This window comes from Pinus tabuliformis, chromosome 4_1, assembly GCF_031772625.1.
Source record: "Pinus tabuliformis cultivar Carrire ecotype Pingquan chromosome 4_1, CPIR1, whole genome shotgun sequence".
Classification (NCBI taxonomy): Eukaryota; Viridiplantae; Streptophyta; class Pinopsida; order Pinales; family Pinaceae; genus Pinus; species Pinus tabuliformis.
In genome coordinates this window covers 62,384,163-62,456,251 of record NC_142303.1, presented here as the reverse complement: position 1 = coordinate 62,456,251, position 72,089 = coordinate 62,384,163, and positions in this window count along the sequence as shown.

Here is a 72,089-nt window from a genome sequence, read left to right as displayed (position 1 = left end):
GGCTTCTGTGAGTATCCTTTCCTCAACTACTTGGAAAGCGCTTGGTTCGCCATCACTTTTGCCTGAGATGTGAAATCTGACAGGCTTCGATAAAGGAACCAGTCGACCGTTAGGGATCCTTCCAAGTTTTCCTATAACTTTGAGAAGGAAAACCATTTATCTGAACGTAATGGTAGTCCAAGGACCTTTAGATTACAATCTACTCCTTGGGCATGACTACATTTATAGCATGGGAGCTATTGTTTCCTCACTCTTTCAAGTAATGTGTTTTCCGCATGAAGGCAAAGTGGTCCAGCTCATAGACCCGCTTTCATTCCCCAATTCACACATAGGTAATAGTCAAATGCCATCCCTAACAGGTATTTTTGTGCAAGGAATGTCTCATCAATCTCCAGTTCATCCACCTAATGAGCGCGAGTGATTCGGTGGTTGTGACTGAAACCCAGGGGCATGCACCCTAGTCAGGTTCGGCAGGAAAACATCAGGTATAGGGTAGGTTTCCGCAGAGGATATATGACTGATCTGACCCACCCATCCATTTAGGAAAATGGGATTATACTGGAATAAGATACCTATGTTAGAAGGTAGGCCTTTCCTGATAGAACAAATTTTTTGTTTGAAAATTCAAGGGTAACCTGGAAAAGGTAGGCCTTTCCCGATAGAACAAATGTTTTTTCTACAAATTCAAGGGTAACCTGGGAAACTCTACTTCACTATACCTGGGGGCATGCAAACCTTTTTGCATGAAAGTGAAAAGAGACCATTTATTTTCCTAGTTTGTAGATTTTTAACCCTTTAAACTTGTAGGATCGGTCGTTCCTAGCTTACATAATAAAAGGAGTCGAAGCATAATTTCGAATGGTGAAAGCTCCCTAAAAAATGAACCTATCGATGAGACATCCTTATTATATGACTGGCACGAGCAGTTTTATGCGAAGTTCAAGCTCATTAATAAACCTAGCAATGAGCATATGTTCCACCAGAGTTTAAGCTCGTTAAAAAATGAACCCACCTCCAGTAAATAACCATTGCGAATGATTATAATCAGCTTTTGAGCCTTGGTCGTGTTCTTACCATCACCTCCACTCTATTTTAGCTGATCATTCGCCTCCATTTGATTGTTTACCCGTTTGAGGAACAGTTGCGACAAGTGATCCTATTAGCCACCTTATTTACACTGTCGTGATTGAGGAAGTTCCAAACCTTACCTAGAACCAGCTGCTATCTGAAAACATCACTCATTCCTCAAAAAATGAGTCTCCTTTAAGCTCTTTTCATCTGACTCGTAAAATATGAAAAGATTGCCAAGCAATTGGCCTCTCCAGCTCGTTAAAGTGATCGGAAGTGCTATCCCTCCTCTATATTTTAATATTTTTGTACTTGAGGGATCATTACACAAAAAGATCGAGCGTTTGTCTTGTTCGGCTCGTTAAAACTATCGAAAAGTCATCCATTTCGCATTGTTTTATACTTTTTCAGACTTAAGGGATTATATTACGAAAAAGGAATATTGGAGTTTCCTTTCTATCTCTTTTTAGACTCTCTAAAAATTGAAAAAGACCAAGTTATCCTTATCATTAAACTCGTTAAAACAATAGTGACAAACTTGTCCATTCAAACAAGAGCAAGTTTCACTGTTGCTAGACTCATTAAAACGTAGCGACGGGTCTGCCCGAAGGGCAGATTATAGAATAAGCATATGTTATCCTCCTCAAGCTTGACAAAAATAAGGAGATATTGGTCAGAAATGACTGGGGAAAATTGGGAAGAAAACTTGAAGAAACTTTATTGGTAGCAGGTAGCTCTTGAACATGACACTTTCACTCCATTACCATGATTGAGTCAGGTTGGGTTATTTCGTTCACCGGTCATATCACCATTGGTCCACCATACCATCCACTTTTGGGGTTAATGCTACCAATCCATTTTAGTGTCGTCGATATGTTCAAGAGAAGTCGCTCATAGAATTCACCTACCCAGCTTGTGTCTCATCCACTGCAAGACCCTCACACTTCATTCTTTCATGACCGCCACCCTAAACCTTGTATCATCAAATTGTTTTCACCTCTACAAAATCATTTGCTCCATTCTGTGTCGTAGATGTGGGATCCATTAATGCCTTCCTACAATGGGTCACTTCTTGTCGACATCAGCTCATTATCCATGAAGCTGACCTAGGGACAACCCTTCCAGTACTTTGAAGATTGCATGCCTCAATGGCAAGTTTCTCACTTCCGACGACAGGTTTACATCAATGACCTTCGACCAAAAGATTTTGCATGGTGTTCAACATCAACTCATGTAATCACACCACGTGAATTGTACTACAGTACTTTGAGGGTCATCATCATCATCAGTGATTCCTCTCGGGTCTGTTAACAACTTACATCGTTGGCTGGTAATCAGACGATGTCCTTCCATGTTCAACATCAGAACATCTTTTCACATGGATCACCTTGTACTTTCGGGTGAAGATTGAACGAGTTTTGAAGACCCTAGATCTAGTTTCATCCATCCTGGCTGTGATATAATCAGGAAAATAAATACATCAAATGTACATCATTGTTGCACAGATAATCATCCAAACTAATGGATGGTGGCTCTACCAGGATCATCAGTCTACACACAGACGGTTGTCTGTCCTATGTACATGAAATGAATTTATCAAGTTGAGCATGGGAATGCCCACCTTAGCTAGATCATGAAAATATTATGAAGATAATGTATTGTATTGTATCTTATTACAGGTCACCTTCTAGTGCGAAAAACCTCGGATCCTCATTACAAAGCACTTCACCCATCATCAAAAGATTTATGCCCTCATGCTTTAGGGGGCAACTGTTATAGACATATTTTGGCACTGCAACCCCAATCACATATGTCCATAAACCAAGGGCTTCTAAGTCCCTAAAAGTGTTGTTTCATACCCTAAAGGAGCATGGTCAGCTGATTACATCATCTCCGAGAACTTTTCCATGAAAAACCACTCAGAACTGGTCAAAGCAGGACCATACAGACTGCCCAGTGCAAAGGGTGTGATGCATCTCACCTGCCACATGCAAAACGTGTGATGCATACTGGAAATCCCTTTTGTACGGTGTGAGGAGTGAGAGCAGACAAATGGCACAAGTAATTTTCTTGGTGGAGACCTTTAGAATCTTCTAGAAGCTGCTCATTTGACACTTGCCTCACTGAATTCACCCAAGAATGAGTAAGAGATCATGAAATCTCCAAGTGGAACCAAGAACTATCAGAGAGATGACACTAATCAAAATCCCAGAAGCTGACTCACCCCCTGGCAAATATCTATAAATAGATCCCTCACCCCAGAGATCCAAAGGTTGGAATTTGGTAATTTGCAAAGAAGTGTTGTTGGTTTCTCTTTGAAGACATTGTTAGGTGATCTTGCTTTGTATGAGGTGAAGAGGGCTTTCAAGTTGGGAGGATGGCGCTGGGTCAAACCAAGTGGTTGTAATCCTCTCTTCTACTACTTTTACTAATAAAGCTATTTGAGTTTTCCTCCATATTCTTGTGTATATCCGAATATTGTGTTGATATATGCATTTGTATGGTCAATATATATTTGATCCTATACTGTTTACAGTGATAGATCTCTATGCTTTGATGGTATTATGCTTCTGTGAATCTACAGGTGCTCTTTGAAGCAGGACAAGTAAGGAAGTAGTGGCAAGATTCTGTCAAAGGAGAAAGGAAACAAGCAAGGAGTCAAGCGGAAGACCGAGGTTGGTACTCTTTGTTTCTTTCTTATATCTCTCTCGTAAAGGAAAAACAAGTGACTTTAATCGTTTTGTTTCTAAGATAGCTACTTGTCTTAGTGCATCTAACAATTCTAAATAGACACTAGATTTCCTGATAACACTCCTTCAGGATTGCATAGTTATTTTAGAGGTCAGAGTAATGTGTGAGGTGAGAATCACACACGTGGCAGCTGGAGGACCTAGGAGAAACTGTGCAAGGAAATAGGAGTCTTGGAGGACTGAAGGAAGGCATATGTGTTGTCTATTCTATCTATGAGCAGTAGTGAGGGATTGTAATGAGAGCTAGATATCTTGTGAGCTAAATCTTTGTGTAACCATGAGATATTTCCACTTGTAGGATAATACAGATAACAGAGTTTTTAGCTGAGGCTTTCCCCAAATTATTCTTCTGTGTTTCATGTGTATGATTTATTCTTCTCTGTTATATGTGTTCCGATTGATCTTGCTCAAATTGATTAAGCTTTCGCAAAGTTTGCTAGTAGAAGTAGATCAAGTATTTTTCTTTTGTACATTGCATTATCAGTTTAATCTACAGTTTCTCTACAAGATTTGTAGAGAGCAGAATTTCTACATCCCATGCTAACTTACATGGCTGGGTTAAGCCTCCCAGATTTTAGCTAGTTGATAAATGACCCTATACACCCTGATGTTGGTTGGCCAGTTATGCCGACTAAACTTCCCTCCGACATCCCCAAGTTTGAGGGTAATTCTGGAGAGGACCCTGTTAGCACTCCAAGAAACTCTCCTATGGTTGCATCTCGGAGATGCTTGGTAACATATAATCTTCAATATTGTTCTCTGAACTATTGGAATGAAATATGGTTTGGATCAAGCTAGATTAACCATTTCAACTCTGTTTTTACTCAAGACATGCATGAACACCCTCAGCTTTACAAGGCTTTAGACCACTAATGCTTAATAGTTTGTAGATTTAATGAATGGATGGAGAATACCTACTATACCAGTAGACGCATATATAAACACATATGAATGGCCAACTACAAGTAAAAGAAGCTTGCAAATCTAATTTATCAACGCAATGATAAGATGATAGTTATATGGCATTAGACACAAAAGAAACATGAACAACCTATTCAAGTGCAAGCTTGGAACATAAGAGAAAATGGAAATTGAACATATAACAGTAAAAGAAGCTTATATTGCTAGAATGAAGATGAGAAGCTTGAGTAGCAAAGTCTCAATAGTCTCCAGAAGTTGAACCTGTGTTACATCTTGTTTTCAGCTATTTATATCTTGTTTACAATGGTCCTGAGCCTTTTGAGGCTTCAGGTGTCTTAATCTATCCCTCTGTCTTGTTTAACTGATTGATTCCCTCAATAGGAAGACATGGCCCGGCAGTTTTCCTCTTCTGACAAAGGAATAACCTCATTCAGATATTTTGGGTAGTTGCTGCGTTGTCTGGGAGCTCTACCGTGCCAGAGATGCCCCACAATCATTTTGTTTGTTTGCTGAGCTATGCTGTCGATGCCCATGATTTCTTCTCGGCCTCTATCTCCTAGAATTTATTTCCTGGCCTTTGTTTATGTGATAGAATGGGTCTTCGAGCCTCTTTTATCTTCTAAATGCAAATGGGGATTGCTTTCTGTTATAACGAAGAAATGATGCAACTGTGAGAAATCCTGCCAAACCTTCAACTTTTCAGACTTCAAAAGTCCTTAAACATGGCATATATCTATATCGGGTCTGCCCTTTGGGTCGCTGTCGCCTATCACAAATGGCATGGTCCCTTTGTTCCCTTTGTTCCTTTTGTTCCTTGAAATACTTGAAAAAACATGGGAAATACATGAAAAAGGCCTCCTTCCGGACTTCAAATATTATAGATTTCATTCCTGAAGCCTTTCAGGTTCGGGATTCATCGCTATCGCCGCTACCGAGTTCCCCTTTGTATTTCATTATATAACGAAATACATTGAAAATGCATTGAAAATGGGCTTTGGTGGACGTGAAAGATTAGACATTTTTCTTCTGAAACCCATCGGGTCCGGGTCTTATCGCATCACACACATATACATGTAAAGGTTGTGCCCCTTGGTTTTCCCGATTGCGATCCGCCGATGCAATGTGGGCCATCGATCTGCGCACGCAATCGATGGTCCAAGTTGAATCGCCGATCGTGATCACTCATTGCATATTGTCTGCTTCGATAACCTCTAACTCACCTCCTTGACTGCGATCCGCTGATGTGATGTGGGCCATCGATCTGATTGCGCAGTCGATGGTCCTCGTTTAATCGCCGATCACCGTTGCCCTCACCCCTTGGTTTCTGCCGATGCGATGTGCCAACCTGATCATCGACGATCACTGATCGGAAATGTCTTGCACCTATTGCCACTACGTGCCGGTGCCGATTGTGATTTTACGCTTAGATCTTGGCCGTTGATCAGCCAGATCTAACGGCTACTATGATTTGGACTATTTTTCATGGTTTTTCATGGTTTTGGAGTGTTTTCGCCTCCCGATAGTGTATTTCCGCCCTTCCAAGGGCTCTTGGCATGCGATAATTTTGACTTTGAATGGTCCTTAAGAGTCTTTTGAAGACTTCAAGAGCATATATGGATCCATTGGCACACTTTTAAGCAAATTTGGAGACTTTGGGGCATATTTGGATCCATTTTTGGGGCCATTTGCCAACAAGGCTAACACTGGCTCCTTCTAGGGATGAAAGCCTCCCTGTGAGGTTTCAAGAACTGCAGAGCAATGACTTTCCTATAAAACAAAATTAGATTCTTCCCCTAGTGTTCCATTGGGCATGGAGTCTTTTTAGCATAACATAAAAAATGAAAGAAAAAAAGGCATATGTACAATAATAAGGTTTTCGAGCCTTAAATGAAATAGAGTTTCAGGAACCACCCATTTACCGGGCTACCAAAAGGGTCTCCTCCTTCCAGATTGTGCAGGATGAATGTATTGTTGTGCTGAACGTGAGCGATGACAAAAGGACCAGTCCATAAGGAGTCAAACTTGCCATGATTACCTCCCTTTTCCTTCAATGCATCCCATTTGAGCACCCAATCACCAACTTGGAAATTGTCCACTTTTGCCTTCATGTCAAAGGTTCCTTTGATTTTCTTCTGATGGACCTGTGACTTCTCAACCAACTACTCTCTGATCTACTATAATTAGACTAGGTTATTCATTCTTCTTACTAAGTCATTCTCTTCATCTTGTTCTTCTTGCAAGAACTTAGCCACAGGGAGGATCAGCTGGATAGGGAAAACAACATCAGTGCCATAAACCAGTTTAAATGGAGAGTTCACTATGGACCTTTTGATGGAAACTCTGTCAGCCCATAGTACAAACTTCAACTTGGAATCCCAGTTATTTTTGTTGTCTTCTAATAGTTTTTTGATTATCCTTACCAAACTCTTGTTAGATGATTCTACCAGGCCATTTCCTTGAGGACAATATGAGGTAGAATGCACCACTTTAATGCCCATGGATTCAGCCATGTCCATCAATTATTTTTCCTTAAAAGATGCTGCATTATCAGTGACTAGTTTGGTTGGGCAACCAAATCTAGCGAAAATATTCTCATTCATGAACTTTATGACAACTTGATGATTGTCATTCTTAGTGGGTGTAGCCTCAATCCACTTGGTGAAATAATCAATGGCTACTAAGATCCATTTGTGTTGGCCACTAGAATGTGGGTTAATCTCACCTATAAAGTCCAAGCCCCACTACTGGAAGGGACCATTGACATGTATTGGATTTAAGGGCAGAGATTTTAGCTACTGTCTTCCTACAAATATTTGACATTTGTCACAAGCTTCTACAAAAGAAAACACATCAGAGAGCAGTGTAGGCCAATAATACCCAACCCTCAAGATCTTTTGACTGTGGTTTTCCAATAATGATGCCCACCACAAATGCTAGAATGAAATTGGTGTATGACCTCTACAGGTTGTTCTTTATCTAGACACCTCAAGAGGATTGCTGATGGGTCTTTCCAGTAAAGTAGATTTTTGTCAATGTAGAGTTTGGCTGATCTGAGTCTAGTGGTACTAGCTTGACTTGAACTAGGCCTTGGAGGAACTTCCAACTTCTGCAAGAAATGAACTATGCTGGCATACCATTTGCATGTGGCTAGATTTTCAGCCATGGACTGATTCTGCTTTTGCTCTTCTGATGCTCCCTGTGTTTGCTCATCATCTTAAGTTAAACCCATGAAATTTATGTCTAACAAGCTACAATTTTCTTTGGCCATGAGCTTAGCCAAGCCCTGGCCTTTGACAAGCTTAGTGGGATTCACCTCTATGTCAAATTCTATGAATTTTTCAATCCATTTTGCCCTCTTTCCATCAATATCTGGCTGAGTCAAGACATCTCTCACTGAGGCTGAGGGCACGTATGCAATTATTTTGGAATGTAGAATATAAATCCTGAATGATTTCAAGGATTTTATGAGAGCATAAGCTTTCTTCTCAATAAGGTCATACCTTAGTTCAGCATCCCTTAGAGTTTTGCTGAAAAAGGCCACGGGGTGCTCTATCCCTTCATCATTTTTCTGCAACAAGACTACTGCTAGTGTATCATAAGAGGCAAAAGAGAAGATACAAAACCCCTTAGTGTAATTTGGGCTGATTAGAGTGGGAGCTGCCATGATAGCTTGCTTGATGGCTTCAAAATAGCTTCTTGAAGTGGCTGTCCATTTTATCTTCAATCCTTTCTTTAGCATGGAAGTGATGTGCTTTACTAACTCTGCAAAGTTTGGAATGGACCTCCTTACAAAGTTGATCTTACCCAGGAAGGATTGGATGTCCCTTTTCGACCTTGGGATGGACAATGTTTGAATGGCTTGAACCCTGGCTGGATCAGTCTTCACACGTTCAACAGAAACAATATGTTCCAGAAGTTTGCCTTCTTCTAGAGCAAACTGTGACTTTTTTGGGTTGACTGAAATTCCAAACTGTTTGCACTTCAGAAAGACTTTATTCAAATGTTGTAAATGATCTTTGTGGCTGTTGGAGAAGATTGTTATGTCATCAATATAAATAAGGACAAAATTGTCCTTCTCTCCCACAAAGGCTATGTCCATGGCCCTTTGAAAGGTAGCCCCAGCATTCATTAGTCCGAAAGGCATCTTGGAGTACATGAAAGTGCCCCAAGGAGTAGTGAAGGTGGTCTTTTCCTGATCTTCAGGATGTACAACAATCTGATTGTAGCCTGAAAATCCATCTAGGAAAGACATGACCCTAGCCCTTGAAACTCTTTGTAGCAAGTGTTCCATCTTGGGCAGGGGATAATTATCTTTTCTAGAGCACTTGTTCAGATTTCTGAAGTCAAAACAAAGCTTGATTTCTCCATTTTTCTTCCTTACCACCACCAGGTTGGCTATCCAGTTCGAATATCTTAGGGGAATTATGATTTTGGCATCAAACAGCTTCTTGATTTCTTTCTCAATCAAAGGCAGTAAGAGAGGGCTGACAGGTCTTAATTTTTTCTTAAAAGGGGTGGTGCTCTTTTCCAGTGGGATCCTATGCTGAATAATGTCTGGGTCATAGGTTTTAAGATCGCTGTATTCCCAGGAAAAGATATCAGTGAATTGCTTCATGAGGGAGCAATACTTGGAATTCTGGGCAAGAGACAAATGAGTAGATAGATTGATGAATTTCGGATGGGCTAGGCTTCCTATATTATGTTTACAAATGGCGGACTCATTCTCTATTTTGGTTGGCTTGTAGGCAACGTCATTATGATTGAAAAGCTTCTCTAGAGGCACCAATCCCTTTGGTATGTGATTACTGGGCAACTGGATGATGCTTTCTCGGCCGATTTCACTTTTTAGCTTGGACTGGACGACTTCTTCCACGTTTTGATTTTCTTGGTCGACGTGCATTTTAGCAAATTCCTCAACGACTTGTAAAAACCTATTAATTTCCTCATCGTCTTCAAAAACTCTCCAATACTTGACATTGTTTGGCAGGGATGGTCTGTATTTTACCTGAACTTCATATGTCAATTTAGGAGGCAAAGGGGGAACAAACGTGCTAGCAGAGATAGCAAGGGAGTTGGAAAGCTGGTTCTCCATTCTTGGAATATAAGAAATGCTAAAAACTTTGAAATAATATTTAAGCCTCCATACCTCATCCCTGTATTCTTTCAACCTTGGATGCTTTGTTGGAATGTTTTATTTACCTGTTGAATGATGAGGTCTGCATCCCCAAACACTTGGAGGCCTTTGATACCCATTTCCTTAGCAGCGCTTAAGCCCAGAATCAAAGCTTCATACTCTGCTATGTTGTTTGTGACCTGAAACGCTAATTTGAATGACAAATGAATGTATTCCTGTGTTGGGGACATGAGGACTACACCTGCCCCTGCAGCTTCTTTGGAGCAAGCCCCATCAAAGAACATACCCCAAATCTGCTGGTTTCCATCCTAAGTGATCTGCCAAACTGGCTTTTTAAGTTGCATGGAGGCCAACTGAGACTCTTCAATATGAAGAATACATGCTCCAAAGTTAGTATCAACAGCGTAGATGGGATGATTAGTGGGATTATTCTCATTGCTAATGATGTAAGCCAATTGTGCCTCTTTGTATAATCTCTTGCTCTCACCTCCGAAAACTGGGACAGTAGCATAGGTCAGATCATTTTGTAATGATCTACCTAGTCTCTTGATCCAACCTCTAGAAAGTAACATGCCAAATTTGGGAGGTACATCTGCTACCACAATATCCATCATCATGCTTTTCATAGGAAACTGAGTCAAAGCGATGGCTAGGTCCTTGATTAATCCTAGACATTTCACTTTTCTGGGTCAAAAGAAAACAAATCATGATAAGGCTTAGTGATGTCGAGACCCAACTCATCCATGACAGCTTTTGGCATTAAGTTATGGCTAGCTTCGGTGTCCAAAAGGTAGTTGTGGAGGATTTTATCATGAATGTTCAAAGAGACATAGAATGATGGGGAGTTGTCATCACCATTTTCTATCATTGGGCTAAGGATGACAGCTGGCTTGTCATCTTGTAGATTTACACAGTCGGTGGAGGCTTGGATGGCTTTAGGCTCAAGGGCTTCGAGGATGGGTCTTTTGAAGGACTCACTTTTCACTAGTTCAATCAGAGGCATAGGTATTCTTAGCTTTTGAATTTTTGATTGAAAACTGAAAGGAGAAGGGTACTTTTCAAGGCCTCTTACCTCATGAGCTAGAGCTTTGAGGATGATAGGGTCAACTGCCGGTTGTTTTTGCTTATTAGCTTGCTGTACTGCAGGGTCAGTAGCTCTTTGAACTGGAGCTTCCTTAGAATTATTTATCTTCGACCGTAGATTATATCTACGCTGATCTTTAGCTTGTAGAACAGCTTCCCCACCCCATTCTTGGTTAGTCTGGTCATTGCATAATGACTTTTCATAGGCAGTTGCGTCAAAAAGGAAGCATTTCCTTTGTCTTCAAGGCAATGGATCTCATCATCTTCTTCAAACTACTCTTCCTCCATGACTACATTCTGGAAAGGGGTCTTGACCCTTTGGTCTTCATTGGCATCTTTGCTTCATTGCAATATCTGCAATTGTTCATTAGCTCTTCTATATGGATTTGGATTTCTAGGAGCAAAGGTATTGGGAACTCTCTCTTTCCCAGGGTGCTACTCAACCTTTAATTTGGAAATTTTGGAGGCTAATGACTCGATCATTTTGGTCATTTTATCTATCTTAGGATCAGAGGAGGATGAAGACTCGCCCCTCTATCTTCGTCTATCAACATTTCCCTTGAGTTTCTCTGCAGCCATGATGTTTGATTCTACTTCCAAGGCTGCATCCTGCATGTCAGCCAAAGTAGCACATTTCCTCTCTCTCAACAGTAGGTAGAAGTCAGAATCAAAAGCATTAGCATAGGTGAGTTTAGCAGAGGTAGTAGTGGGCTTCACTTCAGTTGGTATCTTGTTGTACATGCAGTTAAATCTCTTATTAAAATCGGACAACAGTTCGCCATTTTCTCTCTTTAAGTTCCCAAACTCAGTGTGGTAAGAGAGGAGATCCTTCTTATCCCCCCAATGTTTTAGGAATGTATCATCTAAAGCTTTTATATCTACTATAGATCTTGGGGCTTGTTCTTTGAACCATTTTCTAGCCTCCCCATCCAGGCTTTGGACAAAGACTCTCATCCACACATCACCTTCACCAATATCTATATTATCAGCATAACTATAAAATGGCTCAAGGTGTTCTTCAGCAGTGACACCTTCAGTCCCAGTGAACTTAGGCATATACTTCTGATACTCTCCAGTGGGCATAGCATTCAAAGGAGTGGGTAGTATTATAGGTCCATACCTAGTGGCTATGATTCTTTCCATTTTGGTGGGTGCTTGTGGACCTGCCATAATTGTGGTGACTAAAAGAGTACTAGAAGTTTGAATGACAGAAGGCGGAGGAGTGATTGACAAGACCAAAAGAGTATGGTGAATAGAAGGTGAGGTTCCCTTTGGGCTGACAACAAAAGGAGAAACTAAAGAATAAGGAGCTTTATGAATTTCTGAGAGCTTTTCTTCACTGCTAGTATTAGAATCTGTACTCTCAACATGTATTTGTTCTATTGAAGGATCTTCTTGAAGAGATATAGAATATTGTTTAGGTTTACCTGAACCCGATGCTCCTTTCTGTAATACTTTCTTCTCCTTGATGGTCTTTTCCGGGTTAGGTACTGGGTCAGCTTGCAATTTCTAAGGATTTCTCTGAGTATGCCTCACAAACTGAGCCAGAATTATGAAGTGGAGTCGCCAAGAGGTTCAACCTCTAGTAGAGTCACCAGATAGATGATTACAACAAAAAATGTGCCCAGACTTTTTCTATCATCAAAGTTGGGTCTGTGTCCTTTCCCAGGGAAGCTGAGCTTCAGTTTCCTCTCCCCGGCAATGGCGCCAATTAATGTTAGCACTCCAGGAAACTCTCCTATGGTTGCAGCTCGGAGATTCTTGGTAACATATAATCTTCAATATTGTTCTCTGAACTATTGGAATGAAAGATGGTTTGGATCAAGCTAGATTAATCATTTCAACTCTGTTTTCACTCAAGACATGCATGAACACCCTCAGCTTTACAAGGCTTTAGACCACTAATTCTCAATAGTTTGTAGATTTAATGAATGGATGGAGAATACCTACTATACCAGCAGACGCATATATAAACACATATGAATGGTCAACTACAGGAAGTAAAATAAGCTTGCAAATCTAATTTATCAATGCAGAGATAAGATGACAGTTATCTGGCATTAGACACAGAAGAAACATGAACAACCTGTTTAAGTGCAAGCTTGGAACAAAAGAGAAAATGGAAATTGAACATATAACAGTAAAAGAAGCTTATATTGCTATAATGAAGATGAGAAGCTTGAGTAGAAAAGTCTCAATAGTATCCAGAAGTTGAACCTGTGTTGCATCTTGTTTTCAGCTATTTATAGCTTGTTTACAATGGTCCTGAGCCTTTTGAGGCTTCAGGTGTCTTAATCTATTCGTTTGTCTTGTTTAACTGATTGATTCCCTTAATAGGTAGACATTGCCCGACGGTTTTCCTCTTCTGACAAAGGAATAATTGCGTTCAGATATTTTGGGTAGTTGTTGCGCTGTCTAGGAGCTCTACCGTACCAAAGATGCCCCACAATCATTCTGTTTGTTTGTTGAGCTATGCTGTCAATTCCCATGATTGCTTCTCAGCCTCTGTCTCCCAGAATTTATTTCCTGGCCTTTGTTTATGTGATAGAATGGGTCTTCGGGCCTCTGTTATCTTCTAAATGCAAACGAGGATTGATTTATGTTATAACAGAGAAATGATGTAACTGTGAGAAATCCTGCCAAACCTTCAATGTTTCAGACTTCAAAAGTGCTTAAACATGGCATATATATCTATCAGGTCTGCCCTTTGGGTCGTTGTTGCCTATCGCAAATGGCATGGTCCCTTTGTTCCCTTTGTTCCTTTTGTTCCTTGAAATACTTGAAAAAACACGGGAAATACATGAAAAAGGCCTCCCTCCAGACTTCAAATATTATAGATTTCATTCCTGAACCCTTTCGGGTTTAGGCTTCATCGCTATCAGTGCTACTGAGTTCCCCTTTGTATTTCATTATATAACGAAATACATTGAAAATGGGCTTTGGCAGACGTGAAAGATTATACATTTTGCTTCTGAAACCCATCGGGTCTGGGTCTTATTTCATCGTGCACATATACATGTAAAGGATGTGCCCCTTGGTTTTCCTGATTGCGATCTGCCAATACAATGTGGGCTGTCGATCTATCTGCGCAATCGACGGTCTACGTTGAATCGCCGATCGTGATCACTCATTGCATACTGTCTGCTCCGATAACCGCTGACTCGCCTCCCCGACTATGATCAGTCGATGCGATATCCGCCGATGCGATGTGGGCCGTTGATCTAATCACGCGATCGGTGGTCCTCGTTTAATCGCTGATCACCGTTTCCGTCGCCCCTTGGTTTCCATCGATTGCAATCCACCGATGTGATGTGTCGACCCAATCATCGACGATCGCTGATCGGCGATGTCTTGCACCTATTGCCACTACCTGCCTGTGCTGATTACGATTTTCCACTTAGATCTGGGCCGTTGATCGGCCAAATCTAACGGCTGCTATGATTTGGACTATTTTTCATGGTTTTTCATGGTTTTGGAGTGTTTTCGCCTCCTGATAGTGTATTTCTACCCTTCCAAGGGCTCTTGGCATGCGATGGTTTTGACTTTGAATGGTTGTTAAGCAGTTTTTGAAGACATCAAGAACATATATGGATCCATTGGCATGCTTTTAAGTAGATTTGGAGACTTTGGGGCATATTTGGATCCATTTTTTGGGCCATTTTCCAACAAGGCTAACAGACCCCACTAATCACATTCGCTCCTTCCATATGTGGTTTTCATCTAATTCCACCCATCTTAGTTGTTCCAACACACACTCACTGGAGATGTTGCGAAGTGGTATACTGACCAGCCCGCCACCTCTCATTCCACTTTCATGACGCTTGCTAAGTCATTCCTTTCATATTTTCAATTACCTCTCTGATATGACATAGGTATGGAGCTCTTGACCACATTTTTTCATTCCTCTACCACCCTTATTTCTAATCATGTTTAGGAATGCTGTAAAAGGAGGAGCATGAGCCATGCTCCACCCTTCAAAAACTATGTCTATCTCAATTAGTTTCTTAGGACTCTTTTAGCACCTATTTCCAAAGATGTTGTGTCTCATTTTCCTCAGACAGAGGAAGAGGCTCTCCAGACTGCTCTGAGATATGACTTGATTTATGTTCAATTTGGTTATGTCTATACCATTATACCAGACCTCCCCTATCCTGGTGGTTCCAATGCACCGAGGGAATCTCATGCCGCTGATGGTATCATTAGAGATATTTCACATCATTCACCATATACTCAACAGAGTTATGGCTATCCGTGGGGGGGCACTAGTTCCTCCAACCCTATGTCCCTCCTACCAGCAATGTGTATTTAGGACAAAGCACATCTTATGCATTCACCCAACCACATCAGCAGATGTCTAGGCCATCTAGTTCTATTCCTGTCTACCAGACTGATGCCCCTTCACAATCGTATACCTATGCACCGCCAAGTGTTCTATCCCTTCAGGCATTAGTGCTATAGCCTCCCATGCATCCTTAGCCCCAACAGCCATTGCCCCCTCAGGGGCAAGTGTTTTCACAACAAAGTCCGATCAATCCCGAAAATTTGAAAAAAAATAATAAGGGAAAAGGTAACAAGGGTTACCAAGGTAACCAAGGTAATCAACCTATTGAACCCTAGGGGAACCAGCCTAACGCCAACAACCAGCAACAAGGCAACCAGCCCAAGAAAAACAAGGTTATTCACATGAACAAGCCTTATGCATGTTTTGGTATACATGCCCATTATACTCATTAGTTTCCCCTCTTACCCCAGATGTGCCAAATGTAGGAATCCCAAGTAGCATCTAGAGGTAAACTGCCCATGCAACAACCGCATTCGAATCTTGCATCATCTCAACCGGCCGTGCTCAGAAATCCTTTCTCTCAACAAGGATTTGTTGTTGCCCAACCTCATCAAGGTCAAGCAGCCCATCCTCCCCAACCTTTTGGTCCTGGTCACTACCAGATCCTCATGATGAATTCTGACGAGGTTAATACCTCTGATATTAACTTGCAAACTCAGTTGCATCAATATTGAAATCCATCGACTTCTTTCGCTGCTGAGTCCAAAACCAAAGCATCTACTAAGCCTCTTATGACACCAAATTGTCTGTTACAGATCCCTCAACCTAAGGTTGAGTCAATTCTTAAGATCCCCAAGGGACCATTACACCGTAACGTGGCTTCTAACCAAGCTTCCCATACATACAATATAGTAGAGTACTTGGCACAATCCCCTGCTACAATGTTAACCCTGGAAATCCTCCAGTCATGCCCATCTCAAAAGAAAGCTCTACTAACTGCTTTGGGAGTAGTAGATCCTTTAGAAAATATTTTGATTGTCTTCCCCATTGATACATCAGAACATCCTCCATTACCTACATCCGTTGCTTTTTAGATACCAGTCAAAGTCCGTAATGCCATCATCTATCGATGCATTATTGACGAATGCACATCCACCTAGATGATGTCTGTTGTTGTTTGGAAGCAACACAAGTTACTTGAACTATCCCCATTGATCCAGGTGGATGTTGGTGGCCACCCACCTGTCCCATTTGGACCCCCACAAATGTCTCTTTCAGTTTTTCAGTTTCCTTAATTATAGCGCAGTTTACTATTTTTAGCAGTTTTTCGGGTCCTAAACTTCCAGAGCCGTTTTGAGGCCCTAAACGATGTTTTTTTGGGAAATCTACCTCCAAGTCTTTTCCATCGTAGTCCTCGGAGAGATCTTTCCAATGGGCTATCATGCGCGTCAAACGGAGATCGTATGCCAAAGTTACGACCCTGGGAAGTTGATGTACCAATTTACCCAAACGGGGCCCATAGTTTGGTGTTTCATCTTCTAGGGTTAGGTTTTGGAATGTTAAGGGTTTTCCATTGTTTCTCAATAATAAATAGGCCTTCGAGCCTCATTGTAAACACAATTCGAAATAGTTCAGAGGCATGTAGCCGACACATCTCTTCTCAGAGATAAGCTACCATCGCCCTAGCTGGGTTATTTCTATTTGTAAGCATATTTCAGTATTCTCCATTAATGAAATGAAGTATTATTTCCGATGCATCTCTGTTTTTATGGTTATCACATCTCTGTATTTATGGTTATCTCTGTAATCTATTGCGTTCCTACTTAAATCCGGATCACCCATCCACCATCACTTTGCATGTTTGGGACGATCACTCCTCCCATCCTCTTAGAATATATCACAATTGTCCAGTGATTCTTCCAGGCAAGCCTATTCATGTAGACATCGAGGTTATTGATGTCCCTCTAGATTACAACATTATCTTGGGTTGTAGTTACACTTATGCCATGTCGGATGTCGCGTCTACGCTTTTCCATAAGATTCACTTTCCCCATGAAGGGAAGATTGTCACTATCGACCAGTTGACATATTATGTGTTGTCATCCTTGACCTCCCATGAGTCCATTATCTCATTGATGTCATCAAAGAAATCTACCACCCCTCTCATTGGTGTTTCACTCGGAGTCTACAAACATTCCTCATTTTTGGGTTCTTTCCCTGGTCCTCCCCCTCCTATCTCTGAGCTTATCTTTTCGAGTGTTTGCATGTTACAAGAATCAATGGTTGCTCACAAGAAGTCTGGTACATCTGATCAACAGCCAGCTCCTCAGCACCCTACTGTTACCATCTCAGCTGAGCCATTTGGATTCACCCCCCCAAATACCTCCTCTGTTTGTGGGTGCCTCTCCTTTGTTCCCACTAGGAACTGTTCCTCCAGGTCTCAACCATCTAGGATTTGTTCCACCAAGACATTTCCCTATAGGATAGATACCTTTCTTGTTTCCTCCTCTTGGAATTTTTTTTGTCCCTGCCATGACTTCATTTGTTCTCCCTAATATGACTTTGGGGATCTCAATGTGGTACATTGATCCCCCTGTGAACACTCTACTTGGTCAAGTAAAACCTTATCATGCTTTGACCCTGGTTCAACCAATCCCTACGACCCCCATTGCTACTCCAGTTCCACTGCCACCTCAGCAGGAACCCGCTCCTTTTGTGAAAGCATATGGACAAGGGAGTAAAGGAAAGAAGAAGGAACCTAAGGACAAGGCTCCCCAAGCACCTCCAGCTCCTAAAGCTCCAAATATGACACCTCCATGTGTTGTATGTGAGGATGTTGTCTATGCCACCAATAATTGTCCTGAGCTTCATCATCTCAAACATTTGGTTCATGAAACTTTCCCTGAGTTAGCAATCCCTGAGGTCCAAATTACCTTGCTAGGACCAGCCAAAAAACTCAAATTGTTGCACACAAATCACCCTTGTTCCTTTTACTATAATTATGTTCCTTATTCCCATTGTTTCCCTTATCTCGATGAATTCTATGATTGCCTTCAAGTGCTTTACGAATACGAGGCCACTCATAGTGGATCATTTACTCCTCTACCTATGGATTCTGGTACCACTAGTGTACAAGAACAGGGGGACTCTGATCCCACCATCATGATCCCTCCCCCGATGTCGAGATGACGGACTCCATGGTCCATATCCTTTACCTGTCATCATCCTTGAGTTCCTCGCAATAAAACGTCTCTAAGATTTCTGTGCACGCTTCTATCAAACCTCCTTTGTCGGAAGCCCAGGTGTCAACATCAGTAGATATTTCATATACTAGCTCATCCTTTATGATTCCAGATGATGTGTATGCCAACCTTCCTTCTCAAGATAATGCACTAGGTACCTCTTCCGCATCATGTAGTCAATCTTCCTCTCATCCCCCCATCTTCCATTTTGATGAGGAAATCATGGGAGCCATGACTACCGATGATTATCCTTGGAACGATATGCACCATCATGCGTACTTCCTCCCATATTTGGATTCCACCACTCTAAATACATCCAATACACCCATAGCATATTGGGGGGCACATAGGCCCCTACATCTCATTATCATACTTTAGAATATCTTGTGCCAAGTTGGGCTGAGATTCTTGAATCCCTTTCTCGAGCACTTGGAACACAATGGAGCTCCACAAAATCTTCCTACTAGGGGGCATCATTCCCACCTTTGCATTCCAGATCAGTCACCTCCATCACATATGATTGCGGGTAGTATCCCATGCTTTGGGGAATGATAGCTTTCCCCTATCCATCTCTCAATTGATTAACATAAGTCTCAGCCTAGATGCCACCAGATCTAGGTATGTTCAATTATCCTCCCATTCCTTGAATAGTTTGTCCTACTGGCCTCTCCGACGAGACATTTTAACATCACATATCATAGAAATTTGATACAATATCTTCAAATATTCTACTCTATGTCATACCACCTTTACCACATAGTCCCCATGTTTGAAATAGTGGGTGAGGATGATTCTAGACCTCCTCTAGTAGTTTATTCTCATTTTCCTCTTCCCTTCATTCTTCACCAGGAACCATTGTTCCAAGAATCATTAAGGCCATATTTAGACAAGTAAGGCCACTTTCCTGAAAGTAGTAGATCTTGTTCTGATGGTCAATTTGTCTGCTACAATCTCCATAATATTTAGGGCCTTCTCCTTCTCTCAAATTGGAGGGAAAACACCCTTTTATAGGGAAACCCATGGTTTTTCTGTCACACATTGTGACCAGACCGTAGGTCGATTTGATGAACCATCAAAGTCATTGGAAATCTCTCACCAGGAAACAATTTTCCCAAGAAGGGTCACTTCGTTGCCTCTCAAAATCTAATTTATTCATAAGCAACACTTGTACTTTGGATTCCACCTTCCCTTGTCACTTGTCGTCTCATATTTCGATTTTCATCATGAGAAACCATCACTTGCTCATGTTTTTATGGTCCCCACCAGGCCTATTATATGTGGCAGCGTGTTATAGCACCATTTTCCACTCTTCGTATATATGATGCTTTGTTTATGGCCTAGGGCAACCCCTCCTTCCATACTTGGTCCAAATATATAAAAAACAATGTTTTATTCCCTGTACGCTACTTTTCCCTGAGCTAAAAGCGTGTACACGTGAGTCAGTTAATACCCAACCCACATATATGTATTAAAACACTTAAAATATAGAATTTCCTTAATTTTGGGTGGAGTTCACGACTTTTACCTGTTGATTACCTCCTATTGCCCATGGCCCAATTGTTTCCCAACTAAAAAACTAATTGGGAGAGGTATAATAAACCTCTATGGGAAGGCCTTAAGGAGGGGAGAAGAGATAGAGTTATTATACTCAGATTATCCCTTACTAAGTCTGATGAATCACTGTGCTTCATGCACTTCCCCAAGCTTTAGGAAACCCTTGTTTCCTTGATTATAGATATCCTTCCTTTTGCTTGAGATATCATGGTGTTGGTGATGGAAAAAGATTGTTGAAGGCTGGGATAGGACGAATCCAGAGGAAGGTTCCGCTTGGAGCCAGAGAAAGACTCAAGTGAATTCTCTCCATGTTATTTATAGCTTACTGCAATAAAAGAAATGTTGTCTTGTTTCCAAAATTAACTATGTCTATGCATCAAATTATGTTTTAATTCATATATGAATGTCCTTTTGATGTATGATCAATCATTTGTTTATATGATATAAAGTCAATTTCGTGAAAATGCTTTACTTCTATAATGCTATGTATGTTCGAATTGAATGGTTTTCAGGTTTGAGGAACATTGGGAGTTGTAGAGGGTCTAAACCCTGCAGGACCTACTCGAATGAAGCAAATTCTGGTACGGTCATTCTTACATAGTTTGATAATATAAGCATCTTTCCTGAGCTACTTGAGTATTTCTTGTTGTAGTTTGCTTATGCTCTATTGGGGTTCTAACTCAAAGCCCTGGGGTGCTTTCACCCGAAGAAAAATTGGCGACTCCACTAGGGATAACAATCTTGTTATTCTTGCTTTGGATTGTTCATTCTCAATCAGGGCTCAGTCTTTGGTTTGCTTGTGGTTACAATTTCCTTTGCTCTACTAGAGTCCTAGGCCTCAAGTCTAATCTTTTGGATCAAACTTTGTTTTTTATTTTTTTCTTGCAAAGCTTTGTATACGCTCTTTACTTTGTTTACAGTCGCATATACATGCTTGTTTCTGTAAAGTGAACTCGCGTATATGCGAGTTTCCTGTGTCAGGAGCGCATGTGCACACCTATGTGTTTGCACATAGTCGCGTATGCAAATTTTTGCATTGTTTTTTCAAATATTTCAGCCCAGATAGATTTGTTGCCTGGTATTTTCAGTCTCTATGTGGTCAATTGTTTTCTGAAGATTTTAATTATTCTGCAAGCTTAGTGTTTCGAAGTCTCTTCCTCATTGAAAAGATTTGGCCTAGATTTGCTTCTTTAGCGAGTTTGTAATTTGTGTTTTGGCACACAAGACTTTGTCCTGAAGTTCTTGATTGTTCTGGTCCTCCAAAACACGAGATTGTTTTCAGTTTCAGTGTCAAGCCTAGATTTCAAATCTACTTGCTTTTCTCTCCTTTGTTTTGTGGCCTCATAGCTTTTCTTGCTTTTTGAAAGTCTTTTTGACAAATTTGGAAGTATGGTTTTCCTGGCTTCTTGGTCAGAAAATATTTGCTGCTATTTGGGTCGTTTTGTACAAGTTGAAGTCTTTTTGCTCAAGTTTTCATTCATTTTCGAGTTTGTAACTTGCAAAGACTCCTTGTGCTCTTTTTTCAATCTTTTGAGTTTTAGTAGCATTTTGGTGATTTCAAAAAGTTGTTTTGGTTGCTTCTTTAAAAAAGAAAAGATCTCAAAAAACTTTGTTTTTGTTTTTCTTTTGCCAAGTTTGGTTTATGGTTTCTTTTTGTTGTTGAAAGTGAATTGCGATCTTTTACAATTTTTCCTTCTTGTTTGGAGAGAATTTTGTGTTCAAAATTTGTATCCTCTTTAGTACTTGAGTTGGCTCATTGTTAGTTATGAACAATTGCTTTTGCTTTTTGATTGTTATTTAGGATCTTGCATTAGGGTAGTTTGCATTGTTAAAGAATTCATAGTCTTTTAGTTTTTGGGTGTGTGAAGTGTGTTTCAAGAAAAGAAGAGAAAAAGTAATTTGCTTTGTAGAAATTTTGTAGAACACGTATGGATATCTCTTTTCATCGAAGAAAAATGACTGCATTCGTGTAGTTAGTTTTTCATTGATTTATGTTGCATCATACAAACATCATTGGTTTCACTCCCATCTTTACCCTTGACTTAAATAAAAACCATTAAAGTCAAGTGATTAATTAAAATAAACCAAAACTTTTATTTTGTCATCAGAATACACCAACAAGTTTAGGTTTATTAGGGCCTTGGATTAGGTGAGACGGGAGTTAACTCTCCAAGGCCACTCAAAATTACAAAACATAGAAGTTTGATTAATGAGCGAAATCCAATAGCATTAGGGAGACTGGGAAAGCTCTGTAACTAGGAGTAAATCACGAGGGAGAGTGAAGATAAGGATGAGAGATACCCCCTCTCTTACTTGTCGGATCCCGCCTCACGACTGTTCCGCCCGGCTTCTAATACGAGTTGGCGACCATAGTTGCCTATCTTGGGGATCAAACGGGTGCCTGCAGAGGGGAATCCCATGGCACTTGAGGCTAATGTTGTATCACGTTCAGTAGTACTTCTAGAGGGTACCCTTGTAAAGCTTGGGTGCTTGCACCGGCAAAGGTTGTTGTCTATAGGTCAATGTAACTGCCTCTGATACCTTCGCTAGTAGGCATGGGGCGTAATTACCCGAGTATATTTTCGGAAGGCCCTTGTTATTAACTTTCTTTTATTTTGGTGTCTGGTCCTAATCACTCAGAGTGGAAATACTCGAGAGTTGTTTGATTGTTGATATCTTTAGGGACTTTTTAGTGAGTGTTCTTTGCTCCTAGTCAACCTAGCTTTATAATGTTTTGAGTCATTAAGTAGATCTTTTAAATAATTCAAAGTGGTTAATCGACCATCTCAACGGCCTAGGAGACTTTGTGGGCTATCACCTATGAGTCCTGAGCCTTTTCCTAGAAGGCATAGGAGCAATTCTGCTAGTGGTTTTCAACGAGTGGTAGCAGGTGCATTAGAGATTGATCCTCCGCTTCCGGTCATTAATTCACAAAATAGACCTAGCACCAGTAGAGAGTTAGAGAGGAATACATGAGTTATTTCTTGAGTATTTTTTCAAGCAAAATATAATAACGAAGTTGAAGAGGTTTCAAAGTCAGTTGCAGCTCTGAATTCTCCTCTTCCTCCTGATCATTCAGACGTTCTATTGTACATTGAAGCCCCAACTCATAGGCCTTCGAGCCCAGCTTTACACCGATCTATTGCTTCAATGACCACTGCTGGAAGCATGGCATCTACGATGAGTGTTTAGAGTGTGAAGACTCCCATATTTGTACAAGGAGGAGGAACTATTTCCATCCCTTCTATTACTCCCAACGCAGCTATATTTGGGTTTACTTCCATTCCTTCAACGAGTGGAAGTTCTCAGGCTACTGCATCCGGTTTTGGATTTATCCCTTATGGAATGCCATCTCATGGGATTCCTTTAGTTCCTTTGAACATACCATCGACCGCCTCCACATCCATCATGAGTGGATCTAATTCTTTTCAGGGTTTCCCATTTGGAAGTGGTCATATACTAGACTCCAATTCAACAGTAGGGTCAATGCCTTTTTCCTTTACAGGTCAAGGTAATAACCCATTCCAGAGTTGGACAAATCCTTCGGTTAGTGGGATAGGAGCTGGGAATCAATTTTATTTCAGCCAACAAGGGAATGTGTCGTATTATTCAGTTAATTCGTTCCATAATTTTCCACCCTTTGCTAACGCATGGAATGCTTATCAGGGCCTATCAGCTCCTTTTAACACTTCCTTATGGGGTAACTTCACTGGTTATGGAGGATTTTGGTAGGAGTTAATCAAACTCTGAATTTTGCTGGACCACAAGGAGCACCTTTTGGTTTGGTAGGCTCTACGAGTTACTTCGGGCAACCTGGTGCTTTTCAAATCCAGGCCATTCTTTTCAGACCTTTTGGAACCCCACCCACACTGGATGGAATTCCCAAGGTCCACCACGACTCCATTTTCTGGCCACGCTAAACTTGCCAAACTTAACTAAATTGATAAATGATCCGATTCGATACAATCTGGCTTGGCCTCCGGTCCCAAATAAACTTCCCTCGAATATCCCAGAATTCGGAGGGAAGAGTGGTGAAGACCCGGGAGACCACATAACCACATTTCACTTATGGTGCTCATCCCACTCCCTGATAGATGATTCGATCAAGTTGAGGTTATTTCAGCACACCCTAACCAAAAATGTGGCCAAATGTTATATAGAGTTTCTGAGGGGCAACTGCACCTCTTTTTGTGATTTGGCTAATGTCCTTTTCAACCATTTTCAGTTGTCTGTCTGATATGAAGCCGGAACTGAACTTTTGGATAACTATTAGCAAGACACCGCAACTCACATTTAAGATCACATCCAGGAATGGAGGAGGAGGAAAAGGCTTATTGTTATCGGGAAATCTAGTGTCTATGCAGAGCTACTAGTCCCACTAAGGCTGGTAGCTACCTTAGAAACAAACAAACTAAAACCACTTTCGTTTTCCTTTATGAGAAGTAGATAAGAGGGGAACAAAGGAGACCAACCTCTGTCTTGCGCTTGGTTCCTTGCTTGATTCCTCTCCCTTCTAATAGATCTTTGCCACTTGTTTCCTTGTCTACCCAACTTCAAAGAGCACCTGTAGAATCAAAGCAGCATAACACTATCCAATAACAGAGATCTACTATCATAAACAATATAGGACCAGATGTATATTGACCACACAAATGCATATATCATCAATCATACAAGAATGTGGAGGAAAACTTGAACAGCTTTATTAATAATCAAGAATAACAAAGAGGATTACAACCAATTGTTTTGACCCAGCATCATCCCCTCAGCAAGAAAGCCCTTCTTCACCTCATGAAAAGCTTAGATCACCCAACATTATGATGTTACACCAAGAAACCAGCAGCACTTCCTTACAAGATACAAAATTCCAGCCTCTGGATCTCTGGGATGAGGGATCCATATATAGATGTTTGCAAGGGGGGTGAGTCAGCTTTTGAGATTTGATTAGTGTCCTCTCTCTGATAGTTCTTGATTCCACTTGGAGATTGATGATCTCTTACTCATCCCTGGGCGAATGTAGAGAGGCAAGTGTCATAGAAGAAGTTTCTGGAAGATTCCATGATCCTCCACCTCACAGATTGACCTTGCCATTTGTCCACTCTCGCTCATCGCACCCCATAGAAGGGCTTTTCAGTATGAATCACACCTCCCATGTGAATTTAGGTGGGATGCAGTGCACTTTGACCATGGAGCAGGTGAGATGGTCCAGTTTTGACCAGTTCTGAGTAGTTTTTCATGGAGAACTTTTGGGAGATGATGTAATCAGTTGACCTTGTTCTTTTAGAGGTTGGAACAACTTTTAGGGACTTAAGAGCCCTTGGTTTATGGACATTTATGATTGGGGTTGCAGTTCCCAAAAATGTCTATAACAGTTGCCCCCTAAAGCATGAGGTTGTTAATCTTTTGATGTCGGGTGAAATGCTTTATCATGAGGATCCGAAGTTTTTTCAAGCTGGAAGGAGACCTGTAATAAGATACAATACAATACATTATCTTCATGATCTAGCTGAGGTGGGCATTCCCATGCTTCATTTTCATTTACATAAGACAGACAATCGTCTGTGTGCAGACTGATGATTCTGGTAGAGCCATCATCCCTTAGGTTGGATGATTATCTGTGCAGTAATGATGTACATTTGATGTCTTTATTTTCCTGAATATATATCGCAGCCTGGATGGATGAAACTAGATCCGAGGTCTTCAATCTCGTTCGATCTTCACTCAAAGTACAAGTTGATCCATGTGATAGATGTTCTAGAGTCGAACATGGAAAGACATCGCTGATTACCAGCCAATGATGTAAGCTGTTAACAGGCATGAGAGGAATCACTGATAATGATGATGACCCTCAAGGTACTACAGTACAATTCATGTGGTGTGAATAAGGGACTTGGCATCGAACACCACGCAAAATCTTTTGGTCAAAGGCCATTGATGTAAACCTATCGTCGGAAGTGAGAAACTTGCCATTGAGGCATGCAAGCTTCAAAGTACTAAAAGGGTTGTTCCTAGATCGACTTCCTAGATAATGAGCTGATGTCGATAGGAAGTGATTCGTCATAGGAGGGCCTTAGTGAATCCCACATCAATGAAACGGAACGGAGCAAATGATTTTAATGGAGGTGAAAACAATCTGATGATATAAGGTTCAGGGTGGCGGTCATGAAAGAATGGAGCGTAAATGTATTGCAGCGGATGAGACATAGGTGAATTCTCTAAGCGACTTCTCTTGAACATATCGGTGACACTGACATGATGGATTAGTAGCGTTAACCCCAAATATGGATGGTGTGATGGACAAATGGTGATATGACCAGTGAACGGAACAACCCAACCTGACTCGGATGCGGAGTGGAAGTGTCATGTTCAAGAGCGACTTGCTACCAATAAAGTTTCTTCAAGTTTTCTTCCCAATTTTTCCCCAGTCATTGCTGACCAGTACCTATTTATTTTTGTCAAGCTTGAGGAGGATAACATATGCTTGTTCTATAATTTTCCCTTCGGGCAAACCCATCTCTCTGTTTTAACGAGCCTAGCGATAGTGAAACTCGTTCTTGTCTGTATGGACAAGTTTGTCGCTATTCAGTTTTAACGAGTTTAACGACAAAGATAACTCAGTCCTTTTCAATTTTCGAGAGTCTGAAAAGGGACGTAAAGAAAACTCCAATAATCCTTTTTCGTCATATAATCCCTTGAGTCCAAAAAAGTATAAAATAATACAAAAGGGATGAATTTTCGATAATTTTAATGAGCCGAACAAAACAAGCGCTCGATCTTTTTGTATAATAATCCCTCAGGTCCAAAAAGATTAAAATCTAAAGGAGGGATAACACTTCTGGTCACTTTAATGAGCTGGAGAGGCCAATTGCTCAGCAATATTTTCATATTTTACGAGTCAGTTGAAAAGAGTTTAAAGGAGACTCGTTTTTTGAGGAACGAGTGATAAATTCGGGTAGCAGCTAATTCCAGGTAAGGTTTGGAATTTTCCAATCACGGCAGTGTCACAAGGATGGATAACAGGACCACTCTTCGCAGCTGTTCCTCAAAAAGGGTAAACAATCAAATGGAGGTGAATGATCAGCCAATATAGAGTGGAGGTGATGATGAGAACATGACCAAGGTTTCAAAGGCTGATGATAATGCATTCACGATGGTTATTTACCGGAAATTGGTTCATTTTTTAATGAGCTTAAACTCTGGGGGAACGTTTGCTCATTGCCTATGTTTATTTTTTAACGAGCTTGAATTCTGCATTAAAACTGCTCGATCCAGTCGTAAAATAAGGATGTCTCATTTAAAATGGCATTTTTTCAAAGCTTTGCCCTGCATCCTTTCTTTATGCAAGTTAGGAAACGACCAATCCTACGAGTTTAAAGGGTTAGAGGACCTACAAATTTAAAAAATAAATGGTCGCTCTTCGCTTGCATGCCAAAAGGTTTGCATGCCCCCGGGTATAGCAAAAAATTTCCAAGTTACCAAAGATTTTTCTATTTGTACTGCGGACAAAACACTTCCTCGGCGATGTCTACCGAAATAAACAAAGGTGAGTGGCGCAACTAGCTCCACTAACATAACTTTGACGAAGGAATCTTATTCCAGTCTAATATGATAAACGAGTCATATATCCTTCGCGGAAACCTACCCTATACCCAAGGCCTTCCTGTCGAAACAGACCAGGGTGCATTCCCCCTGGGTTTCAGTCATGTCCTCTAAATCACTCGCACTCATCAGGTGGACGGAATGGGGATTGATGAGACATTCCTTGCGTGAAAATGCCATTCAGGGATGGTATTTGACTATTTGCTATGTGTGAACCAGGGAATGAAATCTGGTCTACGAGCTTGACCACTCTTCCTTCATGCGGAAAACACATTACTCTAAAGAGTGAGGAGACAATGGCTCCCATGCAATAAATATAGTCATGTCCAAGGAGTATATTATAATCCAGGGGTCCTTGGACTACCATTACGTTCATTTGAATGGTTTTCCTTCTCAATGTTATTGGCACATTGGGAAGGATCCCTAACGGTCGACTGGTTCCTTTGTCAAAGCCTGTTAGATTTCTCATTTTAGGCAAAAGCGATGGCGAACCAAGCATTTTCCAAGAAGTTGAGGAAAGGATACTCACAGAAGCCCCTTCATCTATGATGGTACCAACCATAACCATTCTAGATATTTGAGCAATGATTCGAAATGGTACACTAGTCGGCAAACAGGGTCTGCCTAGTAGATTCCAATCAAAGGAAACAACTAGGTTGCTTGGAGGTGGGACCGAATAGACGGCCGGATACGACTCTGAAAAACTTCCTTCCTGCGGTAAAGGAACGGGTATACTACCCCCATGTTCATCGGAGTCTGTGCTTATGAAGAGCATTTGAGTGGTGTCATTCTTGCTCTCTCCGATGACTGTATCATTTGAAGATGGACCTTCTGAAGGCAAGACTGGGTCAACTGCCGCCTCAAGCTTTTGAATTTCGTCTGGTGTGGATTCAGAGGGCTCATCTTCAATGATAGACGCTTCGGCTGACCACAATGGCGTGTCAGCCGGATTTTCAACTAGTGACAGACTCGGCAAGAGTTTCTTATATACAAGAGGAAGTCGTAACGGTGAAACCAAACAGTCGTCCAAAACTCTTTTAGCCTCGTCTAAGAAGGGAGAACGGTGGACGGCGTGATCGCCTTCACATAGTTTACAAGGAAATTTACATTTTCCTTTTTGTCCAGGAGCTTCTGTTATGCTCTTAACCTGCAAAAGATACCCAAATACAGAATATGCGAAGAAAGATACCCAGAACATAGAATAGTGAGAGACAACAGCAAATATTTTATTATTCAGAAAGAAATGTTCATTGGCCTCTTCGAGGGGGCAACCTCCAATAGAACAGAGTTCAATATAGAAATAAGACATGATGCTCCTCGCAGGGAGTCTCTATCCTTTATATATGACTCATACATGCAATACCAAGGATCAATACCATGGGTTTTATTAATACCATCTATCTAATACTACGGCTCATTTCCAACTAACTGTGGTCCTGTCATTAATTGAAGGTTAACCACTTACAATTATTAATATGGGCTTTATTGACTTTGACTATGACTCGATCCCATTACATAAATAAGGGGGTTAGAGTGGGACCCTAACATGCCCTCCCCCTTAAGACTAGCCTTGTACTCAAGGCTAAAGCTGCAGAAACTGCTGAAGAATAGTGGTTGGTTCCCAAGTTGCATCTTCCAGAGAGGTGTCTTTCCACTTGACGAGGACTTCCCTAATCATGCGGCCCCGTAGGTGCCTGTCTCGTGTGTCTAGGACCTATTCAGGTTGGAGCCAGATTGACCCTTCTTCGTCCAATTCAGGTAGACTGGTTTGAATTATGCAATTGTTCCCAATCACTTTCTTGAGGCATGAGACATGAAAAACTGGATGGATTTTTGCAGTAAGTGGAAAAGCCAACTTGTAAGCCACTTCTCCAATGCGCTGAAGTACTTGATATGGTCCGTAGAATTTTGGAGATAGTTTCTGACAACCCTTTTCTTTGAGTGATGTTTGCTTATATGGTTGTAGCCTCAAAAAGACCTGATCCCCTTCTTGAAATTGGAACTCTGAGCGATGCTGATCTACCTATTGCTTCATTCGGTTTTGAGCTTGATGAAGATTCTCTCTAATATGGGCGAGCATGGTTGCGCGGTGTTGCAGGAGTTGATCCACTGCTTGTACCTTTGAGCACCCCTTGATATAAGAAGTAGGGGAAGGAGGGAGTTGACCATATACTGCTTCATAGGGAGTCATTTTGGTGGTGGCATGATAGTTGGTGTTATACCACCATTCAGCTAAAGGTAACCACTGTACCCAAAGATTTTTTTTTTTCTGAAGTGAAACACCTAAGGTAGGTTTCCAGACATTTGTTGACGGCTTCAGTTTGACCATCCGTTTACGGATGATAGGAAGTACAGAGTTTTAGTTGAGTGCCTTGTAGCCTGAAGAGTTCCTGCCAAAAATTACTGGTGAAGATCGGGTCGTGATCGGACATAATAGAAGTGGGCATGCCATGTAATTTGAAGATCTGATCCATGAAATATTGAGTGACCAAAGTCGGTGTAAACGGGTGGGGTAGGGCACAAAAATGAGCATACTTCGAAAGTCTGTCCAGAACCACCATGATGGCTGACTTGTTTCCTGACTTTGGAAGACCTGTAATGAAATCCATAGAAACCTCTGTTCATATTGATGCCGGGATGGGCAACGGTTGTAATGTGCCTGGTGTGTTGACGGTCTCCCCTTTTTGGCGTTGACAAACATCGCATTCTGCTACGAAAGTAAGGATGTCCTTTTTCATGCCTGTCCAAAAAAATGATCTTCTGGTGCAAGCATACATCTTCTGAAATCCTGAATGTCTTGCAATGGGGGATGAGTGATATTCTGCCGAAATGCAACTTTTGAGGGTGGATGTTGGTGATATTACGACTCTATCCCTGTAGCGAAAAATCTCATCCTGCCACGAGTAGCCCTTGGTGGAATTTGGATCCACCTACAATTGAGAAATGAGTTGGGAGAGCCTGGGATGTGAAAACCATTCCCTGCGAGCCTCTTCAATCCATTCTGGAATGGGGAGGGAAATTGCTAACAGAGTACTTTCCTCCTCAAATTGGCGAGATAATGCATCTGCTACACTATTATCTTGCCCTTTCTTGTAAATGATCTCATAATCATATCCCAGCATTTTGGCGAGCCATTTATTTTGTTGTGGGGAGGATAGGCGTTGCTCTAAAAAATATTTAAGACTGTGATGGTCTGTGCGGATTTGGAAACATTGCCGCAATAAGTAAGGTCGCTAGGTCTCTACTGCATGTAAGATGGCCATCATTTCCTTCTCGTAGGTAGATTGGCCCAAAATCTTCCCACTTAGTTGTTGGCTTGTTAAGGCCAAAGGTCGCCCTTCCTGCATTAAGACCGCCCCAATACCCGTATTCGAAGCATCACATTCAATGACAAAAGATTTGGTGAATTCAGGTAGTGTTAAGACTGGAGTGGAACACATGGCATTTTTGAGAGCTGTAAATGCCTATTGTGCGTCCTCATTACAAAAGAATGAATTTTTCTTCAGGAGTTGAGTGTGGGGCTTTGCTATGCGACCATAGTTGCGGACAAATTTACGATAATAGCCTGTGAGACCCAAAAATCCTCTCAAGCTCTTCAAGGTCTTAGGTTGAGGCCAATCCTGCATTGCCTGGATCTTTTTGGGGTCCACCTTGACACCTTCACACCCCACAATGTGGCCCAAATACTCAACTTCTTCCATGCCAAATGAAAACTTGGACATCTTGAAAAATAATTTATGCTTGCAGAGCAGTTGCAAGAGTAGATCTACATGCTGAAGATGTGCGGCCCAAGTGCAACTATAGATGAGGATGTCATCGAAGAAGACAAGGAGAAATTTCCTGAGATATGGTTTGAGAAGGTGGTTCATAAGGCTTTGAAAAGTAGAGGGGGCATTACAAAGACTGAATGACATGACCAGGAACTCATAATGGCCTTCATGAGTTATGAAAGCAGTCTTTGGAATGTCAACTTCCTTCATACGAATTTGGTGGTAGCCCGAGCGAAGATCCAGCTTAGTGAAGAAATGAGCCCCATTGAGTTCATCCAGCAAATCGTCAACCACTGGGATGGGAAATTTATCTTTGACTGTCAACTTATTGAGGGCCCTGAAGTCTGGACACATTCGCCACTCCCCATCTTTCTTGAGCACCATGACCACCGGTGACGAATAAGGACTAATGCTGGGACGAATGATACCTGCTTCCAAAAGTTCCTTGATTATTTTTTCTATTTCATTCTTTTGGGTGAATGGATATCTGTATGGGTGCACATTTTGGGGTTGGGCCCCTGGAACCAAGGTGATGCTATGATCATGTTCCCCTCTCAAGGGTGGAAGCTCATGAGGCTTGTCAAAGACCGACAGATGGTTATTTAAAATCTGTTGCATCTCAGGATGAATCGGCAGAGACTTGATTTCGACTGCCTGGATGGCATTAAATTAAGCTATAACTCCATGATGGCCCTTTTTTAGCAATTTTTCCATCCTATGCAAGCTGATGATAGAGGGAGCTCCCACCTGGAGTCCACAGAGCATATGTGTGGAGTTGTTCTGCTTAAAATTCATATATACTCCTGGAAATCCATTGTGATTGGCCCAAGAGTGCGAAGCCATTCAGCACCGAGGACAATGTCACACCCTCCCATGTGTATGGAAAACATGTGGGTCTTCAACTGATAATCCCCCATTTGAAGTTTGACATTTTCACAGCGGCCTTCGCATTTCATTGTGCCCCCATCCACAATTTAGACTTGGAAGTTAGAAACTGCTCGTAAAAAACAATGCACTGCTTCCGCGACTTTTTGATGGATGAAATTATGTGTACTTCCAGTATCAATCAAGGCTACTACTGGGTGATGTTTAATAAAACCTCTGCTTTTGAGACTTTGAGGTGAAGAAATCCCTGCCAAAGCATGTAGCGAAATAACTGGTTCTTCAGGGACATTGTCCTTTTGGTTGTCCTCTTCTACCGCCTCATGTTCCTCCATTGGTGGATCTTCCTTCGATGAGATGTAATCAGTGGCATCAATTTGAAAAAATTTGGGCTCCTTGCATTTATGACCTGGGGAGTATTTTTCATCGCAGTAGTAACATAATCCTTGCTTTCTTCTTTCGGTCATTTCTGCAGGTGACACCTTTTGAACCTTAAATGTTTGAGTCATGTTGTGAGCCTGTGGGGGGCGACCCTTAGCGGTGAAATTTGGGCGAATGTACTGGGCTACTAATGCATGTTCCACGTTATGAGCTACCTTACAAGCTTCTGTCCATGTGGGAGGGTGGTGTAGTAAGACGTGGGCTTTTATGGCTTCTTTAAGACCGCTGATAAACATTCCGTGTAGAACACATCTGAGATACCCCTGGTGCAGAAGGCTAAGGCTTCAAAGGCTGTAATATATTCATCCACTGTGCCAGTCTATCGGAGCTTAGTAAGAAGACCCAAAAAAGAAGAGTCCTGGTCAAAGCGTTCTGTAAGAGCTTTTTTGAAGGAGTTCCAAGTCCTAAAAGGTCCATTGCAATGTTGATGCCATTCCCACCATTGCCACCTTTCATTGTCCAAGTACATGCTCCCCACCATAAGCTTAGTCTCATTATCTAAGATGTTATTCAAATTGAAATACTGCTCCATTTGTGCTATCCATGCTGCTGGGTGAGAACCATCAAATTTATGCATATCCAACTTGGGAGGTCGCGGATGGGATTGTTGGTTGGGGCCCCTGAGGTGAAGAGAGTGGCTAGACTCACCCTCACTGTGTCCATTGCCAATATACGCCTCCTCATGGGCTTCCTCCTTGCCCATGGGGATTATGCTCGGGATCATGCTATTTAGTCGGTCAAGCTGAATTTGGAGGGATTGCAAGGATTCTTCAAGTTTGTCCATTCTTTCATTGGCCATAGCTTGAGCTCTAGTTTCTACCATGCACCGACCTGATGTTCTTGAAAATTGCAACTGCCTAATTTTTTTTTTTTTTTTACTAAGAATTCAATGGTACCACCGTGCTCAGCTCGTCATCCTAATTCTGATGGGCTAGATCACCAATAAGCGCCCCGGGAGATCTCAGACTTTATCTGAACAGGCTGCTGCTGCAAATCTGATGGATCTAACAGATCGGAATGGCTGGTCTGCTAACTCGGAACTGCAGGACTAATGTCTGCTGCTGCTGCACCTCTTTGCACACTGATCTGGTAGAGATGATGCATGATCCCCAGATAGAAAATGGAACAATGGTCTCGAGGAGTGTCAGGTGCTACAGATCGCAATATACATAAGGGTCTGATAGTAGTACTCGGCCCAATGTTTCAGGGCTCTAACTAAGGAGGATCAATCGTACCCTTAGCCATACAACCCGACTACCTTATCGTACGGGCAAGTAATCTCTCCGAGTGTTGTTCTCGATGTACTGTAGTAGCAAGACGGCCAATGGTTTATCTATGGCGAGTTGCAGAGGAGCTAAGGGGCTTCTGATATACCCAGAAGGCACTTGGAAGACAGTCCATACACAGTTCTTTCTAATGCACTACTACTCGAAGGGGTACCCATAGGGGTTACAAGGGAGTCCAACAAGCGTGACCACCTCTTGTATTTCCTGCGTGCATGCCTCCCCAAATTCACAGGTTTATGCGCTCAGCGATAGATCCCGTGGTTTAAAGATGCCGGAACACATCTCTAGCCAAAAAAAACAATTTGCTAAGAAATGGAGATCCCACTGGCCCTGGAAAGTTCTCTGATACCACTTGTTATGCTCTTAACCTGCAAAAGATACCCAAATATAGAATATGCGAAGAAAGATACCTAGAACATAGAATAGTGAGAGACAACAACAAATATTTTATTATTCAGAAAGCAATGTTCACTGGCCTCTTCGAGGGGGCAACCTCCAATAGAGTAGAGCTTGATACAGAAATAAGACACGACGCTCCTCGCAGGGAGTCTCTATCCTTCATATATGATTCATACATGCAATACCAAGGATCAATACCATGGATTTTATTAATACCATCTATCTAATACTACGGCCCATTTGTAACTAACTATGGTCCCGTCATTAATTGTGGGTTAACCACTTACAATTATTAATATGGGCTTTATTGACTTTGACTATGGCTCGTTCCCATTACATAAATAAGGGGGTTAGGGTGGGACCCTAACATGCGGAAAACACATTACTCTAAAGAGTGAGGAGACAATGGCTCCCATGCAATAAATATAGTTGTGTCCAAGGAGTAGATTATAATCCAGGGGTCCTTGGACTACCATTACGTTCATGTGAACGGTTTTCCTTCTCAATGTTATTGGCACATTGGGAAGGATCCCTAATGGTCGACTGGTTCCTTTGTCAAAGCCTGTTAAATTCCTCATTTCAGGCAAAAGTGATGGCGAACCAAGTGCTTTCCAAGCAATTGAGGAAAGGTACTCACAGGAGCCCATTCATCTATGATGGTACCAGCCATAACCATTCTATATATTTGAGCAATGATTCGAAATGGTACACTAGTCGGTAAACAGGGTCTACCTAGTAGATTCCAATCGAAGGAAACAATTAGGTTGCTTGGAGGTGGGACCGAATAGACGGCCGGATACGACTCTGACAAACTTCCTTCCTGCAGTAAAGGAATGGGTAGATTGCCCCCATGTTCATCGGAGTCTGTGCTTACGAAGAGAATTTGAACGGTGTTGTTCTTGTTCTCTCCGGTGACTGTATCATCTGAAGATGGACCTTCTGAAGGCAAGACCGAGTCAACTGCCGCCTCAACCTTTTGACTTTCTTCTGGTGTGGATTCAGAGGGTTCATCTTCAATGATAGATGCTTCGGCCAACCACAATGGCGTGTCAGCCAGATTTTCAACTAATGACGGACTCAGAAAGAGTTTCTTATATACAAGAGGATGTCGTAACGGTGAAACTGGACGATCGTCCAAAACTCTTTTAGCCTCATCTAAGAAGGGACAACGGTGGACGGCGTGATTGCCTTCACACAGTTTACAAGGAAATTTACATTTTCCTTTTTGTCCAGGGGCTTCACTTTCACTAGTTGACGGTGTATTTTCAACATGATCGTCAAAGGTTGATGACACCGGATTGTGCAAACGAGGAGACTAGTCCCTTAAGATCCGAGGGATGCAAGGACAATCTCGGTGATAGTGGTCTCCTTTGCAAATGACACATGGAGATTTAGGCCTGGATAGTGTGGTGTGTGGATTTTCGCTAGACGATGCTTGGTTGCCCCTTTTCGCCTTTGGCTCCTTCTTCTTCTTCTCTTTCTTCTTCTTCTCCTTCTTCTTCTTAGTTACTTGATTTTTGGCTTTACCAGCTTCACCAAGCGAAGAGGAAGGAGGAGAGGGAGAATTGGACGAAGTAGAAGGTTGGGGGGTAACTTTGGTATCGTTTAGTTGCTAACTTGATTGTTCAGGAATCACGGGGTTTTGAACGACAGAGGTCGAGAAGAGCCATACAGGCAGGCTGATTGTCAATCTTGGAAGCGACAATGTGGCCATATGAGGTGCACCAACATCTCCCAAGAGGAGAAAGGACTATGATTTACTCCAAGGGGAAATCCTTGGTTGGTGGACTCCATTTTTCTCAACCTAAGACCAATGTAGGAAAGGTGATGTTTATTCCGATTAAAATAAATTTTAGACGCTTTAACACAACTTGTTTTTTCAATTTTTAAGAGTCAAGAAAAAACAAAAGATGACTCTAGTCACCTTCGATTTTTAATGAGCTTGAAGTGACAAGTGCTCAGATGGACCTTTTCCTTTAAGGAGTCTGAAAAGGAACGAAAGAGACCACTCTGGAAATCTAGACAGAGGGATTACCCGAATGCTGTGTTCAGTGCATTGCGATCGATAGGGCAGCAGACACAGCTTCCTATGGATAAAGGATAAAGTCTATTGTGGTCTCCCAATATATACTCGATGGTACGTGGGAGCACAAGTCCGTACTAGCACTTATCGTCTCAAAGTGGAGGAATCACCCAACTAGCAATGAAAACAACAGTTACCAGGCTTTACGACGCCGGAATACGTCTCTAGCCTAGACTTCTAAATGTTGTGCGTTAGGTTCCAAAGCGTTTTTAGATTCATTAAATTTATTTTACAGTTGATCTTGCTTAAGAAATTTGCCTGTCAGGTTCACCGCATGATGTAGATATACAATTCCTAAAATGAAATCTAAGATGATAAAAAATCGTTTAATCTTCTTTTTGCAATGAAAATCCTAGCTACTAAGGAAAGAGAGACGATATTCTTTCAACATAGAGCAGGGAGCACACACTATCTGCACTGTCCTAAATCAAACCAACAAGCAGTCTAAATGCAAATGCACATGCATGTATTTGTTTTCAGCCTTCTTAATGTGTGAATGATAAAAAGAAAGATAAGCGCAAATCTGAATTATTTTTCAAAGCGACATTACTAACAAGTTTCTTTTCAAGACAAAATTAAGACAATGATGACACTTTGTTATTTGGAATTGAAAACTTGATTTCTACACTTGAAAAACTATTAATTCAAATCAAATACAAGAGTAACAGTGTAACCGACTATCAAGAACAATCGGATTCTCTTCTATGATTGAAAACGACACTTGCGACACTTCCAAATCAAGAAACGACAGTTCAATTACGCTACTTCTTTGTAAAAGAGAACTGAAAATGGCTCACAATACATAAAAACATTTACAGTTCTTTGCACAATGGAGGCGGAATAATGGAAAGGAAGGGGGTTTCCAACAGAGGTATACTAACTACAGACAGCAAAACTCCTGAATAGAGTTGAAAAGAGTGAAAAAAAACCAAAGTCTGGAGGAAAAATTAGCCCTTTCTGATCAGCGCACCTGTTACACAGGGATTCCAGTATGCATCCCACCTACAGCACACGGGAAGTGCGATGCATACTGATATCTTTGAAGAGAGGGTGAGATGGTACAGTGTGAGACTTTTGATCCAGTTCTTGATCACAGTTTGCAGCACAGTTCAGGGATTTAGGCTGAGCAAGTGATAATCAGTAACTAAATCATAGGGGTAGATCTAAGGAGGTTACTAGAGCCACCACAAGGGCAATTAGAGAGCTTGTAAATCGATTGTTCAATTCATAAACAAAACCTGGAGATAGACTGAAGCATCATTGATCTACTTTGCACTTGCATAGAAAATGCAGTTCAAAGGCTAGCTGGATTGACTTTAGGCTCCATTTGTAAGTTTATAAAGCAAACAAATATAGACAAACAAACAATCTATTCATCCCTAGTGGAGTCGCCATTTTGTTATCGGGAAATATAGTGTCTATGCAGAGCTGATAGTCCCACTAAGGCTGGTAGCTACCTTAGAAACAAACAAACTAAAACCACTTTCGTTTTCCTTTATGAGAAGTAGATAAGGGGGGAACAAAGGAGACCAACCTCTGTCTTGCGCTTGGTTCCTTGCTTGATTCCTCTCCCTTCTAATAGATCTTTGCCACTCATTTCCTTGTCTACCCAGCTTCAAAGAGCACCTGTAGAATCAAAGCAGCATAACACTTTCCGAGAACAAAGATCTACTATCATAAACAATATAGGACCAGATGTATATTAACCACACAAATGCATATATCATCAATCATACAAGAAGGTGGAGGAAAACTTGAATAACTTTATTAATAATCAAGAATAGCAAAGAGGATTACAACCAATTTTTCTAACCCAGCGTCATCCCCTTAGCAAGAAAGCCCTTCTTCACCTCATGAAAAGCTTAGATCACCCAACATTATGATGTTACACCAAGAAACCAGTAGCACTTCCTTACAAGATACAAAATTTAAGCCTCTGGATCTCTGGGATGAGGGATCCATATATAGATGTTTGCAAAGGGGGTTGAGTCAGCTTTTGAGATTTGATTAGTGTCCTCTCTCTGATAGTTCTTGATTCCACTTGGAGATTGATGATCTCTTACTCATCCCTAGGCAAATGCAGAGAGGAAAGTGTCACAGGAGAAGTTTCTGGAAGACTCCATGATCCTCCACCTCACAGATTGACCCTACCATTTGTCCACTCTCGCCCATCGCACCCCATAGAAGGTCTTTTCAGTATGCATCGCACCTCCCGTGTGCATTTAGGTGGGATGCAGCGCACTTTGACCATGGAGCAGGTGAGATGGTCTAGTTTTGACCAGTTCTGAGTAGTTTTTCATGGAGAACTTCTGGGAGATGATGTAATCAGCTGACCTTATTCTTTTAGTGGTTGGAACAACACTTTTAGGGACTTAAGAGCCCTTGGTTTATGGACATTTATGATTGGGGTTGCAGTGCCCAAAAATGTCTATAACACTTATCAAAGCTGAAATCCCACCAGAGTTCCTTCTCGAATGGTTTCTCAAATAATTACAACCTAAGATCTCAAAGGATGTGTCTCTCTCCGGTGTTTATATGGAAGAGAAAGCCATTTTCAGAGCCCAACAATTGGAACTGATATATTCTCAGTCTAGGGTTCTTCAAAAAATTCTACCAGGTGCTCCTAGATCTACGGTTGATTTATCCAAACCGAAACTAGGTCCCCATGCCGTTGGTATAGTCAGATCAATTGATGTTAACGTAGTGAACCTATTGAATCAATTACGATAGTTGTCTTTACAAACTGCTTCTTCTACCCAAGCAGCACCATCTGTACCTACATCTTTCCAACCTACCTCTATAAACACCATCCAAACCACTAACCCCAAAGGAAATCAACAATCCAATGGGAAGAGGAAGGGATGAAGTAAGAAGGAGAACTAGGAAGGAGAAGGCAATACAAACAAACCCAGCAATGATGTCGAAGAGGGTAGGAAATAGTCCAAGAAAACGATAAAATTTCCATGCAAGTTATGCAATGGAGATCATCTGACTCACCTCTGCCCTAAGATGCAAGACACTCAACCCTTAGTAGTATAGCAAGGGTCCTCTAACTCCCAAGATGTTTTGACTAACCCTTTTCCCGAAGGGTAGCAATTACTTGCTGGCACGAATTCTAGCTGGTACCTCTGCCGGGGGCAACCAAGAAGGGGAAAATTCATCAAATGTTTATATGATGTGTTACACAAAAATATCATCACCATGATTATTTGCAGTCAGTATGGGTCCATCATCACTTGTACTGTCCTCCTAAGCAAGTCTCAGACCTCAGCTCTTCAAGTCAAGCTTTGAAATTGAGAGAAAGACATTGAAAATCAATAAAACTCTAGTTCCGCACTTTCTCTCACTGTTACCTGTGGTCCCGCACCTTCTGTTTACAAAAAATACGGACTTGCCCGCTCTGTCCCTAAAGGTGTGGGTGCGGACCCTTGTGAAAGTAAAAAAGGCGCAAGTTTATTCTAAAAAACTCACTTTGGGTTAATTCTAGATGATTCTAGAAGGAATTTTGACATGGATTGGCCGCTCTAAGGTGGTTCATGCATCCCAAAAGAGAAGGAGCTAATCCCTTGATGAGAGGAGCTATCCCTTTGAAGGAGGGCTTTATCCCTTTGAAGAGGACCTAGTAACTTCCCTCCATTGCACTATAAATTCCGGCATTGGGCTGGTTGCTAGGGAGGTTAGAAGCTGAACATTTTTGACGGTAAATGCCGGTGAAATTAAGACTTCCTAGTTAAGCTTGAGAGGAGAGATCACATACCTTTTTGGCTTCATTGGGAAGAGAGTGAAACATGTCAAAGTAGAGGAGACTTCTTGCTGGACCTTGGGAGGAGCTTGTACAGCGTCAAGGCACAGGTTGTAAAGTTCTTCTTGATTTGAATTAATACAATCAAACTCATTTTTCTCAACAAATTGTCTCATGTCATTTGTTTCATGAATTCCTTGACTTTCATGTTAAATATGTTTTATGATATTGGCTTTTCAGGTGCTATTTAATTTGTTTTCTTGTTTTTGTTTGTAGATTCACGACAAGGGAGCTCATTTGGATTGAAGGAGCGAAGGCTTCCACAAACTTGCGTTGGACCCAAGGTAGGCCTAAAACACTTGTTTGCCTTTTTTTATAAAAGCATATTTAGAGAAAGATAGTGTGTGATAGGTTTGCTTGTCATTAGGTATTCTTTAGATTCTAGGAAGGTCTATCTTGTCTACAAGATCGACTTATTCCATGTGACAAAATGGTGACTCCGCTAGGGACTTGATTTTTTCCTTGTTTTTACTTTGACCTGAGAAACTGTGTTTTTGTTTCTGTTTTTGGCTTGTTGTGTGTGGAATTGGGTAGAAATTGTAGATCCAGGGTTATTTTTCATTTTTCATAGCTTTGGGAGAGGACGACACCCTAGCCTTTTAACACATTGTGTACTTATCCGTACTTTTGCTTTTAGCACAGAGCGGTACCGCACCTGTGTTAACTGTGGGCCTGCGGACCCTGTCAAAATTTTGAAAAACATAAGATTTCCTCTGTTAGTCACCTTAGTTTTTGTTTAGGAGTTATTATCCACTTCCCAGACCTGCATATAACCTGTCAGAATCTTTCCTTAGGTTGATTTCATTGGTGTTAGGGTTTTAGGTGAAATTCCTAGGAGTTTTGCTTGTTGGGCTTGTTTTTCATTTTGGTCTTGTAGTAGCTCTGAGCTTAGAAGCTGTAGGGACCTCAGATCACATTGGTTTCTGCCAACCTTCTTATGAGTATGACCATTAATGAAATCTACCCTTGTTGAGGAATCCGCTTTGTGTTTTCTCTTTATAAAACTTCGAAAAGCTTGTGTTTAAAGTTTGGATTTTCATTTTTAAAAAGAAAACAAAATTGGTTGTTTTTGACTGATTTGTGATTCTGCATAAATTGGTACTTAGCTTGCATCTAGCTAAGTAAAACATCCTTAAAAAAGACATCTTGTAGGCTTTGACTTCAAATGGGTTTTTAAAGTTTATAGATCTCAAAGTTAGCCGTTTGCATAGTTTTGAGTGTTTTATAAAAAAAAATCTCTTTTGGAAAAAGTTTGTTTTTCGTAGTGGTTGACTGCTTTGAAACGAAAAGGGAAAATTTTTGTGAAAATAACTAGTTGTCTCATTTTGAGTGCATTGGAAAAGACAAAAGCTCTTCTTTTAATTTGTTTGTTAAGAAAGATTTGTGTTTACAAAGTATTTGCATTCTCAAACTCTTTCTTAGCTAGAAGTTCATTGAAAGGAAAAGATTGTTTAAATCATCTTAGGTGCATTTTTAGTGATTTTAAGTCGAGTCTTCATACCACGAGTTTCATCTCCGCACCTTTTGACTTAAACAAAAACCAATAAAAATAACGCTTAAAGTAAAATTCATCTAGTAACATTTTTATTTCTAGGGCTCTGATACACCAACATAGCTTAGGCTAGTGTCTTGGAGTAGGAAAGTAATTAACTCTCCAAGACAATAAAAACAAACAAGTAGCTGTATCTTATGGTAGGGAAGAAATCCAATTGTTGCATTTATGCTCTGGGAAAGCTCCTCTTAAAGGAGAAGCACGAGATCGTGTCCGAACCAGTGTGGGAATCAATCCTTCATCATTGGGAATGACGCCAGATATTCACGTATTAAAAACGGTAAACCTCGGATTAACCATTGTCGAGGAGCCTAGGGTCACTTGTTGGTAAACCTTGGATTATGTCAAGGAGCCTTCAAGGGGATTGAGCTTGCTACTCTACCCTTGCGTGCGTATCGGATCGTAGACTATTCCCCCAGGTATATTTGTTTCAGTTGGTAACCTTAGTGGCCATATTCTTTAGGATTCTTCCTAAGGTGACAGTGGTGGGAAGATCCCACTGTACCTGGAGCAGACGTCGGCTAGACTCACTTGGATTTTCTGGGGGGTTCTCTTCACTCGAGACGGTTAAGTGGAGGAACTTGTGCCAGTCTATTCATTAAGCAGGTTGCCGGGGTAACTGTTCCAACTGCCATTTCTATATTGAACCCTGCGATGTTGGATTTCATCACCAACTAGTGTTTTCAGTACGGAAAGTTACTGTTTGTGTGTGTTTGATCTCCTAGATTCTTTAGGCGTGTGATTCAAATTTATTTGGTTCTTTAGAGGCTTTAGGTGGTTTTCATTGAGATTTTACTTTGCTTGCGTGTGAAGTAGTTAAAAGTTTTTAACCGTGGCTGAATTACCGAAGAAGTCCCGTAGACTTCGGGGCCAACCTCCTGAGTTTTCACATATTCATCCTGAAGGGTTGAAAGTCCTCGTAACTCCTAGAGACAGTAGAGTTGGGTCACCCGAAGAAGGAGAGTCTTCTTTGGTGGTACATCCTGATTTTCAAGCTTTAGTAGCAGATTATAATCCACAATCAGTGTCTGTTTCCGAAGTTACTGGTAGCTTTTCATCTACTAGTGATATAATTGAGGAACCTGAAATATCCGAACTTAAAAGTGAACTTGCTGCTACTCCGACATCGGGGTTTGCTTCTCTAGCTTCTAGTGGTCCTGGTTCACCTAGGGTAGAAATAATAATCACCCAAGATCTTCCTTCTGGACTTATAGCTATCGAAGAACTTGCTACTCCAGAAGAAGAAGTAGGCATCCCTATCCCTAAAAATCAACCTGTTATTGAGCTAAGGGAGCGTGAATCAATTTTTTACAGTCCACCTAGGAGCAGTACTTGGTATCTGTTATGAAACCAGCTCACAAAAAGATAGAAAAGAGAGATCCACGCCTTAGAATTCAGCCTCTTCGAGGGGGCAACCTCCTTTACATTACATAAATGAACAATTCTTGGATGATACAAATGACAAAACCTCCTTTCTATATATAGGAGTCTAAGGAGTCACAATATAATCCAGCCGACCTAACAATAATAATATAAAGCCACAAAAATAACAATAGAGGGATTCTATGGGGCACAGAAATAACAATATGGGGGTAATAGGGGCACAACAATATAAATAGGGGGTATAACTACAATAGTAATGGGGTAATCACTAGTATTATAGGGACCCAACATGCCCCTCTCCTTCAAAAAAGTGTTGTCCTCAACGCTTGAGTAGTTCTGGATACTTCTGCATAAAATTCTCATCCTCCCATGTGGAATCTTCAGCGGATAAGTTCTTCCACTTGATAAGATACTCTGAAATTGATCGATTTCGTAGCTGTCGAGTTCTTGTTTCTGTGACTGCTTCCGGTTCCAATATAATTTTTCCTTCCTCGTCAAGTTCTGGCAATATTGTTTGAATTGGGAGCTTGTCACCTATAACCTTCTTTAAACATGAAACATGGAAAACTGGGTGCAATCGAGAAGCTGCAGGAAGCTCCAATTTGTATGCCATAGTACCAATCTTTTGCAACACCTTGTACGGACCATAATACTTTGGTGATAATTTATTATCCTTCTTAGCTTGCTTTAGGGACATTTGCTTATATGGTTGTAGCCGTAGGAATACCCAATCACCTACATCAAAACTTCTTTCACTGCGATGTTGATCTGCCTGTTGTTTCATTCTATTTTGTGCCAACACGAGGTTATCCTTTAAGAGTTGGAGGACTTGTTGTTGATGTTCGATGTGATGTTCCACTGCCTGAACCTTAGAATTTTCTCTTAAATATGATGTGATGGATGGTGGTTGATACCCATAAAGTGCCATAAATGGGGTCATTTTTGTTGCTGTATGGAAGGAAGTGTTATACCACCATTCAGCCAGAGGCAACCATTTGACCCATTGTGTCTGTTTATCAGATACAAAGCAACGAAGATATCCTTCCAAACATTTGTTTACTATCTCAGTTTGCCCATCAGATTGAGGATGATAAGATGAGCTATGAGCTAACTGAGTACCAAGACAAGAAAATAATTCTGTCCAAAAATTTCCAGTGAAAATGGGATCTCTGTCACTTACAATAATCTTTGGGTTTCCATGTAGCTTTTGAACTGTTTCCATAAATGCAGTAGAAACTGTACTGGCTTTAAATGGATGTGATAATGCACAAAAGTGTGCATACTTGGTAAGTCTGTCAACTACCACCATGATGACACTCTTTCCCTCAGACTTGGGTAAACCTGTGATAAAATCCATTGAAACCTCCTCCCAACGTTGGCTTGGAATGGATAAAGGTTGTAATAGACCCGGTGTCTTAATTGTTTCAACTTTATTTTGTTGGCAAACCAAACATTCCGCCACAAACTTTTGAATATCTGATTTAAGGCCATCCCAAAAAAATTCCTTCTTAACCCTGTGGTAAGTTTTTAAAAATCCTGAGTGCCCTCCTAAGGGAGAAGTGTGCAATTCCATAAGAATCTTTTGTTTTAGCTGGGAATTCTTACAGAGGTATAAGCGATCTTTGTACCATAACGAATCATTTTTCCAGCTAAATGTATCAGAAGTACTGGAATCTTGTTGTAGCTTTCGAATAAGTGCCCACACTTCTTCGTCATTCTTCCATTCCTCCCTTGCTTCGTTTATCCAATCTGGTTGGATAATAGAAATGGCACACAACAATGCTTCCACATCCTCATCCTTTCTTGAGAGTGCATCTGCCACCACATTTTGCTTCCCTTTTTTGTAGATGATTTCAAAGTCATAACCCAACATCTTTGTGACCCACTTTTGTTGCTCTTCAGAGGATAATCTTTGTTCTAAAAAGTATTTAAGGCTATCATGATCCGTTTTTACCTTGAAGTGTCTTCCCATTAGGTAGGGTCGCCATTTCTTAAGTGCATGGAGTATTGCCAACATTTCCTTCTCATAAATAGCTTTGCTTAAAAACTTTCCCTTGATTGGACGACTTTCAAAAGCAATGGGTCTTTCATCTTGCATTAGAACAGCACCAATTCCATTTCCTGAAGCATCACATTCCACAATAAAGGTTTTTGTGAAGTCCGGTGTAGCTAAGACCGGTGCTTGGCACATTGCCTCTTTAAGATGTTCAAAGGCCTTTGTTGCTTCCGGAGTCCATGAAAATGAATCTTTCTTCAATAATGTTGTTAGAGGTGCTGCTATTCTCCCATAATTCTTAACAAACTTGCGATAATACCCTGTCAACCCAAGAAATCCTCGCAGATGCTTTATGGATGTGGGGATTTTCCATTCCTTAATGGCTTTAATTTTGCTAGGGTCTACCTTAACTCCTTCATGAGATACAATATGACCCAAATATTCCACCTCCTGGACTCCAAAGAAACATTTGGATCTTTTTGCATATAATTGTTTCTCCTCCAATAGTTGTAGCACCCTGTCAACATGTTCAACATGATCCTTCCAAGACTTGCTGTAGATTAGTATATCATCAAAAAATACTAACACAAATTTTCTAAGGAATGGTTTGAAAATTGAATTCATCAAACCTTGAAATGTTGAAGGTGCATTGGTAAGGCCAAAAGGCATGACCAAAAATTCATAATGACCCTCATGAGTTCTAAATGCTGTTTTTGGAATGTCTTCAATCTTCATTCTGATTTGATGATATCCTGAACGAAGATCCAACTTGGTGAAGTAAATTGATCCATGCAATTCATCCAGTAATTCATCAATGACAGGAATGGGGAACTTATCTTTAATAGTGAGCTTGTTGAGCTCCCTATAATCTGGACACATGCGCCATGATCCATCCTTCTTGTGCACCAATACTACTGGAGCTGAGAAAGAACTTTGACTCGGTTGAATTATACCAGCCTCTAGCATTTCTGCAACCATACGTTCAATTTCACTTTTTTGGACATAGGGATATCTGTACGGCCTGATGTTTGGAGGAACACTTCCTGGAATCAGATGAATAGCATGATCATGATCACGCATAGGTGGGAGACCTTTGGGAGTCTCAAATACCTTGGAATGATTGTCCAGGACTTTTTGGAGATCTGGAGAAATAGATGATTCCAATGTGGAAACATCTAGCGAACATAATTGTGCAATTACACCTCTTTGCTCCTTTTTTAGAAGCTTTGTCATGCCATTAGAGCTGATTATCTTTCCTGGTTTCCCTGCAATACCCCTTAATTCAACTTCCTTTCCTTCCATAGAAAATTTCATGAAAAGTTCTTGAAAATTAAAAGCTATTGTACCCAAGGATTGTAGCCATTGGACTCCTAGTACAACATCAGCACCTCCCATTGGAATGGAAAGCATTGGGCTAGTCAATACATATTCTCCCATGGATAGCTTGATATTATGGCACTTTCCAGAACAATTTATTGTTCCTCCATTTGCAATCATCACTTGACACTCTGGTGCTGGATATAGGAAGCAATTCAATTCTTTTGCTACCCTACAATGAATAAAATTGTGGGTGCTTCCTGAATCAATCAACACTATTACCTTTTTCTTCTTGATTTGTCCTTCTATCTTGATGGTTTGAGGAGTGGTAATTCCCGCCAATGCATTACAAGATATGGTCGGATTTATTTGTTCTTCATCTAGGCTTTGTTCCTGGAATATATCCTCTTCTTTTGACCTTTCTTGCTCCTTTTCTTCTTCCTCTTCACAATCTATGTAGAATAATTTCTTCTCAGCACACTTATGACCTTTTGTGTATTTGCTATCACAATTGTAACAAAGCCCTTTTGCTCTTTTTTCTTCCAATTGTTGTGGTGTCAACCTTGTAGGTTGTGGAAGACTATGGGCAACAACACTTCCGTCTTTATAGTTGTGAGTGGTATGCTTCCTAGTTGCCATAATTTTGCTTTCCATTTTTCTTGCTAACCTGAATGCCTTCTCTAATGAATCAGGTTCCCAAAGGCGCACATCATGTTGGATATTATCCTTTAAAGACCCTATGAACACATCAATCCTATGCTCCTCTGGAATATCTTTTACCCTTATGTTCAATTTTTGGAACTCCTCAATGTGCTCCATTATTGAACCCTTTTGTTTGAGACTTATCAATTGGCTAAAAAAAGTGTTGCTTTTTGTATCCTCATAATGTGCTATCAATTCTTCCGTAAAAATTGCCCAAGTGATAAATTGTTTACGAGAACAAAGCCATTGATACCATACAAACTGATTTGGTTCCAAATATAAAGTTGCCATACGTACCTTTTGTGTGTTTTGCACATTATTGAGATCGAAGAATTGCTCCATCTGTAATATCCATGTGGCGGGATCCTTGCCATCAAACTTCCTCATATCGATTTTTGGAATATGGTGAGTCTTCGATCCAACATTAGAGTCTATGGAATCATGATTAACATTTCTTTTGTTCTCATCATGAGTTTCCTTTACTACCTTTTCACCATTAGTGACCCTTTCTTGTAGCAACTTCTTCAATTCATCCATCTTATCATCCATGCCATCAATTTTAGCGTCCATGCCATCAATTTTAGCGTCAATCTTAGCTTCCATGCCATCCATCTTAGCTTCCATGCCCTTTATCTTAGATTCCACGCCATTTATCTTAGATTCCACGCCACTTATCTTAGCTTCTGTTAGCTTTTGTGAGCGTGACATTTGTTGCACTTGTTCTTGTAATTTTGATATATCATGTAGCATTTCTTCCTCTTCTTCATGAGTCATGCTAGAGCTTTCAGGTTCCTTACTAGGTGTTTGCATTTTCTTTCCTCGGGGCATCAGTTACCGATAATAATGCTTTACTATGCCCTTTGAATTCCGTTAAACCAAGCTTACACAAAAATTAAAAAAAAACTACACACCTTTTTTCACTTTATAGAAGCCTGATATTGAATCTGATGTATCTCTGTAATTTCGGATCATCCAATTCTGAAATTTCTACCTGTAGTAGCCTTCTGTGTCCTCTTTCCAATGCCACAAGTCTGAGCCAAATTGGATTCTCCAAGGAAGAGTTATGTGAAATCTCCCACAGTGACTTGCTTTTAGACTGGTTCAGTAGAGCGAACTTGTACGACGTGCCACGAGTCACTGTTTCAACCTTTGAATCTGAAACACACACACAAGAAACTACAGTCCGTCCTCTTTCTGTACCTTTTTACGAAATTTCAATCCGATCCTCAGAGAGAAAGTTATGACGATTTTCCCCAGGTCACCTGTTTTGAATGTAATTCAGGAGTCTGCAAAAAACCAACTTCCTCAGATCATATCTCCGAAAATATCGCGCGAAAAGCTCTGAAATTCGGACCCAAGGTTCAGCGCCAATTCTTCTCAAATGGGTTTTTTTTGCGACTTCTGAAACGTCACAGAAAAAAAGTTATAGCGAAAATTCCACGATGACCTGTTTGGAGCAGCGAAACCCTAGAATCCAAAGCTCTGATACCAAATGTTATGAAACCAGCTCACAAAAAGATAGAAAAGAGAGATCCACGCCTTAGAATTCAGCCTCTTCGAGGGGGAAACCTCCTTTACATTACATAAATGAACAATTCTTGGATGATACAAATGACAAAACCTCCTTTCTATATATAGGAGTCTAAGGAGTCACAATATAATCCAGCCGACCTAACAATAATAATATAAAGCCACAAAAATAACAATAGAGGGATTCTATGGGGCACAGAAATAACAATATGGGGGTAATAGGGGCACAACAATATAAATAAGGGGTATAACTACAATAGTAATGGGGTAATCACTAGTATTATAGGGACCCAACAGTATCTTTCTTTGACTAATTTCTTAGAAAACCCAGGGCTAAGTTTTTCACCACCTCATGTTCCTTATCACCCAACACCTAGAGGTTATTATCCTCCATTGAATATGTCAAGATAGTCGTCCATGTTTACTCAATCGCCCGAATCCTTTTTGTACGGCAGTCCTTCTATTCCCTCTGGGTATCAATCGCTTTCTGGTACTTTTTCGGGAGCATCTCCTCAACCCATTGAACAAGGGTTATTAATTGGAAGCAACGGTACTAAGCCGTTGAGTGTAGAAGATATTCTCATGATGTCAGGTTCTATTCCCAATCCTCAACCTCAAGGTGGCCAGTTACCGCCTGGGGTCAGCCTCAATTATCGCCTGGGGGGCAACCTCAAGGTACCCAATTTGCGCCTGGGGGGCAACCCCAAGGACAATACATACCTACGGGAGAGTACATTCCTCAAGGTCAACCCCAGACTCAATATGTACCCCAAGGTCAACCCCAGTATCAATTTATACCTCAAGGTCAACCCCAGTATCAGTACGTGCCTCAAGGGTATCAACCCCAAGGTCAGTACTCGAACCAAGGTTTCCAACCACCCTCTGGTCAATCATATGTTCAAGGAATGAGAAATGTACCTTTGAATTATCAATCCTACCCTCAACTCGGTTATGGTCCTCAATATTCTCAACCTGTTATGGATCCATACCCCGGAATGAATGTAGTGTGGGATCCATCGCAAACTCAACAGGTGTTGCAGCCAAATGTACAGTTGTCATCTCAAACTGGACAACCCTTAGTTTCTGGTACACCCCAGCAACCTGTCCAGTTTAATATTCAAACTTCTGTACCTGTGGTAGTTTCTCAGCCTGGGCCTAGTACGCCTCGTACTCCACCTCAAATGACTGCTGCAACTGCCGCAACGTCTGTTCAATCTACCCCACCTACTTCCAGAGTATCGATAGCTCCGGTTTCTACTGTTCCTGTATCTACTCCTCAGACATCTTTACCTCCGTCTGGATCTACGATTCAAACTTCGGTTCAGATCCCTGTAGGACAACCTGGTTCAAGTACGGTTGTCACAAGTCAACCACAATTTACTTATCAACCGTACCAGGGACAATACCAATTCGGTCCTGCTATGCAGTAGCCAGTCTATCAGTATCAACCGTATCCTGGGTACACATATCAACAACCTCAGCAACCCCAATACGGTCCGGTTAATCCTAGTTTTTCGGGAGGATACAATATCCCAAATGCAATTCCTATTCCTAGTTATCATGGATATCCTCCTCCTGGGGCTAGTCTCATGACCCAGAGTTTTAGGGACCCTAATCATCAGTTACTGTTTATCACAACTTTGGAATTGCCTAAATTTCCGCGCCTAACGAACGATCCCATTAATTATCTTCTGTTTTGGCCACCAATGCCGAATAAGTTGCCTAGTGATATTCCTAAGTTTGAAGGCAAATCAGGAGAAGAACCATCGAACCATGTGATGACTTATCACCTCTGGTGTGCGTGTAACTCCATTTCAGATGATTCAATCCGTCTAAGACTTTTCTAGCACACTCTAATTGGTCTTGCGGCCAAGTGGTACATTGAGTTATCGCGAGGCACTTTTTATAATTTTAGTTAGTTAGCTACCTCGTTTTTAACTCATTTTCAGTTGCCAGTCAGATATGACAATGGCACGGAATTGTTAACTTCGTTAAAGCAATCGACATCCACTTACATTTCAGATCATATTCATGAATGGAGACGTCGGCGGTGCTTAGTGAAGGTTTTTATTCCGGATCAGATTTTGGCTGAGTGGTTTGTAAAGTCTTTGTTGCCAAAGATCACTGAAGATGTAGCTAAAGCCGGAGTTGTTACTGAGGAGCAAGTAATTGCTCAAGCACAGTACCTTGACTTGGTCTATACTCAGTCATGTACGTTACACGAGAAAATCCCCAATCTTCCCAAGCAAAATCAAATCGCTGCAGCTCCTTCGGGATCTCATGCCGCCGATGGTATGATTGGTATGGTTAACACTAAAAGTAAGAAGAAGTCTTCCAAGAATCCTTCTCCTATCATAACCTTGCCTGATTCCCTGAAAGGAGATTCTTCCATGGAGATTTCCGCCGATATTCATGTTGTAGAGTCATCTACAGCCAAATCAAAATCCGGTGGGAAGAAGAAAGGGAAGAAGAAGAATAAAGCGGACAAAAATTCAAAGGAGAAACCTGAAAAATCAGAATCTAATGACGAAAAACGCAAACCTCGTTATCCTTGTCTCATTTGTGACGATGAACATTTTACAAGAGATTGCCCTCATTGTGCAGAGGTTGCGAAGATTGTCAAAGGTTCCCAAACGCCTGCTGTTTTGAAGGATCCTTTTCCAAGTCAAGACAGTAAGATGATAGGTTCTTCCTCAAGTGCCAATGAAGAACCCATACTGATGATGTCCCATGTTAGGATTGCGACTCAATCACATGATTATGGTAGTAAAAGTCCTGTTGATGGTAAAGAAGCAGAATCTTCTCATTCTAATCCATCAACCTCAGCTCCCGGTTCTGATCCACTACAGATCGAGAAACCTAATCCAGACTTGGTAATCAAACCGCCCGCCAAGGGTATACTTCGAAAGTCAGCTTTCAATCCACATGCGAGAGAGGCTCAGAACTATAACATTGTTGAGGATTTAGCTATTTCACCCTCAGCAATGTTGGCTTTGGAAGTGTTGCAATCATGTCCAGCACCGCGTAAATTACTTTTTTCGGCTATAGGAGCTGTTGACGTTCAGAACTCGAACCTAATAATTTTTGATCTAGAAAATAGTACACCGCGCTTACCTCATCAAATGGCTTTCCAGATTCTAGTGATAGTAAAAAACATGCCTATTCATTGGACTGTGATTGATGAGGGAGCCTCAACGTGTATTATGTCGATACAGTGTTGGAGATCTCTTGGTTCTCCTTCGCTAAATCAATCCCTGACGATTCTAAAGGCCTTTGATGGCCGTGGGTTTCATCCTTTCAAGATTTGCCTATAGGGGTTGAAGGAAAAACCGTTAATCTAGATGTGGAGGTGGTTGATGCCCCTCTAGATTACAACCTTCTCTTGGGTCGAAGTTGGTCTTACGCTATGACAACTGTCATTTCATCGGTCTTTCGGGTTATAAAGTTTCCTCATAATGGAAAGATCGTAACAATAGACCTGCTGGCTTACTTTTTGTCTGGCCCAGCCTCTTCTGAAAGTATTCAGCATGTCGATAAAACGACTATCCCGTATAAGAATGTTGGAGTAGGACTAGTTAAAGATGCCAGTTTACTGGGAACTTTTCCTTTTCCTTCGATCAATGCATCATCTTCATTTGCAACCATTCATATCATTACGTCAAACACCATTGTTAATGATGATCCTTGGATCGTTCCTTCTGAATCTAAGATAGACTCATTTGGTAATGTCATGCCTTTGAGTCCATATGAAATTGTGTATGAGGCTGTGCAATCGTTTATCGACCCATCTTCAACCGAAATTGACTTACGAATGTGGTCCGTGAAGAATCACTTTTCACATCAAGCTCAGATTCACTCACGTTTTCAGAACTTGTTAACTCCGATGAGAAAATTCATGAAATCCTATGTGTAGATGATTTACCATGGGAAGATCTCCATCACAGATCTTCGTTTTTACCCGAGAATGATCATTTTGAAAATGATTTTTCATCAATTTTTACGACTGAATATGTCAAGGAACCTCAGAATCCAATGAAACATCCTGATTCAGAGTTAAATTTGGGAAACATTTCTCGAACTATTCCTATTGACATTTCGGTTAAGCCTGGAATTGTTGAGAACATTCATATAGGTGCCTCATGTACAGAAGATGAAATTCAAATATATAAGGCCCTATTTCAAGAATTCTGCGACGTGTTTGCCTGGTCCTATGAGGAAATGCCAGGAATTGATCCCGCGATTGTTGTTCATGAGATCAAGACTTACCCGGACGCTAAACCCGTCCGGCAATGTTTGCGTCAGATTCACCCGAGAAAAGCTACTGCAATTAAAGCAGAAGTTGAAAAATTACTCAAAGTAGGTTTCATTTATCCGATCTCGCTAACGGATTGGGTATCGAATATTGTTCGGGTTAACAAAAAGCAAGGGACAATAAGAATATGTATCGATTATAGGGACATTAATCGATCCTGTCCAAAGGACAATTACCCAACTCCCTATATCGATCAAATCATTGATGATTGTGCCAGCAGCGAAATATTCTCCTTCATGGATGGTTTTTCTGGATACAATCAAATCAATATTCTACCTGCCGATCAACCAAAAATGGCTTTCATTTGTCCATGGGGGACATTTGCTTATTGCAAGTTACCTTTTGGGCTCAAGAATGCCCGAGCAACTTTTCAAAGGGCCATGTCTTATGCGTTTCATGACATCAAGCACATTGTGCAACCCTATCTTGATGACTTGCCTGGTCATTCATTACATCGAGCAGATCACCTCATCCATTTACGAGCAATCTTTATGAGGTGTAGGCATTATTTGATTCGGTGGAATCCACACAAATGTGTTTTCTGTATAGAAACGGGTCGATTGCTGGGGTTTGTTGTTTCGAAAGCCGGCATTCACGTCGATCCCTCGAAGGTCGAAGCTATTGTCAAATTTCCTCCTCCTTCGAGTCTTTGCCAACTCCAAAGTTTGCAAGGGAAAGAAAACTTTTTACGACGATTCATTCCTAACTACGCCGAGGTTACAAAGGGTTTTACCCGGTTGTTGAAACAGAATACTCCATTCTATTGGGATGAGATAGCTCAGAAATCTTTTGATGCACTCAAACACGCGTTGACCCATGCACCGTTATTGCATCCTCCCAACTGCAACCACGATTACTTCTTGTATCTCGCCACCTCTCATTCCACCATTGGAATGGTCTTAGTTCAGGAAGATGAATTTGAAACTGAACATGTGATATATTACCTTGGTCAAACTTTAAATCCAACTGAGCTAAAATACTCACATGTGGAGAAATTGGCATTGGCAGATGTTCAAGCTGTCTAACGTTTTCGTCACTACATTTTACTACGTAAAACTACAGTAAATTCGGATTGCAACCCTATGATCTACATTTTGACCAAGAAATTGCTAGGGGGCAAGTACTCTAAATGGATTTTTATCCTGCAGGAGTTCGACTTGGAATTTGAGAAATCTAAGTCTAAGAAATCTTTAGTTTTTGCGGAGTTAATGTGTGATTTCCCGCGTACTGATACGGAAACTGTGGCGGAGGAGCCCATTGCAGACGAATCCTTGTTTCTAATTAGCACTTTAGATCCATGGTATGGGGATATCATTATTTATCTCTAGACCCAATCCTTTCGGCCAGAAATTTCAAGGTCAGAACATCGAAAAATACGATTCCAGTCCCAACAATTCAGGATTATTGGAGATACTCTTTATCGCCGTGGGGCGGACTATGTTTTTCGACGTTGTTTAACTCACGAGGAAGCTGAAAGGGTTCTAAATGACTGTCACTCTGGAGCATGTGGCGGTCATATGTCTGGGTATGCCACAACCCAAAAGATATTGCGCACTGGCTACTTCTGGCCGTCTTTGTTTAAAGATTGTATTACCACGGTCCGAAAATGCCACAACTGCCAAATTTTTGATCGAAAGATGCGCGCTCCACCTGCTCCTCTCCACCCTATAATTGCCGTTGGTCCTTTTGCCAAATGGGTTATCGATTTTATTACATGTAACCGTCACTCAGCGGGGGGGCATGCGTATATCATCCTTGCGGTAGATTATTTTACTAAGTGGGCTGAGGCGATGCCTACATGTGAGGCAGATGGCAAGATAGCTGCAATTTTCGTGTTCAATCACATAATTACTAGGTTTGGTGTCCCACAAGCGATTATCACTGATCATGGGCATCATTTTCGAAACGTTATGATGACCGAACTTACAGGTTGGCTTGGTTTGCGTCACGATAATTCAACTACTTATTATCCACAAGCTAATGGTCTGGTTGAATCCATCAACAAAGTCTTAGTCATCATGATCCGACGAATCATTGGGATTCATCGGTCGAATTGGCATAACATGCTATTTTCAGTGCTTTGGGCGTATCGAACTTCAGTAAAAACATCAACAGGGTTCACTCCTTTCCAACTAGTTTATGGTCTGGAAGCTGTGTTACCCATTGAATGCGAAATCCCATCATTGCAAATGGCCATCAAGTTACTTCCAGCCACTTCCGAAGAGGAAAAGCGTTTGTTATACTTGACTCAATTAGATGAGAATCGACGTGATGCTGCATTGGCGATCGAGACTCACGCAAAACGTATGAAAGCTCAGTATGATCGAAATGTGACCCCTCGAAATTTTTCAGAAGGAGATCTAGTCTTAGTTTACGATCAAGCTAATGATAAATTAGGCGCTGGAAAATTTGTTCCTATGTGGCATGGTCCCTATGTTGTCAAGCGAAAGCTAGCAAAAGGGGCCTATGAATTGGTAGACTTTGACGGGGACTCTTTAGGTAAACCCAGAAATGGTCTTTACCTGAAGAGGTATTATGCTTAAAGAATGGGTATGGATATTTTTAGTTAGGATAGTTTTTCTTTCTAGCTGGTGTGTTTTCGTTTTAAAAGTGTGCTTAGCTTAGAGAGTGTTTTTCGTCATTATTCCTGCTTATCTTGGTTTTACTCTTGATATTGCAGATGTCGATGCCTCTCCAAACATACATTGGTTTCGCTGATGGTGCTTGTTGTAATACACGGAACATTTCTTCCGCAGCTTGGGTTATCTATTCGCCCTCTGACGAGTTGGTATCTATGCATGGGGTAAGCCTCGGTCAAACAACGAACAACATTGCCGAGTATAGTGCAGTGATTGAGTTATTATCTGAATCTATTTCATTTGGGATTCGGAGTTTGATAGTGAGGTTAGATTCTGAACTCGTTGTATTATAGCTTAATAGAGTGTATGCCATTAGAAATCCAGTGTTATTGAGATTATTTTTGAGAGTGCGTCTCTTGGAACGTGAATTTGATTATATTGAATATCAGCATATTCCAAGATCTTTAAATACATTAGCAGATGCAATTGCTTCTCGAATGTTAAGTAGACATTTGCAATAATCATACATGTAAATTTAAAACCATTCCATAACATGATTTACAAGATAAGCCAGTAATAGTGATATATATATAGGAGTGTGTCAAAAAATACATCGTCCTCGATCATAGGTTGAAAAACACCTTATGATCGGCAAAAATGATAAGTAAAAAAAACAAAAATGTCATATATGCCCACAATAAGCGATCATCCTATGACTGGTGATGATCTCGATAAGAAACCACTGCACGGGCCACCTTACAAAGGAACCTCCTAAAAGGTCCTGGGACCCCAATCACATAGCGCTGAAGTCGACGAGGAATGTCATCTATGGTGGTCTCCGGAATATCTTCTGCCAAGTGCTCTAGATGACCCTCCAACTTGGCCAAAACCTCTGCTGATTCATCCTGTGGGGCTGGCACGGCTGCAACTGGTTGTTTCCTCTCGTAATGCCAGAGAGTGGCTGGTCACTGTGGACCCACATCTGCATTTGAAACTTTTACTATCAGTTTTGGGACGATAGAAAAATAATAAAAAAATTAAAATAAGAAAAATGTTGAAAATGATTTTACTTGAGTCATCCCATTGCTCTCCTGGTGGTAGAGCCATGTCTGGGTCACCACGAAAATCTACCCCAGTGTAAGGGAAGTCCTGAATAGAAAAAACCTGGTTTTCCAACCACTGGAAATACTCAGGCTTGAATCGAACAACCTCTATCCCCTCGTCCAGATGACGAGCCATAACTGTGACCCATCGCATCAGTTTGGCCTCTCGAGGAAGCCCAACTCCAACAGTAAGGTGCTGCATGATCAACATGGGAACCCTCTCCAGACCAAAGCTCACAACCAAAGCCCCATAACCAAAGGTCTTTAGTTGTTCGTTCTTGGCTCTGGTCAGTTGGCCTTTCACATTGGCCAACACAACATCGCACCAGTTGAAGATGGTGCCTCGAAAGCAGTCAACTACCATCTGCATCTGGGATCCGTTGGCAACATGTAATGCGGCACTCCCGCAAAGTCTGGTGACAGTAAATGTGGTCACCATGAGTTCAGGAAGGGATATGGTTTTTATGTCTATCCCTTTGTCTCTAGCCTGGCTGTTGCAGAACTCTAGCCGAAGGCTATCGACAGACTGGCCACCTGGCCTAGCCCCGAATAGAGTCAAGTCTTCGCCCCTCTTAGGCAAACCAGTCAAGAAATATATATCTGCCGGCTCGATTTCGAGATGGTGGCCACCAATGAAGAAGCACTGGTCCTGTATGCTCCATCTGTCAACCAGCCACTGTAAGAAATCCACTTGGGCCCTCATGCCAGGTATGGCCCAGAATTTGTACAAGCCGTAGGCCTTCAATGCATCGATCAAAGGTTGGTGGTTCAACGCGGCTAGATCCACGTCCTCATGCTCTCATTCACGCCAATCTAGCATGATGTACTCTCTGCATCAAGTAAAAAGATAAATTAGAATGCTAGAAATTAATTTGTTTGGGCCAAATTTGAGAATTTTTGGGTTAAAAACCCTTGCGGCGGGGACCGCACCCTCTGGGTTAGACACAGTGCGTGGGTCGCACCTTGCCTACATGGAAGGTGTGGACCCCTGACTTTTTCCCCATTGAGAAAAAGTCGGGGTCCGCGGGCTGGCAGTGTTGCACCTGCGGACCCCCGTGCGCGGGTTTTAAGCCTAAAAACCCTCCAAAAAATAAAATAAAAGCCTAAAAAAAAAATGAAACAGTTAAAAATGAAGAGTGGGATGATGTGGATTACCTGGAGAAGACGGCGTTCGATTCCGACGGTTGGATTTTCCGCAATCTTCATGGGAAGTTTTCTAAACAAAAGCACTATTTTCTCACCCAAAACTCAAACGGTAAAAATGAATTGACGAAAGCCCTTTTTATAAGTTTTTTGAGTAAATAAATTATAAATTTGTTTATGTTTCACTTTGGAAAGGCATTTTTGCAACATTTTTATCCATTTCAAACAGGTATGATTAATGTTTGCGTTTTTGTTCAGGGAAACGGATTATTCAATCGAAATCTATCATTTTCGACGAAAAAACATTTAGAGTCACCTTTAAGCTCTTTTTTGACTCCTGAAACATGAAAAGATTGTCGAGTTTTTCTTTCAAACTCGTTAAAATGGAACTAAAATATGGTCCACTTACAGATCTTTTCTGACCGTAAAAACATGAAAATATTGCCGGATTTTTGTCGTTTCAAATTCGATATTGGTTATAAAACGACGTGTCGTTGATCGCTTTTTTACTTTTTCAGATCAGGGGCACTAATTACGAAAAGTACTCCTTGGTCATAAAGATCAAGCAGCTCTCTCAAGTATTATTTTATACTTTTTCGGGCTTGGGAGACCCAAATTTACGAAAAAGGTAAACCTTGGAGTCTTCTTAAGTTTTTTCAGACTCTCTAAAATTGAAAAACGCCGAGTTTCTCCTATACTGGACTCATTAAAATTTCACAGTAAAGGACCTGTTCAATTACAAACAGGAACGAACCACTCCTTCTTAGGGTTCGAATTTAAACTAAGTTGGACTCATCCAAAGGATGAGCTTACAATCAAGCAAATGTTATCCTCCTCAAGCTTGTCAAAAATAAAGAGGTACTTGCCAAAAATGGTGGGGGAAAAGAGAGAAAAATGAGCCTGTTTGTCATACTTTGTAACCACTCTTGAACACGACACTTTTATTCACCTGGGTTGGGAAATCCTTTGCCTAACAGTTGATCAAACCACATTGAAAGTTTTCAGCCGGTTTCTGGGTATTAACTTTGGGTCAATTGTCACCAAGCCATCCGTTGTGTCGTTACGTGTTCAAGAGGTCACTGCTAATAAGCCATTCATCTGCAAAATATCTGTCATCCTCTTGACCATCCCTGAGTCAGTCCTTGCAACTAAATTTCTTCAACTTGATCTATAATTTCGTGTTGTGGGCTTGCCTGCGACAGATCGCTTTCTATCGACTTCAACTCATTATCTAGAAAGAGATCTATAAATCATTAGTACCTTGGGATCTGCATGCCTCAATGGCAGGTTTCTCACCTTTGACGACAGGTTGCATCATTGACCTTCGATCAAAGGATTCCGTGACATGTTTGACATCAACACATTTATTCACATCTCATGGATTGTACTGGGTACTTTGAGAGCCATTGACATCACTGGTGGTTTTTCTCACACTTGTTAACAGTTTACATCATTGACTGGTAATCAAGTGGTTTCTACCATGTTTGACATCAACACATTCATTCGCATGGATAGAATCGTACTGTTTCAGGAAGTAGAAATGAAGACCCTGGATCTAGTTCCCACAATCCAGGTTGCGAGGAATTTTGTATTCATTACATAATGGACTATTCATAAACAGATGGCTGCGTCCATACTGTGTCCACATGAGTCTATACTTGTGATGTATTACAAGATCATTCCTGTATCAGAGCAGTAGTTAGTTTTCTAAGTCAGTTTTGATCTGAGTATGGGAATGCCTACCTCAACGATGATATGATCTCATATATATATCTTGTATTGAATGTTTTTACAGGTTCCAACCGGGCTATGCACAAGATGATCCTTGAAATGATAAAGTACTTCACTCTTCCTAAATGATAAATGAAATCCTAATCTACTACAGACTTCGCACTTTAGGGGGCAATCTGTTACACAAAAATATCGTCACCATGATTATTTGCAGTCAGTATGGGTCCATCATCACTTGTACTGTTCTCCTAAGAAAGTCTCAGACCTCAGCTCTTCAAGTCAAGCTTTGAAATTGAGAGAAAGACATTGAAAATCAATAAAAATCTGGTTCTGCACTTTCTCTCACTGTTACCTGTGATCCCGCACCTTCTGTTTACAAAAACTGTGGACCTACCCGCTCTGTCCCTAAAGGTGTGGGTGCAGACCCCTGTGAAAGTAAAAAACGCACAAGTTTATTCTAAAAAACTCACTTTGGGTTAATTCTAGATGATTCTAGAAGGAATTTTGACGTGGATTGGCCGCTCTTAGGTGGTTCATGCATCCCAAAAGAGAAGGAGCTAATCCCTTGATGAGAGGAGCTATCCCTTTGAAGGAGGGCTTTATCCATTTGAAGGAGGACCTAGTAACTTCCCTCCATTGCACTATAAATTCAGGCATTGGGCTGGTTGCTAGGGAGGTTAGAAGCTGAACATTTTTGAGGGTAAATGCTGGTGAAATTAGGACTTCCTAGTTAAGCTTGAGAGGAGAGATCACATACCTTTTTGCCTTCATTGGGAGGAGAATGAAGCTTGTCAAAGTAGAGGAGACTTCTTGCTGGACCCTAGGAGGAGCTTGTACACCGTCAAGGCACAGGTTGTAAAGTTATTCTTGATTTGAATTAATACAATCAAACTCATTTTTCTCAACAAATTGTCTCATGTCATTTGTTTCATGAATGTTGGCATTTTGGCACAGGAGTGGCACTATGGTACAGGTGTTGTCCTTGATGGCAACTCTCTCTGGTGACAGATCTCAGTTCAGGCGCTCAAAATGAAGGAAATCTTGTATACGCAGGTTCACCTTGCCGAAGACACGTATACACACGGTTTATACGTTCAGAAGTCGCGTATGCATATACACGCACTTTTATGCACAGAAAAGCACGTACATGATGAGAAACTTATTTTTAGTCCATGGTTGTTAATCCTTAGAATTTGAACCTATGGTTTTAGACCATGGTATCTCGTCAGAAGTGTTGACCCCAGGTTTTGGGCCCTTGGTATTGGTTTATTATGGTTTTGGACCGTGGTATTGTGGAAGGCCTAAAACTACAAAAGAGGAAGGAGATCATGTGACAAGGCATCATCTGAATAATTGAATATCTGATATCGTGATAGATTTGGAATACTGGTGATTGGGTTATAGTGCATATCTAGATCTGAATGAAGGAGGAACCTGAGCGCAAGAAGGATAAGGACTATTGATGGATCAAAATCTCAAGGCTTGAACATTGGTATCTCTGTATGATTTTGATCTGTTATATGTGTCACACTCTTGATCTATAAATCTGGGTTAACTAATGTCTGAATGCTTAAAAGAATAAATAGATCTATACACAGGTTCAATGAATTGCATGTGCGTATACACGCTTTTTCTGTGAATGAAAGAAGCGTATACGCAGGTTGGTTGTGGTACAGAAGCGTATACTCGCAGGTTGCTGAACAGTGAAGTAGCATATATATCTTGATTTATGTTCTAGCTACTTCTGTTTTATTACTGCAGCGTTCTGGGTTCAGAATTGGTGTTTGATTACAGTTACTGTGTTTTGGGTACAACGATCAGAGAAGTGTTTATTTGTTTTAGCTTTTGATTGGTGAAAAGGAGTTTGGGTTATGCAGAAATTCTTGATGTTTGATTGATTTTACTTGTGGATCCAGTCTGAAAATTAATGAAACGAGGTCCCTGAAAGCAAAGAGAAGGTTGCAGCCTTCTGCAGGTAGGAGCCTACGTACTAGTATCTCAAGCTAGTACAAGAACTTAGGGGGTTGGAGCTCCCTTCCAGGAAAGCTGGAGAACGAGAGAGAGTTGTAGCTCTCTGCAGGTTGCAGCCTGCATACTGGTAAAGACTGCACCAGTACAAAACATTGTAAAGAGAAGTTTCTAATTAAAAAGAAGATAGAGACGAATTGCAGCAGGGGGTTTTCACCCACATTGGGTTTCCTCCTTATATCTTGTGTTCTTGTGTGTGACTATCTTCTGCTCTGTTTCTGGTACTGTTTATTTTCTGATACACAGATTAATAACTGACATCTGAAAGATAAATCAAATTATAAGTCTGCTTTGTATACGCGGGTTTCTTTATCTGTAGTTGCGTATATATGCGGTTTTTATTAACAGAAGTAGTGTATATCATCTGGAATTGAAAAAGGAAATATTTGACTTGATAATACTGATTCACCCCCCCCCCCTCTCAGTATTATTTCCAACAATTGGTATCAGAGCAGGTCCTTCTGAAGAAGCTTGATCGCTTGAAGGAAGATCTTTCATCATGAGCAACTACGAGAGGGAAGCATCAATCAGGCCACCGGTTTTTTATGGGACAAACTTCGTATATTGGAAGGTAAGAGTTACTGCCTATCTTCAATCTTTGGGTACAGAAGTCTGGGATATCATAGATACAGGATATACTTTTCCAGCAGCAACTCCTACAGATCCGGCTGAGAAGAAGAAATATGAAACAAATGAAAAGGCGGTCAATACTCTATTAGGATGTCTATCTCAATCAGAATTCGTGAAAGTTATGCAGTTAAAATCAGCAAAAGAAATATGGGACAAGATTGTCCTAAGCTATGAAGGAGATGATCAGGTAAAACGAGCAAAACTTAAAACCCTCAGGATTCAGTATGAAAATATCAAGATGTATAATGATGAAAGTGTGGCTAACTATTTTCTTCGTGTAGATGAGATTGTTAATTGTATGAAAAATTTGGGTGAAGAAATAAAAGAGGCTATTGTGGTTGAAAAAGTTCTAAGATCTCTGTCCCCTAGGTTTGAATCTAAAGTTTCTGCAATAGAAGAAAAAGAGAATCTACAAAGCCTTAAAATGTCACAGTTGCACGGAATTCTAACTGCTTATGAAATGAGGAAAGGAGGACCATCAGACAGGAGAGAAGTTGCCTTCAAGGCTTCAGGCAAAGGCGAGTACTATGAGTCAGGACATGTGTCATAAGAAGAAGAAGAAGAATAAAATTTTATCAGAAATCTCCAACGGGGTACTGGACGGTTCCGAGGTAAGTTACCTTTCAAATGCTTTGCTTGTGGAAGAGTCGGTCACTATGCTGCCAAATGTCCTCACAAGGATAAGATTGACAAAGGGAAGGAACCTGTTAGATGGAACAAGAAACATAATGCAAATAAGAAAAGCTATTACACTCATGAAGATAGTGATGGACTTTCAAATAGTGACGAAGATGAACGAGGTAATAAGTATAAACTTTTAATGGCTTTTGAAGATGATGACTACATGGATGCTATAGATGTAGAAGATTATTATAAAGAGATATCTAATCTCAAAATTTGCTTAGAAGAGAAAAATGCAATTATTGATTCTCTGCAATGTCAACTGGCTGAAAGGGAAAAACATCTTGAAAAATTGGAATGTGAAATTGTTGGTCTTCGAAAGGAGATTGAGAAAACAAAAGCTATTAATCTTAAATTTGTTAAAGGATTTGAGACTCGGATGAGATTATCAATGTGCAGTGTTCTCCACTAATCAAGACAGGTCTGGGATATAATAAAGAAACTTCTCAAGCATCCACCTCCAAAAGTTATCTTGATGCAGCAAGGAGGAGCGAGCAAAGACCTAATAGAAATCATCAGGTATATCAGGGACATTTTACCTCAAGAACAAACAAAGACTATCAAGAAAATCGGGGGCAAGCTACCTTAAGGACAAATAGAAGCTACAATCAGCCTTAGGTAAAATCTTCCCAATTTGCCTCAAGAATGGATGTCGGTAGAAACTACAATCGGTTGGATGATAGATTTTATAATCGCAGGAGTTTCTTCAATGGCCAATGCTTCTCTTGCCATAACTTTGGTCACAAAGCAGCCCAATGTGTTGCCTATAAGATAATCATGACTAGAGAAGCTCAAAAACAAAGGAATATGACTGGGATCACGAAAAGGACTAATAACGACTTTTCAGCCCTTGAAAATGAAGTGGAATGTTCTATTTGTAACAACTTTGGTCATGAAGATTCTGAATGCAGAAGCAGGTTTTGGAAGAAAACTCAGAAGGAACAAACCTCAAGTGCCAGAACATGGAGAATGAAGAAACCACAACCAGAAAGATGTGGGATAGCCTTTTATGCAGAAGGACAAGAAAATCTATGGTATATCGACAGCGGATGTTCAAAGCATATGACAGGTGATAAAGAAAAACTTGAATCATATACTGCATTAGAAAAGGGAAAGAAGGTTTCTTTTGGAAACGATACCCCTGCAGCCATAAAAGGAAAAGGCACTGCTCAGTTGAAAGAAAAGGTCAAGGCTGGAAATGTTTTGTATGTTGATGGCTTGAAGCATAATCTATTGAGTGTTAGTCAGATGTGCGATCAAGGAACCGAAGTAATATTTCGATCAAATGGATGTAGTGTTCGTGATCTTGATACACGAGAAACAGTGATCAAAGGCAGAAGAACTCAAAATAATCTATACATATTTGAAGAAGGACAACAACAATGCTATTTAAGCAAGGATGATGAACACTGGTTATGGCACTGGAGGTTGGGGCATCTAAGCTTTTCACAAATAAGGAAAGCATGCAAATACCAGGCAGTTCGTGGTCTTCCAGATATCAAAATTCCAGACAACACCATATGCAAATCATGTCAGTTTGGTAAGCAAACCAGAACTAACTTTCCTGAGAAGGAAGGATCAGCTAGCAGGCCTCTTGAGCTAGTCCATACAGATGTATGTGGTCCATTTAGGACAAGGTCACCTCGAGGAGAATAATACCTTATACTATTCATTGACGACTTCTCCAGGTTTGTTTGGTTAGGACTTATGAAGCACAAAGACGAAGCATTCGAAAAATTCAAATCCTTCAAAGCCTTTGCTGAAAATGAATAAGATTACAAAATTAAGTGCCTCGGGTCTGACAGAGTTGGGGAATTTACCTCAAATGAATTTTTTGATTTCTGTGAAGAACATGGAATAAGAAGGGAATTCTCTACAGCTTGGACTCCTCAGCAAAATGGAGTGGCGGAAAGGATAAACAAAACAGTCCAACAAATGGCTCGTGCTATGCTTGATGAGTCTGGAACTCCCGCAACTTTCTGGGGTGAAGCTGCATATGATGCGGTTGTTATTCTCAACAAAACAAATGTCCGAGTGAACAGCACTCAAACTCCTCATGAGCTCTGGTATGGTGAGACTCCTTCAGTAAAGCATTTCAAAATTTTTGGGAGCAAATGCTATATTAAGAATACTGATGAGTAGCTTGGCAAACTTGAACCTAGAGCAGATGAAGGCATTCTCCTTGGTTATTCTCCCTACAGCAAAGCATATAAGTGTTACAATAAAAGGCTTGGAAGAATTGTTGACATCATTGATGTAGTGGTTGATGAAAAAGGATACATCCCTAGGGAAGTGAATCATGAAAATATCAATGAGGATGGAGACTACTCTCCAAATCAAACAGATGATGAAGAAGAACCCCAAGAGGCACCAGAGGAACAGATAAGGATAGAAGAAAAGACTCCATCCAGGTACGTTCAGAAGAATCATCCAAAATCTCAAATTTTGGGGCAGAAAGAAGCAGGTATACAAACAAGAAGAAAAATAGCAAAAGCTTCAAGCTATTTGGCATTGCTCTCTTCCACAGAACCGCAAAATGTAAAAGAAGCATGCAAAGATGAGTGTTGGGTTAAGGCAATGGATGAAGAGCTTGAGCAGATCGAAAAGAATAACACTTGGGAGTTGGTTCCTAGACCAAAAGACAAAAATGTCATAGGAACAAAATGGATCTTCAAAAATAAGTTGAATGAAAATGGGGAAGTGATTAGAAACAAGGCCAAACTTGTTTGTAAAGGGTATGCTCAACAGGAAGGAATAGACTTTGAAGAAACTTTTGCTCCCATTGCTAGACTTGAGGCCATCAGAATGTTCCTTGCTCTCTCCAGCTTCCAGAAGTTCAAAGTATTTCAAATGGACGTAAAATCAGCCTTTCTGAATGGAGACTTAGAAGAAGTGTACATAGAGCAACTAGATGGCTTTATCCTTTGGAATGATCCAAATCTTGTATGCAGACTTTAAAAGGCTCTCTATGGCCTTAAACAAGCTCCAAGGGCTTGGTACTACCGCTTGGACAAATACCTTCATCAACAAGGTTTTTCAAAAGGATCAGCAGATAGCAATCTTTATATAAAAATTGAAAATGACAAATTGCTAATACTTGTTGTGTATGTAGATGATATTATCTTTGGTACCAACGAAGAAGGTATGAGTCAAAGCTTTGCCTTGGTGATGCAGAAAGAATTCGAAATGTCTTTGCTCGGAGAACTGACATACTTTCTTGGATTGCAAATCCAACAAAATGAAGGCAGTATCTTCTTGTCTCAAACCAAGTACCTCAAGCAAATTCTGAAGAAGTATGGCATGGAAGATTCAAAACTAGTATGTACCCCCATGGTTACAGGATGCAGCCTCAGTGAAAATGATGAATCGGCAGCAGTGCATCAACCAACCTATAGATCTATGATTGGAAGTCTACTTTATTTGATAGGTACCCGACCAGACATCATGCATGCAGTGGGAATAGTTGGAAGATTTTAGGCAAATCCAAAGGAAACTCATCTTCAGGCAGTCAAGAGAATCTTCAAGTACCTTCAAGGAACTCAAAACTATGGCTTATGGTACCCTAGAGATACAGATCTCACACTTCATGCTTACACAGATGCAGATTGGGCTGGAAGCGTGGATGACAGGAAGAACACAAGTGGTGGTGCATTCTTTATGGGTTCCAGATTAGTATCTTGGTTCAGCAAGAAACAGAGTTCGATTGATTTATCCACAACTGAAGTGGAATATGTGGCTACTGCATCTTGTTGCACTCAACTTCTTTGGATGATGCAAACCTTGCAGGATTTTGAAATCACTTGTACTCCACCTGTCTCTATCTTATGTGATAATACAAGTGCAATAAGAATTTCAAAGAATCCTGTCATGCATTCAAAGACCAAGCACATACCTATCAAATATCACTTTCTTCGGGAACAAGTGCTTGAGCAAAAAGTCAAGTTGGAGTATGTTCCTTCCAAGGAACAAATTGCTGATATCCTCACCAAACCACTGCCCAGGGAAAATTTTGAATATCTCAGACAGAAGCTGGGAGTAGTTGATGCATCATCCTGCTGTTGAAGCTTGTCTATTTCAAAGAAAAGTTCTTGTACGCGAGTTGGATGAGGGGAATCCGCGTACATACGTAGATTTATGCAGATGCAGTCTCGTATATGGAATTCTGAAGAAAATCAGCAAGAACAGATTCTGGTTGAATAGAGTCTGATATGGGTCTGTCAGAGACCATCAGGTATAGACAGGGGGAGCATGTTCAGCACAGTAGAGCAGAGATATCAACATGTACTCAGGGGGAGTACAGCCCTTTGCCCTTGATGACAAAGGGGGAGAATGACATTGAGGATCTTGGGGTTGCCATCAAGTCCAAAGGGGGAGATTGTTGGCATTTTGGCACACGAGTGGCACTATGGTACAGGTGTTGTCCTTGATGGCAACTCTCTTTGGTGACAGATCTCAGTTCAGGTGCTCAGAATGAAGGAAATCTTGTATACGTAGGTTCACCTTGCCGAAGACGCATACACACGCGGGTTATACGTTCAGAAGTCGCGTATGCATATACACGCACTTTTATGCACAGAAAAGCGCGTACATCATGAGAAACTTATTTTTGGTCCATGGTTGTTAATCCTTAGAATTTGAACCTATGGTTTTGGACCATGGTATCTCGTCAGAAGTGTTGACCCCAGGTTTTGGGCCCTTGGTATTGGTTTATTATGGTTTTGGACCGTGGTATTGTGGAAGGCCTAAAAATATAAAAGAGGAAGGAGATCATGTGACAAGGAATCATCTGAATAATTGAATATCTGATATCGTGATAGATCTGGAATACTAGTGATTGGGTTATGGTGCAGATCTAGATCTGAATCAAGGAGGAACCTGAGCGCAAGAAGGATAAGGACTATTGATGGATCAAAATCTCAAGGTTTGAACATTGGTATCTCTGCATAATTTTGATCTGTTATATGTGGCGCACTCTTGATCTATAAATCTGGGTTAACTAATGTCTGAAAGCTTAAAAGAATAAATAGATCTGTACGCGGGTTCAGTGAATTGCGGGTGCCTATACACGCTATTTCTGTGAATGAAAGAAGCGTATACGCAGGTTGGTTGTGGTACAGAAGCGTATACTCGCAGGTTGCTGAACAGTGAAGTAGCGTATATATCTTGATTTATGTTCTAGCTGCTTTTGTTTTATTACTGCAGTGTTTTGGGTTCAGAATTGGTGTTTGATTACAGTTACTGTGTTCTGGGTACAGCGATCAGAGAAGTGTTTATTTGTTTCAGCTTTTGATTGGTGAAAAGGAGTTTGGGTTATGCAGAAATTCTTGATGTTTGATTGATGTTACTTGTGGATCCAGTCTGAAAATTAATGAAACGAGGTCCCTGAAAGCAAAGAGAAGGTTGCAGCCTTCTGCAGGTAGGAGCCTGCGTACTAGTATCTCAAGCTAGTACAAGAACTTAGGGGGTTGGAGCTCCCTTCCAGGAAAGCTGGAGAACGAGAGAGAGTTGTAGCTCTCTGCAGGTTGCAGCCTGCGTATTGGTAAAGACTGCAACAATACAAAACATTGTAAAGAGAAGTTTCTAATTAAAAAGAGGATAGAGACGAATTGCAGCAGGGTGTTTTCACCCACATTGGGTTTCCTCCTTATATCTTGTGTTCTTATGTGTGACTGTCTTCTGCTCTGTTTCTGGTACTGTTTATTTTCTGATACACAGATTAATAACTGACATCTGAAAGATAAATCAAATTATAAGTCTGCTTTGTATATGCGGGTTTCTTTATCTGTAGTTGCATATATACGTGGTTTTTATTAACAGAAGTAGCGCATATCATCTGGAATTGAAAAAGGAAATATTTGACTTGATAATACTGATTCACCCCCCCCCCCCCCCTCTCAGTATTATTTCCAACAATGAATTCCTTGACTTTCATGTTAAATATGTTTTATGATATTGGCTTTTCAGGTGCTATTTAATTTGTTTGCTTGTTTGTGTTTCCAGATTCGCGACAAGGGAGCTCATTTGGATCGAAGGAGCGAAGGCTTCCACAAACTTGCGTTGGACCCAAGGTAGGCCTAAAACACTTGTTTGCCTTTGTTTATAAAAGCATATTTAGAGAAAGATAGTGTGTGATTGGTTTTCTTGTCATTAGGTCTTCTTTAGATTCTAGGAAGGTCTATCTTGTCCGAAATATTGACTTATTCCATGTGACATGATGAGCTCTCATATCGACGTCGCTACCCGAGCACGTGATTATGGTGAATTAGAAAAATCTAAGGCTAAATTTGTTCCCGAAGCCACAGAACCACTTCATATTAAGCAGCCCTCTGTTGAGTCTATACCTCAGATACCGAAAGGCTCCACAAAGCGCTTGACTATTAACCCTAATGCTAGGGCAGCCTAGAACTACTCAATTTTAGAAGATCTGGCTCAAAGTCCTTGTGCTATGTCAACATTGGATGTACTCTAGTCATGCCTTGCTCAGAGAAGTGATTTGCTTTCGGCAATCGGTGCAGTAGACCCAAAGAATTATTTAGTGCTCACTTTTGATATGTTGAATGTCAAAAAGAGACTTCCTCACCATATGGCTTTCTAGATAAAGTCCACATAGCGAAAGACAAATATTTTTCGGATTGTTATAGATGAGGGAGCTTCCACATGCGTGATGTCTATGTCATGTTGGAAGGCCATTGGATCACCTTTAGTTGTTCCTTCACCAACTCTTTTGATGGCATTTGATGGACATTCTCATAGGCCACACAGGACTATCCTGCCCTTTACTATATGTGTTGGGGGAAAGGTAGTGAATATTGAGGTAGAAATCGTTGATGTGAACCTAGATTATAACCTCCTCTTAGGCAGGAATTGGATTTACGATATGGATGCCATATTTTCATCATTATTCCGCATCCTCTGTTTTCTTCATGAGGGGAGGATTGTTAGAGTTGATCAGTTAGATTATTCTCTAAGTGACTCTCACACAACTTCGGATTCTACCGTTCCATTGGTGGAAAATCCCCGTCAACCTATTGAGAATTTAGGATTTGGGATGTACTCTTTGTTAATGGGTATATTCGACCTCCCTACTCCTACAGCTAGAATTAATGCAATTTCATCCTCTGGGGGGGCTTCTCAGAAAGGGTTCTTTCGAACTCATTATTTTTCGGACCCTTGGCCCTTACCTTCATCTACCACCACATTAGATGGAGGGCAGGTAGGTGGAATGGAATTTCCCATGTCTGCAGCGAAACTTGCTTATCAATCTATCATTAACTCTGCAGATAACTGTCTCACTCCTTTTCCACTAGAGGAGTTAGATGGCGATGTGGATCCGGCTTGGAACCTCTATTCTACTTCAGCTCTGGATTGCTTCGATACAGTCTTACCATCTAAAGAAGCAATTTTGGAAGCATTGATGGGTGTGGATCAACCATGGGATTTTACATCATCATTCATATTTTCTCCCTCCATTGTGTGAAGTTGAATCTAGTTTTTCCAACCTATCTACTAGTGATGTTTATAGAGTTTCAAACCTTTTGGCTCCAACAAAATTTTCTGCTGAAGGTAACATGTCGGTTATCTCACAAACTATACCTGTGAACATATCTAGGAATCCTAAGGTAATTGAAAATCTCTTCATCGGAGCTGACTGTTCCCCTGAATATAAAATCTACAACAATATCTTCAAAGAATTTCGAGATGTGTTCGCTCGGTCTTATGAGGAAATGCCTGGAATTGATCCATCTATAGTCTAGCTTGAGATTAAGACATACGAAAACACCAAACCTATTCATCAAAAACTTTGACTGGTCAATCCTCGGAAAGTGGTAGCTATTAAAGCTGAAGTTGAAAATCTACTTAAGGTGGGTTTCATATACCTTGTTCCTCTAATTGATTGGGTTTCCAACCCAGTCCTAGCAGATGAGATGCAAGGAACAATCTGAGTATGTATCGACTTTAGGGATTTAAATAAAGCTTGTCCAAAATACAATTACCCACACCTTTTGTTGATCAAATTGTTGATGAATGTGTGGGTAATGAATTTTTTTCATTCATGGATGGATTCTCTGGTTACAATCAAATTATTATCCATCCAGAGCATCAGCGCAAGACAACCTTTATTTCTCCTTAGGGCACGTTTGCATACAAGAAGATGCCTTTTGGCCTTAAAAATGTTGGAGCTACTTTTCAGCGGGCCATGTCTTATGCTTTCCATGACATCAAACATGTTATCGAAGCATACTTGGATGGCTTAGTTGCTCGTTCTTGTAATAGAATTGATCATCCTAGGCACCTTCAGTTAGTCTTTGAGAGATGTTGTTTTTATAAAATCCGGTTGAATCTGAATAAGTGTGATTTTGCAGTCACATCCGGTCAACTGTTAGGATTCATTGAATCGACTGAAGGGATTCGAGTTGATCCTTTCAAGGTTGAGGCAATAATTCAGTTGCCTCCCTCATCTTCCATTCGTCAACTTCAAAGTCTCCAAGGAAAGGAAAATCTCTTGAGGAGATTTATATAAAATTACGCTGAGATTAGCAAAGGATTTATGTGTTTTCTTAAGAAAGGAGTTCCATTTTTATGACATGATTTCACGCAATGATCTTTTGATGCTTTTAAAAAAGCATTAACCTTTGCTCCATTATTGAGTCCACCAAATTATGGCAAAGATTTCCTTTTGTATCTCGTTGTGGCAGAATCAACCATTAGTATGGTTCTGGTTCAGGAGGATGATGCTCTTAGTGAGCATGTAATATACTACTTGAGTCGAGGCTTAGTAGGACCTGAGCTACGCTATTCTCCCATTGAGAAATTGGCCTTGGCAGTTGTCCATGTTGTTCAATAGCTTCGTAATTACATTTTGCTTCACGAAACGTTCGTCTTAGCGACTGACAATCCTATTCAGTTTATCCTTAGTAGGTGAGTGATTGGGGGAAAGTATAATCGATGGATTGTTGTTTTGCAAGAGTTCGATCTCGAATTCTTGTCAACTAAATCTGAGAAGTCATTAGTTTTTGTGGAATTGATTTCAGGGCTACCTTGTAAGGAAGCTATTGCTTATGAGGAAAATTTTCTCGATGAACATTTATTCTTCATTTCTTCACAG